Here is a 72,089-nt window from a genome sequence, read left to right as displayed (position 1 = left end):
AGAATAGTGCAGACGACATTACAAATAAGGACATAATATTCAACCACAATCATTCGTGACAATTTCAAGGTCTAAGCTTTTCCTGCTATGTTCTTTTCCCACCTCTAACCCTCTCTGTCTCTCCACCTCTCTTATGTCTACTCTTCCTCCTTTTTGTAACGGTAAACCTGGCAAAACATTAGATATTAAAAAAAACAGCTAGACAAAAAGTAATGTTATAAAATGATGAATGAGAATAGTGCAGTTTCATTTTGCTCCTGAAGAATTGAATGAAAAAAATATTTGTCGTTTGATTTCTTTTTAAAAAGCCTTCACGGTACACCTCCAACGAATTCGTAAATAGCATTGTTAGGCCGATAAAGACATAATGATATGATGAAATGCCTAACCGTGACATGCACTTCTAATTTAATCTATGTACATGCGGGGGCTTTTTGACAATTCATTTCCGGGTTTGAGGCTGGCCATATTTTACCTATAGCTGTCATTTTTACCTCTCCCATTATGACCTCTGCCATTTTAACTCTGCCATTATTACCTCTGCCATTTTTACATCTGCCAATTTTACCTCTGCCATTATTACCTCTGCCATTTTTATCTCTGCCATTTTTACCTCTGCCATTATTACCTCTGCCATTTTTACCTCTGCCATTATTACCTCTGCCATTTTTACACCGGGCCGACCAGATGGTGATGTATGAGTAAAATATCGTCTGAAAACATGATTTATAACAAAATATATATTATCTTATGTAATTTAGGTGATAGATACTGTATTTCAACATTCAAAATGGTGACCAGTGGCAAAAAGAGTATTATGTACAAGGGCAATGGCCGGGGAAAAAAAGTGACAAGAGTGAGCACTAAAATGCATATAATTAAGATAAACTAGTGGAATACTGACTAAAAACATCACTGTTAATATGCCATTTATGTGATAAATGCTGTATTTTGACATTCAAAATGGCCGCCATAATCCCTATATTTATTATGTACAATGCGAATGGAGAAACTAATTTTCACAAGAGTGAGAATCATAAAATGCATATGACTGTGAAATACGAGTAGAAATATTGTCTTAAACATGATTTCTAACTAAATACATCACATATTGGTTGTGGAGGTAATAAATGCTGTACTTTGAAATCCAAAATGGCTGCCATAGGTCCTAAAAGTATTATGTACATTGTAACATTGGACATTTGACTCTAAATATTGCCTATAATTGTGAATTCTGATGCAAGGGTGAAATGTTGTCTAAAACCATGATTTCTAACAATATATATCATAATTTCGTGTATTTAAGGTGATAAACACTGCATTTTTAAATTGAAAATGGCCACCATAAGCCCTTATCGTATAATGTACAATTTGAGTGTAGACAAATAATGTTCACAAAAAGGGCATATGGCAGCCATTTTGAATGTTGAAATACAGTATTTACCACCTAAATTAAGAGATGATATATTTTGTTATAAATCGTGTTTTCAGACGATATTTCACTCATACATCACCATTTGGCCAAGCAAAGCCAAATTCTGTTGAAATAATTTGTTCCCATTCACATTGTGCATAATATCATAAGGGCCTGTATCGGCCATTTTGACTTTCCAACTGGCAGAATGAATGATATCTCTTAATATAAATTATGCTTTCGGACAATATTCTACTCATAGATCACTAATACTTGCATTTATGGTGCTCATATTGGTTTCCCACTTTGCATTGTGCATGATACTCTTAATGTCTATGGCGGCCATGTTGAAAGTAAAACTACAGTTTTTAACACAAAATTTAAACCTGAATGATATATTTCGTTAGAAAATATGTTTTTAAACAGTATCCCATTGATTTATCACATATATATGCATTTTAGTGATCACTCTTGTGATTTCTTTGCCCCTCTTTCTCATTGTGCATAGTACTTTTAGGGCCTTTGGCAGCCATTTTGATAATCAAAATACAACATTCATCACATACATGGCATATTATTATTAATGATATATTTCGTTAACAGTTATGTTTTATAATAGTCAGTATTCCACTCGTGTAATCTTAATAATATGCATTTTAGTGATCACTCTTGTGAATTTTTTGGCCCCCATTGCCATTGTACGCAATACTGTTTGGGCCAGTGGCGGCCATTTTAGATATCAAAATACAGAAATCTTCCCATTTATGATATAATGAATGATATATCTCGTTAGTAATAATGATTTGCATATATCACTTCGTTCATACATCGCGATTTTTTTTCAGTTTACTGCTCAATTTTGCGAAAGCTAGTTTTCCCTCTTTATATTGCACATAATAGAGTATACAATGGACTTTGGCAGCTATTTTGAATATGAGGAAAATAAATATGTTGTCAAAAATTAATTTTTCAGAGAGTATCTCACTCCTGCCACACAATTTCATGTATTTCGTAGCAAATGTGCGGACAATTTTAGGATTTTTACGGGTAATTTGCATATTTTGGCGGCCATATTGGATTTTGCCAATTTGCGGAAAATGCTCAAGGTAACACCAGTGGCATCATTCAGATTCGTAATCAGCACCCTCGAATTGACAAGAAACCATTAAAAAATATTGTATATGTAAAAAAACAAGGTTACGCCTCTTCTATCCTGGACTAATAGACATTTACGATGACACTCGGCCATTTAAGAATCGACATAATCAATGCGTAGTGCACTTTAAAAGATGAAGTGCTAATTTAGCACTTCGGGTGCTTGTATAATGCACTACGAGTGTTGATTTTCTAGTTCAAATTTAAACTATAGGAAATTTAAACAACGTAGTGCAGTCACTATACAAGCATCGTAAGCGCTGAATTAGCACTTCATTTTTTACAGTGTGAGATGTTAGATTTTAATTTGAATCAAGTGTGCTCGCTCTTTTTGTATATTAGACAAGATATAAAATGACTTCGGCGAAAAAAAAAGAGTTCATATTTTTTTTGTATTCGTTCATATTTAATCCAAATACAGATATAACGTATATGTCAGTGCCATTGCATGGTGAGCCTAAAATTTATGAGGCACGACGTGGTGCTTAATTCCTGAGAAGCCAAGAGTGAGAGAAAATTAATTATGAAACTTTAAATGTTTGATAGCTTATGGCAACATTATATCATTCATTCATATATTCATTTGATGTGTGTAAGGCCGATACTCTATTTGTCACAATTTTCACAACCTATAATAGAGCAATAATCGATTGAGGGTCACTATTTTCCCGTACAATGGATAGAGAATTCATTCGATATAGTTTTCTGTTTCGGAGCTAAAATAAACAATATATCCCGCAATATATGCGGTGGAAATTCCCCACCCTCAGAATTCGACAATTCATTCTCATTTCTCGTAAATTCGTCAGTCACATTTTCCCTACGGTGGTCATTCGCCGAGTCAAAAACAGTCGTTTTTAATATTCATTCAATGCAAGCCACTATTATGTAGCTGGTAGAATGAATATGTTAGAACGACTGTTTTCGACTCGCCGTACGGCCACCGAAGGGTAAATGTGAAATGAATATGTAGAATCATTGGCGGCGGAAGCCAAAAATATGTAGGGGGTGTGCACCTAAAATTTTGGGATGGACACAGGTAAAAAAATTGACAAGTGCCCCAAAAGAGGATATCAACCTAAATTTTAGGAGTTGCTGACCATAAATTTTTGACAAGCAAAAAAAAAAAAAAAAAAGGTTATCAAAAAAATATTAAGGGGGGGACCGTCCCCCACCTAAAATTTAGAGGGGGACACGTCCCCCCGCTTCCGCCGCCTATGTGAAGAATACATATTGTTGCCACTGCTTGATTGATTATCCGTGAGAAGCCACAAAGGAGTGGTGGTATCGCTCATGAATAATTTCATGTATCCTACCAATTAACAAGGCATCCCATATTGCGAATGAATGGAAAATTTCGAATTAGGATATTTCCCGATGCAAGGGAGATGCAATTTGGAACACCTGACCAGTGGAAATATTTTGCCATACAGAGTGACGATTGATTTTTATTGCAAAATTGGCCGTTTATTAACAAACAGCAAATATCAAATTGTCTATTGTGGTCAAGTGGTACTATCATCTTTCAATCAGAGGGTCGTGGATTCGAATCCCAGTCACGGCGTGTACGTGTTCCTTTACCCACTGCACATAGTACGTGCTGCAATCAACCCAGGTGAGGTGAATGGGTACCCGGCAGGATTAATTCATTTACTGTACCGAGTGCTAGAAACAGAAGCTCGATTCAATTCAATTCAATTCAATCTTTATTTCGCAAATAGGATAAAAATACATAGAAACATCAAATAATGTGATTAGATAATAAAATAAATTGCGTGGCTTTCCATGAAGGTTATAAGAAACCTGTAAGGCTGGATCACCAAAACATAGGTAAAACACAACAATATCAATTTTAAAAAATCCGAATGTCATATCGTTATAGTAAATACAACGTAGGAAAAGGTAGAAAAAACACAAAGGATACAAATAGAAGCGAATTGAAGGGGGAGTAGATACGGTACAAGTATATGCATTGATATCATTTGCGAAAATTAATAATCATATACTTGAAATTTTTTGTACCGTTTTCTAAAGGAAGATATAAATTGTGAATTAGTTATTATTTGGGGAATCTCATTCCATTGTTTGGGACCTACATAACTCAATGATTTAGCTTTGTGATTAGAGTTGATAGATCATAAATGAAATTCATTGGAAGAACGGGTATTATGATGAACTTGACTATTGTATTGAAAAAGATCTGAAAAAGGAGTTCTTGCTTATTAATATCATATATATATTGAGTAAAGACAGTTTCTTACATAAAGGTGCGGATTGTGCTAGGTAATGTTAATTGGCCTTATTCTTAAACATCTTTTTTTATTTTAAATATTGAGTGCAATTCATATGAGGTTACATTGGTAGCCCAGACAATATTGCAATATTTTAACTAAGGGAAAATTGTGGAATGGTATAGTTATCAGAATTTTACGAAGCATACTACGATTCAGCTTGTAAATTAAACCAATATTCCTACACAGCAAAAACTGTGGAGTTAACCGGTGTACATAGAGGACCACACCAGTTATTTTACACCGATGTTTAATTGGTGGTGTTAGTTTTACACCTATAGGTGTTATTATACAATACCTTTGCTGTTACATTTACACTCTTTGGTGTTATGTTTAATCTCTAGGGTGCAAATTTTAACACCTTAGGGTGTGGTCCTCTGTTAACACCAATTGGTGTCAGTTTTAACACCGCGGTTTTTACAGCGTACTTATATAATACATCTATCATATGGTACTTAAATCTCAAAAGATTATCCAATGGGACACCTAAAAAGTTAATGGAATTACTTAATTCAATACGTTTATTGTCAATTGTCGAGCTATATAGCTGGAGTAATAGTAATAAAAATAAGGCGTCTTGGAATTGGATGACGCTATATAAATGCCTAGATATTATCATCGTGCTGGTATGAATATAATTTGAAATCATACATGTATTTTGATAGTGCGGTGTAAAAAATAGAATGTAAAACTTATTCACGGCACTCAAGACCTAGTAATACATCAACCATGTCAACAAGACGACACATTCTATTTGTTTGGTCCGATTTGAAGGTTAGATGTGTGGTTTATGAGATTATCCGATTATTTAGATAATCTTGAATTTAATCGGAATTATCTACAGTGATCTTTTCATCTGAATATTATTTTTATTAAATCATAACATGTTTATGGTAACTCGGGATTTTACCTTGGACAAATTACATTTTATATTTGGGACTTTCAAAATACCCTTAAACAAAATAATACAAGATTATCAATCAACTTTGCTGAACACCCAACGAGGCGCAATAAAAAAAAAGAGGGGGTATACATATGGAGTGAGAAAGAAGCTTGAGGAATGTCTATTAAGAATTGGAAGCATTGAATAGAAGGGGCAGTGGAATTATATTAATCAATATTTTTTCGGAGTGGTGTGGGTTTCCTCCCTTTATTCTTCTATTTTTGAAAATATGCACATTTATTACTTTTTCCTTTTCTTCCTTTTTTATGGTCATTATCTTGTTTTATTTTTCATTTTTATTTAATTTTATTTTTGTATTTTTATTTTGGGAGGGGTTCTTTCCTTTTCTGATTTTGTTTTCCTTGTGAAACAGATTTCCATTCGGAGTCTGATTCAGTCCTTTAACTGAATAGTGGTAAAATGTCTGTGTCTACAATGAATGATAGGCATGAATGTTTTTTATCACTGCATAGTTTAATGTCTCGACACGGATGAGGGAATCAAATAACATGCCACAATGACAGTAGAAGAATCATTGCTCATGAAAGGAATGTTCAAGAAATAAGCACATTTAATTTCTATAGCATGAATGAAAAGGGTGTGGCCCATGCAATTTTGGCTCGGCTCCATTTCATTAAGAGTGGCTATGATAGCGACTCTTCCTGATGTCAACTTTCATTATAAGCGCCAATCAAATACATGTAGCACAATTTTCCCTCTTATCATGGTAGCTGACATTCCTGGGCCCCGTCTCACAAAGAGTTACGATCGATCCGATCAATCACAAGTATGGACGGCCAGCAACACCAACATCTAAAAATGCAGATTTGTTCAAAATATATTCTAGATATGATCTACATTAATCCCGGGGGGGCCACTTCCATTCACGAGTGGATACCATGCGTGACCATGGGGTCTCGAAAAGCACCCTAAACACGTAATTTCCATATTCTGAAAATGCACCCCTTAACAAGTATTGGCGCGTGAAACCCTATACCCTTAATAAGTATTGGAAACAAAACGATACTCTTGCAAATATTCCATGAAATGAACCCCTAAACAAGTACAGGAATGTTTTATTGTTACGGGTCCTTCGGTCGTCGGCTTTACCTTATTTGGTTTAGTACGACCCCAGCTTCTACACCTCGCGCAAATGGACTCTAAACACGAAGTGTTGGGGCAAAAAGGACATCCTTTATAAAACATTTTAATTTTGTTTTATCATCCCCGCAAATTAGACCCTAAACACGTAATTCTCCTAGCGAAAAAGATACCCTTTTTTCATTATTTTTGTGTTTTTGACACCCTTATCACGTTACGTACGTAACGTGCCCTATCGTGAAAAAGACATCCTTTTTACGTGTTTTTTTGGTCGCGCATGGTATCCACTCGTCAATGTAAGTGGCCCCCCGGGACATTAATATATTTACCGTTCTCTTGAAGATTCATTGGGATTCTCTTGGTTTTAAGGAAATTGCGCGAATTCCCTGCAGAAAAAATTATGATACTGATGGATTCCATAGGGTTACGATTGATTGGATCAATCATAACTCTTTGAAAGACGGGGGCCCTGGGCCCCATCTTACAAAGAGTCGCGATTGATCTGATCAACCGCAACTATGGACGATCAGCAACGTCAACATCTAGAATGTGCAAATATCCTGTAAAAAAAATCATAGTACGGACCCTATCCATACAGTTGAGATTGATTGGATCAATCATAACCCTTTGAAAGATGGAAGCCCAGCAAGACTTGTTATCATGGCATATATTTCTGAAATGGGGCCCTGACAAGTAGTCCAACTGCTTGAATACTTATGCCATGGTCACATTTGTTCTACGGCGGCCGTACGGCGAGTCGAAAACAGCCGTTTTATCAATTTTGATTCAAACCACCTATATGTAGTTGGACAAAAAATGTTAAAACGGCTGTTTTCGACTCGCCGTACGGCCGCCGTAGAACAAATGTGACCATGGCATAAGTGAACATAAACCTAGAAACTATAATCACTTCATAACTAGCACAGAAGACGAAAGCAAAACACAAATAATAAGCAACAAAATTATTTTGTTTTATTGAATTTTTCTTTTGAGTCATAAATAACATAGCTACTGGCATACAGAGATTATTAAACAATGTCACATACTTCTCGTTTTCACTTGTATGATTATGATCGTCATACTGCATGAATATGGAACGCTGATGAACGATGCACTTAACAAAAGTTGCCCCTGCCATCTATTAAAAGCACAATATTAGCTGTTGGCATTTAATACCTTTTTGCCCTCAAAAAGCATACAGAGAGACAGAAGGCAATATCAACCTATTAACTGTCTTTCAGAATCTGGATTTCCATTAGTCTCTGATGCTATAGAAGAATTGAATGGCCAATTTAAATGGAGCTACAGACTTTGATCTCCACATTGATCAATCAAAGTCAATGAAATTTAATTTCATTTCATTTATCATTACTGGGAAACACATCCAATAGATTTCTGACTAGCACGGGCAATTACACAAGGTATTCAAGCTTGAATTTGTAAAGACATTTACAAAAAAAAATTCCAAAACAAGAGATATAAAATATTTAAACAATAACAGAATTTGAATTCAAGTTCAAAATGGGTATGACACCATATAAATGAATTACAGTAGAGAGTAGTGTCTGCAATATTCTACAATTCACCATCACTCACCAATATATAATTATATGTGTACACAATGGTAGAAGGAATTGAAATTACACCATGAGTTTGACTGACAAACTGGCCACGTATGAGTAGTTGAGGAATCGAGATGGTGCATTTGGTTTGTATCTGCTTTATTAAATGATTTGATAGAGCCTCTTGAGAGCTGAAGATGATTATTTGGTCACACTTCGTAATTTCGAGGGTTCTTTATTCCGAAGGTTTGTAATTCCAAAACACGTAAATTGCCTATACCTCGATGTTTGTTAATCCGAAAATGTAAGAGGGTTCGTTAATCGAAATACGAACCTTCGGAATAACGAAGCTTCATATTACGAATGTATGCGGATTATTTAGGGGAATCACCAGGGGTCAAATAAAAATAACGTTATCATACAAATGCCAACACCACAAGGGACATACCAGTACAGCATTTTGGCAAAACCTGAACCATTTAGTTGTTTTGGCACACAAACATCATTGAATACAGGAGAGGAAACTGTTGGCATCTTGGCTGCTAACGTTGTTATCAGGTTTCTGAGGATATAGAGTCTCACTAATTAAAGAGAGGGCCAACGGTTAATATTCCCAATGGGTTAACCAGAAATCGACTTTATTCTAAAATTCCCTGACCTGGCTTTGAAACAGGGCAGTGCAAAGTACTGGAGAGGGCAGTAGTTAAGGGCTTTTTTCATGGTTTTTAAAAATTTTATGTAAGTTCTGTTCAATTCTGTGAACATTTCATTTTCTGTTGTTACCAGTACCCAAGTGAATTTTCTCAAATATAAACAATGTTTTACACATGAAACATGTGACAATATATGCATAATATCATACATGTGAATAGCATGATAATAACAATAAATCATTAATTAAAATTATTTTCGTCACTTTCTTCTGAAGTATTCTTTAGTCAAGTTCAAGTTGTTTATAATATCACGATACAATTGAATCAGAATATAATCTAGACTTCACATTATTTTCACAGCACCAATGGAAGCGGGTGATATACATATCTATAAGCATTATGTTACACAGAAAACAATAAGTCATTCATTCTTGTATATTACACTATGTACAATACTAGATATACATTAATATTTAACAAGAATGTATATTCTGAACACATACCTCTTAATATTTCAGGCTGGTTTTCACAAGGATAAAAGATGGATTAATGCTGTCTCTTGTTGACATCGGTCTTTGTGTTTTCTTTGTGAAAACCAGCCTTTTCATAGAAAAAGTAAATTTAACCAACCAAGCTGGACAGCGGTAACAGTAAAGGTTTGTTCTCTATACAACAAGGCAAAACAAGGATGAAATTTTTGTCGGCTTCCCGCAAGAAGGGACTTAGCATGCATGTGCGCAAAACATACATTCTTGAGACAATGCAAATTATGTTTTGACCCTATTTTTGTGCTTTTAGCAGCTTGTGTATTATTTTCTGTCCTAATTCTCAAACTTTCTGACAAGGCAAGTCTTTTTTAATTGATATTTTTTAATTCATTTTATTCAAAAACACTCTAAATGCTTTCTAATCTTAATGAATATCGTACACCCTTTTTCCGGGAAGAAAAATCAAGTTTCCGAAAAAAGTCACTAATGCAAATGCGCATTCCAGTTCCCGGAAAAATGCTGCTAGCTTGAATCGGTCTAAGCATGCGTAAGCATGTTGAATGAAAAACTGTCTTTTTTCCAGGAACGAAATGCGTGATCCAGTTTACCAGTAAAGGGACCCTTGCGCGTAAAGACATTGGAATGTTTTTGCTTTTACGTCATAATGACGTCACATTTAGGTTCGAGAATGGTACCAGAAGGAAGTTCATGTCATACTTTTTCCATTTCAGCAATTTTTTTTTTTCAGCGAGAGGCTGACAATGTATAAGGCTTGCAATCAAGCAGGAAGATAGCATCGGCCAATCAAGACCATTGTTGCATGTGCGCACAGTTCAAAATACAGCTATCAACCGATCAGATTCTCTGTCTAAACTCTGCCATTGGTCTTTAATTACAAGCAGAGCTGCTGGCCCGTAAACACACATTTCAGCATTTTAAAACCTGAAAATCAGTATTTTGGTAAGAAATCAGTATTTTCAAAGAATCAGGGAGCATATACAAACACTGAGATTGCCTGTAATTACACAGCGCTATGGAAATGCGAGCTATGCCGGCATTTACTTCAGTCCAATCATATGCAGTGAAAATCAGCGTAATTTCCTTGTTTATTTGTCTCTTCAATAATGAACTTTAAAAACATAATCATCTCGATGATCGACCAAGTCTTGAATGTCCATCAGATGAAAAAATTAATTATATATTGATCTGCCAAACAATGAAATTATTTCAGTCTTTTGCAGGCTCCACCTTATAGAGTAAAACAATAATCTGATAAAAGATTTAAGTAAATATGTATTTTATTTTTGCTGATTGATATTTATAAAAAAATCATATCAAATCTCACTCTGTAAATTGAGTGATTTAACTGCTGATATCATTATCTTCAAGGCATTTTACCAAGGTTTAACTTCACGTGCCCAAATGTAAGTAAATGCCCTCTTAATGTTACATAGATAATCAATTCCATTAAGTCTCTTTAGTTTGGATAACCACAGCATTTAAAATGCACATAGAATATGTTTAAGCATATTGCTTTTCCTCAATATGCTTAAAAGCATAATAGAGAGACAGCATTTTAACGAAGATGAACTGTAACATACATGTATAGACAAATGATGTTTGAACAGCACATAATGTCAAGTGCTTTGAACCCCCCCCCCCCCCCCCATGTCATTTATACCACAAAAATAACGCAAAATTGACTCTTTATACATTGTTGGGTTCTTCATAGAAGAAAATTAGAGGCATGTTTTTCATTTTAGCATGCAGCTGGTCTGGTGTTGGATTGCACTCATGCAAACAAAACTGACCTGAAACTCAATGCTGATTGATTTGGGTACACGTGGCAAGGGAAATAAATACCTGGACCAGTAATTGTTTTATTCATTAAAACATCCATGAAAATCTGATTTTGTATGTCGAATAATCTCGGCTAAACTCCCTAATAAGTACAAGAGTGTCTAGTTGTTTTTCTCTTCTTGTTTCTGTTTTTCAGCTCGATTTTATTATATATTATATCATATAGCTAGACTGCTCTACATAAATGCCTAATTATACTTATCAGCATCATGATTACAATAAGCCCATTGCAGTACTGTTTCACTGTATAGAAAGTGCTGATGTGACGGTCGTCTGGACGCTGTCTACGGGCGAGTTGTTTCTTTGGATCGGAATATCTTCATGTTGTCTGTACTGATTATCTTCAATTGCACGTCGGATCTAACAAGGCAACAGCAGACATACAGATATCATTGTTAATCAGGGTCAGAATAACTAGCATACTGAAAGTCAGCAAATGTACAATTGCGAATGTACTTTACTTAGATGAAATGATAAACAAGCTTAGAGAGTTAGATTTTGCAAATCTGAGACATGCTCCTCAAATTTAAAAGCCAACTTTGTAGACCTCAAACTGGTGAGCACATACATGTAATAGGTTAATGTGGAGTCATCTTGCACTGCATAGACCTATCTATGTCTTTCCAGTAATTTAATAAATGTGTGATATATTGAAGGACCAGTACCTACAAATTGTTCTTACAGATGTGTGGCACTATTCATCTGCCCATCATCATCATCATCACCATCATCATCACCACTATCACCACCACCATCATCATCATCCTCATCATCATCCTCCTCATCATCATCATCAACATCATCATCATCGTCATCATCATTATCACCGCTATCACCACCATCATCATCATCACCACTATCACCACCACCATCATCATCCTCCTCATCATCATCATCCTCATCATCATCATCATCATCATCAACATCATCAACATCATCATCATCATCGTCATCATCATTATCACCGCTATCACCACCATCATCATCATCATCACCACTATCACCACCACCACCATCATCATCCTCCTCATCATCATCCTCATCATCATCATCAACATCATCATTAACATCATCATCATCAACATCATCATCATCATTACCACTATCACCACCATCATCATCCTCATCATCATCACCATCATTATCAACATCATCAACATCATCACCATCATTATCATCACCATCATCATCATCACCACTATCACCACCACCATCATCATCCTCATCATCATCATCAACATCATCATCAACATCATCACCACTATCACCACCACCATCATCATCAACATCATCAACATCATCAACATCATCATCATCATCATCGCCATCACCATCATCACCATCCATCATCATCATCACATTCATTATCATCATTAAAGTAAAAGTTTGCAAAGAACTACATTGGCCCATAAAGTATGAATACATGTATGTGTGGATAAAAATAACTATGATAATTTCCATTAACATTATTGCTAGGAGAAAAGGGTGCTTCTAATTTTGACACTCCTTTATAGTAAGATATCATGGTACGACATGAAGAAAATTAAGAGCAAATCAAATGAATGAATGATTCCTAAAAAAGGTATTCTGGACTGTCCTCTTACCTCTTTGAGGGCAACAACACCCATCAGTCTACCGAGAGTGGTTACATAGGCATGGTTCAAACCAAGTAGGGAGAACAGCGAGTGCACCTGCAAGGTCAATAAACGATAGATAAATGTTAAAGAGGTGTGTCTTAGTAACCATGCCTATCAGCATATTGAGGGTGGTAATACACAGGTGTGATTTAAACAAATTAAAGAGTATGGAGAGTGTACCAGCAAGCTCAATACAAAATAGATTATCCTATACGAACTCCTTAAATCATGTGTTATGTCAGGAGCATAAATTTTCTTAAAGAAACTCAAAAGCGAGGGAGGAGCAAGGAGACCGAGCTTATCATTGGTGCACTTTTCATTTTCTAAAGTGCACACTTTTGTTGAATTAAAAAAAAAATATCAGTAAAAAATGTAAGATTTCAAACCTGCTCCCTCCCCCATTGCGTAAAGACATGATTGACCCACTGTCTAACGCCAGATCGGAAAATGTATCAGACATTTAAACCCATTCACTAATGGTTGCAGAAAGAAATATCTATGCAAGTGATGACTGTACCTTATGAAGTGAAGTCCTCTCTACCAGATGGAATGGAGCAGGGTCGATCTGACAATCTTTGAAGTCTAGTTCATCCCTTAGCTCCTGGTCCTCCCATTCATCTTTCTACATCATCAAAACACAAGTAAAATCAAACGTTTAAAAAAAAAACAAGGCAAAAGCAATTTTGTGTCTCGCCCACTTGTGAAAATGACCTGAAATATCGTGATTTACGAGGGCACGCAACAGAATTGTATTAAAACTTCATTGTGAAATGACTGGGATGATAACACTTGTCATAAGACCCTTGCACGTAAACTTTAGTGTTGACCTGAAAATGACCTTTGACCTTACCATGTGACCTCCAACTGCAGCAATAACATGCAGGTCCCCCAAGTCCATCTACCATCCAAGTTTGGTTGAAAAATGACGTACGGTTGTAAAGTTAGATGTCATGACGGAGCCTTGCATGTCAACTGTAACGTTAACCTGAAAATGACCTTTGACCTTACAATGTGACCTCCGAGTGCAGCATAACATGCAGGTCCCCCAACTCCATCTACCATCCAAGTTTGGTTGAAAAGCGACTTACGGTTGTGGAGTTATGTGTCATTAGGTTTGTGACGGACGGAAGACGGACGGACAACAGACAACATTTGGATCCCTAAGTCTCGCCTTCACCTCTCGTGGGCGAGACAAAAACACTGAAATAATAATATGCACAACACTTATACAGGACTAAATAAAATCATTCTTAACACTGCATACATGTACTATTAATCCGATTTTCAGCGGGGCTACCCTGATTGGACGCTTCAGCATTCAAGGAATACCTTCCTACCGGGTACCCACTGACCATAATAATTGTAAATTTATATTGCACAATTTCTATTTGGATATACTCAACTGCGCATTACAATACATGACAGACAAGCAGAAACGTAACGATCTCAAAATGACTTTTTACAGAATCTAATATAATGACCACCCAAGTGTCTGTTTGTATGATTAAAAAATATGCTCCAAAGGATTCTGGAAGAAATTGTGTAATTGCTGAGAAATAAGCAAAATAAGCACGGATTCAGTCACTTCCGTCGAGTCTTTATTCCAGCAATAATAACACACTGTCCCACGTGTGCCTATCTGTGTAGGCGATTTTCAGTGTGATGGTATTTCAGCTTAGATTTTACAATGTATGATTTCACGAGGTTCAGTTTGTGTAACTGTAACAGATCTAGATCCAGGATGATATAGTCATACTTAACCTCAAGTGGTTTTACAGACTTTCTCACGAAATTAGTGTTTTACTGCAACTACTATCATTTAGCCTTCAGTTTGACTTCGAGTCGCATGTAAATGCCGATGCGTATATGATATGCAAAGCGCAATCTTATTGATCAATACGCAGTAGTGCACGTCCTCTTGGCATGATCTGACCAACGTGGTCATGCTTATAATACTGCATGCAACTAGGCATTAAAGTGCGACTGTTAGTCATACTTAAATCTTTGTGAAACACCCCTATGGGTTGGGTATTGCATATCGCTTATTAATTACGATCTGGGATAAGTTCCTGTTACTCGATATCATACATGTAATGCAGCACATATTTGTACAGCAGTACAAGACTGATTAAAATACTGGATAAAATGAGAGGACTGGGGTGATAATCCATAGGCATTGATTTTTTTAAATATCCAATACCTTCTACATACAAGGATCACACAACTTGTCACACCCTCTTTGTTTGGTAATTAATATATATGGCCAACCCAACGAAACTGACTCCAAACCGATTGATGGTATGTACATGTATGTCAGTGGTAATGATGTTATACATGTAGCTATGGTTGGTCTAGGGTCTGTCTTACAAAGAGTTGCGATTGATCCAATCAACCTTAACTATATGGAAATCCATTAATGTCATAACTCTTTCTAAAGAAAATATTTATATTTTTTTTTGTAAACAATGGGAAGCACACTGACTTTTCAGGAAAACAATGAATTTGCTAATATCTATCCTATCTTATCTAGGAAAAATCTTGAACAAACATGCATTTTAGACACTGGCATTGCTGGTTTTCCATAGTTGTAGTTGATCTGGGCCCCATCTTACAAAGAGTTACAATTGATCCGATCAATCTCAACTCTATGGAAATCCATCAACTTCATAATTTATTTTTAAAGAAATTTGCGCAATGTCCTTTGAAAACAAGGAGAAGCATACTGCATTGTCAAGAAAATGATGAATGTATGAATATACATCACATCTAGAAAATATTTTGAGCAAACATGTATTTCAGATGCTGACATTGCTGGCTTTCCATAGTTGGTTGATTGGATCAATCACAAGGTAACTCTTTGATGGGGCCCAGAATTCAGTAATTAATAGGTTAATACATACCTCCTCTTCTGTCATGTCCTCAAACGTCCCAATAGACTGTAGAGAGAGGATGAAAGGGCGAGAGAGAGGAGGGGGGATGGAGAGGTGGAGAGGGGGGGATAGAGAGGGGGAGGGGGGAGGGGGAAAGAGAGAGGGAGAGGGGGAGGGAGGGAAAGAGAAAAAAGAGTGGAAGAGAAAGAGATAGAAAGCGTGTTATGATCCATATGGAATGCAAAAAATATTTTTAAAAATCAAACAGGAACAAAAGAATAAACATACAAAGCAAATAGAGCACAAAACAAAACAAAAACAATAAGATAAACCCAAAGGAAAAAAAGAACAATTGAAAAAATATAAAAAGGACAGAGAAAATATGATTTTCGAGAAATGAGAGGTGAAATGGAGGGGGGGTAGAGAATGGGAGTGGGGAATAATGAAGGCAGACAAAGAGTGAAAAAAGAAAGCGAGAGAGATAAGTACAAAGGTAGAATCATGAAAGAGACACGTGATTGGACTCAGACGACACAAGAGAGGCGAAGGAAGAGGTGGATAACATGGGGACATTAAGATTAAGAGGGGGGCATGACAGGGAAAGGTACGGATAAACAGAGAATTGCGAGGTGAGAAATAAAAAAAACACAATATAATTAGAAATGTATCTTCAGCAACCTTCCCATGAACTTGACAAGACTTATATTAAGAGGGGGGCATGACGGGGGAAAGGTACGGATAAACAGATAATTGAGAGTTGAGAAATAAAAAACACAATATAATTAGAAATGTATCTACAGCAAACCTTCCTATGAACTAGACAATATTTATATTAAGAGGGGGGCATGACGGGGAAAGGTACAGATAAACAGATAATTGAGAGGTGAGAAATAAAAAACACAATATAATTAGAAATGTATCTACAGCAACCTTCCTATGAACTTGACAATATTTATATTAAGAGGGGGGCATGACGGGGGAAAGGTACGGATAAACAGATAATTGAGAGGTGACAAATAAAAAAACACAATATAATTAGAAATGTATCTACAGCAACCTTCCTATGAACTCCACAATATTTATATTTAGGGTTAGGGGATCACCAAGGAAAGCAAGACGGTTAAACAGGAAGTCTTAATTCTTGTCACCAGGGAACGGAACATTGAAATCAATACATATAATGCCAAGCACGCTATTCTTCATGACTTCAAGGATTGCTTATTTGGAAATAGATGTCTTAAACAATTAACACAGATGACAAAACTTGTAGTTGTCTTTACTAGCGAAAGGCACATTGAAATCAATTCATTTGAAACCGACGATAACTGTTCTTTTTTAATTTTAAGAGAGCTAATGTGGAAATAAATGTTTAAACAATTAACGAAGATAACGAAACATGTTATGTCTTAAATAGTGGTTGGCATATTGGAATCAATGCATTAAAACCAACTACATGTATAACTGTTCTCTGAGAAATTTTTAAGAGTACTAATGTCGAAATAAATGCTTTAAACAATTAACGAAACATGTAATATCTTCAATAGGGAACAGCACAATGAAATCAATGCGTTAAAGCTATAACTGTGTTCTTTGTGAATTTTAAGATTGCTTATGAGGAAATAAATGCTTTAAACAATTTTGACAACAAAACATGGAATGCCTTTACGAGGGACCGTGCATTGAATTCAATGCATTTAATACTAACTCTAACTGTTCTTGGTGAATCTTAGGATTGCTAAAGTGGAAATAGATGCTTAAAACAATTAACTGTGATAATTAAACATTATTTTTCAAAATGTGTCATCAGGAAGGGGGCATAAAAGTGAGACTGGTAGAAGTTGCCTTTAAAGGAGTATGCATCTGATTAAAAAAAGGGATATTAGAAGTAGAAACAAAATATTTGAATCATTTCAGTGAATGTTTTATGAGCCCCAGGGGCCCATAGCATAACACTTTTGCCATAAAAAACTCTGGCCAAGTGTTTGCCAGAGTTCTTTAGTGTGTAATTTCCAATGGCATATTTTTTTTGCCAGAATTTTTTATGGCAAAAGTTTTATGCAACAGGCCCCTGATGAGGAATTTTGAAGGTTTTGAAGACTTCAAAAACAAAAATCCCTCATCGGAACACAAACAAATCAGCAATGAAACACTGTAATGTTTGAATTTATCAAAATAGAATAAATTTCTCATAAATTTCTCATGTTTCTAAATTCAGACAAAACAATCTATCATTCATAAGCATTGCCTGTACACAAAAATTTGTAATTATAAGTGTACCAGGAGCATTTTTTTTTAATAGCGAGGCAAATAAAAAGAAATTTGGAAAGCAATACAGCATACATTAGCATGCAGTACATAGCCTCAATATCATACATGCTGGGATTGCACTACTTCTAATCCTTATTTAAACTTTCATCAATGTTTCTAACATGTTTCTGCATTGATCAGTTGATGTTAAACAAATTTAGGGCATTTTCCTCCTTTAAGGTTCATGGTTATGGGTTGCATGCAGGGGGTGAAGTTTGGAGGGGGTGGGGCATTTCATGCAACATATACTCAGTGGTTTTCCACTGATTAATGTTATAAGCTACCGAAATCCTTGCATCCGATTGGCTGAGAGCAAATTACTCTGTGAAAATCATCGACAAAACTTTTCGTGAAAGACTCCCTTGGATTTTGATTTTGGTAGGAGATTGAATGAGAAGAGCGACTGTCATAGGAAAGTGTGTAATATACCCCTGAGCATTCAGATGAATGTTATAAGCTACCGAAATCCTTGCATCCGATTGGCTGAGAGCAAATTACTCTGTGAAAATCATCGACAGAACTTTTCGTGAAAGACTCCCTTGGATTTTGATTTTGGTAGGAGATTGAATGAGAAGAGCGACTGTCATAGGAAAGTGTGTAATATACCCCTGAGCATTCAGATTAATGTTATAAGCTACCGAAATCCTTGCATCCAATTGGCTAAGAGCAAATTACTCTGTGAAAATCATCGACAGAACTTTTCATGAAAGACTCCCTGGGATTTTGACTTTGGTAGGAGATTGACCGAGAAGAGTGGCTGTCGCACGAGCGTGTGTCATATACCCTTGAGCTTAAAGAGTTCAAATTGAGGTCAACCCGATGCTACCGTCTAATGACAAAAAGAAGCAACATTGTGTGATCAGCTTCTAACTACTCTAACGTGTGATTGTTTTAATTTAAGAGGAAATCTACCGATTTGCCCTTTTGGGGGATTTTTTTTCTTCAATCTCTCACAAAATGGAATGGGGTATCAGGTGGAATGACTAACATGAACATGAACACCAAGTAAAAACACTTTATTTATTTTTCCCAATGCCTTTTAGCACATGGACTTAACAGTAGTTGTTTAGCAAAGTTTAATTTTTGACATCTTTTCTTCAATACATTAAGCATGGTTGTTAAATTGTTACATAACTGTCAATTTCATGTACTAACAGTAATGAATAAAATTTTAAACAGGATTTTCTCCGTGTAATGAGGGAAATAACCAAGTATGAGTTCATAAAATGAAGTTCAATATAATCGTTTAAAAAAACAGAAATTGCAGGCATACATATTGTTCAGTGAAATTAAGGCATGCACAAACATTTATGAAAGTAAATAAATACAAACACACACACAGTTATTTTTTACAAAATAAAAAAAAATGAAACCATTTGAAAGAACATTGGCACAGGATTGGAATAAAGAATTAATGAGATTGTAAGCAACACAATTATGCATACCAGTAACAGAACATTGTCTGTTCATTCATTACATTCAGATGCACAAAGTGAAAAAAAATTGCTGTAAACCCAATTAGTATTCCAACAAACATAACCACGAGGAAATTACACAGTTGATAGCATTCACACAGAATCAGGAAAGTAGCTTAACTGAATTTAACCTTCTTCTTCACACAATATCCCTGAATATGTTCTCCTCCTTCCTATTAGGTGGTGCTGCACCAGCCCGTGTTTGTTCAATCTCAAGATTTTAGCCCGATCGAGATTCAAGAAACCCCATCTCCACCATCGCAAGAAGAGCGATTCCTGCTCGAGCGAGGCATCGATGCATTATGGTCTGACGCTGTGAATAAATAATCCCGAGTGCGTCTGCATACACGAATTAGCATGATAATTCGTAAAATAGCGCGCTATTTTGCAAATAATCCGAAGTTGACTTGGGATTGCAATCTCGAGATTAATCCTATGATCTAGCGCGATCATTGCGTCTCCATTGCAAATAATCTCAAGATTGTTCAAATCGAGATTATTTGCCGGATCAGAAATAGCAGGCTAATTTGAAAACTCGGGATGGTGCAGACGGCCCTCTTGTTAATCTCATTTTCTCCTTCTCTTCCTCTTTCTCTCCATCTCTGCCTCTTTCTTTCTCCCTTCTCCCTCTCCCCTCTCAGTCCCCGTCCCTTTTCTTTATACACATTTTGGCCCCTAAACAAGTTGTCGCCAGAATATGACCCCGGGGGAAAAAGCTTGGGAAAAAAAACATACACCTGTACCCTAAACATGTTTGGCTAGTCTAAAAAAAAAGCTTTGGAAAGAAAACATACTCTAAACATGTTCGACCCTGCGATTGGCCATTGGCCAGTCTTTCAAAACTACCCCTTTAAAAAAAAATCAGTATTTGATACCCTCAACAAGTGTATGTGCAGCCCGCGTTTAAAACTGAAAGAACACCCCTTTAAAAGCCATTTTTGGTCATGCATGTGTACAGCAACATATTTTTCTGCCCCCCCCCTGAAACCGAAAGAACACCCCTTTAAACGCCTTTTTTTTGTCATGCATGTGTACAGCAATATATTTGACTACCCCCCCCCCCCCCGGGTATATGTACCAACAGTGCCTAAAAGACAGGGTTGTAGTTTGTTTGATGTGAAGACTTAAATCGCAGGGATCACTCTCTGCATAGCGAACGCAATGAATCATTTGCCACCTGTTGGTACTGTTACAACTGTTATCACAGTGTCAATTAAACATGGTGTGATCCCAGTAATCCTAGAAATAAAAAAAAAAATGTTGTGAACTTGAAAGATGACCCGAATCATATCAATATATATACTATAGTTTGCCTGCTATTTACAAGAAAAGAAGTATCCTAATTTCACATTATAATTTATCCTTGTCTTTCCTTCAACTTTTGTCTTTGTTATTGGCCTTTTTCCTTCTCATCTTCTCCTCCTCTTCATACCCCTAGCCTTCCTTCCCTCGTCCTCCTTCCTCCTCTTGTTTTCGTCCTCCTTCCTCCTCTTTGTTTTCTTCCCCTCCACTTTCTCCTCCCACTTCTCCTCTTCCGCCTTAATCTGTTTTTTTTCCTTTCTTTCTTTTTTAGTATTAAATAAGCTATAAAATAAGCCTAAAATGTGAAACTCAAGACAGCTCTATCTATGATGTAAACTTACTATATGCCAATTTCTACTACTTCATGACATTCACCATGTTCATTTCACTTTCCTACATCCTATATCATATGAAATGAATGAAAATAAAAAGGCGGGGAAAAGGAGCAGAGTGTGAGGGACACTAAGATCAGATTCCCTTGTACTTGTTCAAACAGCTGTACTCTAAGAAATCCCTTGGCCTCTTAAATATGCGGGGTCAAATTAATTGAAAGCTTGCCAAGATTACAGTACATGTCCATGCTTTTCCTCAAGATTTGAATTTGCCTAACTGTAAGACTACTTTGACCCACATGAAATAGGAGTAATGTATTAAGAACTCTCACTTCATAAAAACAAGTTTTTGCCTAACTTTAGACATGGTGCGACACTTATGATTAGTGATCATTTTCAATTCAAGCACACATTTAAAAAAAATTTGCAGTGCACAAAGAATTTTTTTTCTGGACATGACTTTTCTCTCTTATGGGTCTTCCCTGAATATAAATTAAATTATATGCCCCTATTACTAGTACATAAATTTCATGGAATAATGTAATACAAATTTTCAAGTTGAAAAGAGAAAAATTCTTAAGAATTAAGGAAGGGCATGGACCGATTTAACTAAAGGAGGGAGTTCATGGATTGTTAAGAAATTAAATCTTGTTCAGTTTTAGGAGATAAATAAGGAGACAGATAAAGGTCATTCACAGTGCATGAGCAGATGCAGCAGATTTGTCATAATGACATCATTACACACGAACACAATGATGTATTAATATGCAAGTCACTTTGTAGAATGCGATCATGAATGTGTATAGCATGTAACAGAGTGTAATACATGTATAATGCTTTTAATACTTAATATTCAGTTTTGCTCAGACACTTTTTAACATGGGCTGAATATGATTACCTCTTACATTTGACAAAGGTATGTCTGACTTTGCAGCAAGAAGTAGTTTTTTTTGTCAAGTGGATTCCAAAATAGCAGTTCAAGTCCAAATAAAACAAAACATGAATAAAGTTTCAATGCCAGAGAGTTGTCTGGTGTGTTTTATGAAATGTCACCCTCTGCGAGGAGTGATGTCATATCTGACTTTTTGATGGCCGTGCACTTTAAACTATGAGGTTTGCCCTTAAGTTGGCGCAATGAAGTTATTACTTTAGCTGGTTTCTCATCTCCATTGTTACTTAATGTTGCAATGTCTTTAGTCCCTGAGGGGGGGGCACTTCCATTGACGAGTGTGTACCATGCGTGTCCAAAGAAACGCGTAAAAAGAATCTTTTTTTCATGCTTAGGCATGTTACATATGTAACATAATAAGGGTGTCAAAAAACACAGAAAAAGGGTATATATTTTGCTACTAAAGATAAATGTTTACAGTCAAATTTGGGGGCATAAAAAGACAAAAATTTAATATAATGGATGTACTTAATGCCCCAACACTACGTGTATAGTGTCCTATTTTAGCGAAGTGTGGGATGTCTGGTGGTACTATATAAACCAAATATAAGTAAAGGTAAAGCCCACATCCATGGCATAACAAATAAAATATCGCTGTACTTGTTTGATTCAGGGAATACTAGTCAAGGACAGTTTTGTTTCCAATACCAGGGTAAGGGTAGGGTTTCAAATGCCGACAATTAAAGGGGTGCATTTTTACAACATGGCAAATACTTGTTTAGGGTGCTTTTCGAAACCCCATGGATGTGCATGGTATCCATAATCCACCTGTCAATGGAAGTGGCCCCCTGGGCCTTTAGCAAAATAATATTTTACCCAAGAGATATTTTATTTGAAAACTTTATTACACGCTCTTTCAAAAGCCTCTTTACATCTAACGTAGAGATACATGTACATGTAGAGCATAATCTCATTCACTGACTGAGCAGCCTCTTCCCTCCCCACTCTCTCTCTCTCTCTCTTTTCTCTCCTGTTTTTCAATTTTCCTCTATTTTCTATCCCCCATCATTCATTCATAAATTTCCGCCATCAATTCATCAATTTCATTTCTTTCACTAACTAATGCTCATGCAGACAAACTTGTGAAAATCAATTAAATACATTTTGCAACAAAAAATGCTGAAAATCATAATACAGGTACAAAATTCTGAAGCAACAATTTACCCCCAATGAAATGTCAACACCACATACAGTATAAGCCCAAACACAGTGCCAATTTCCTTTGAACATAATTCACGCAAATGTGACATTCTTACCTCATACTATAATCAATGTGATTGGATGCATGATGGGTAGAAAAATGAAAGTGGATAAAATGATGATGATGATAACAAATGCAATCATAAATACTGAAAAATGTATTCAAATGGGCCAATCGATGGCAAAGAGGCAATTACGATATACAGTGCGTATCAAAAAAAAGTTTACACTTTGAAAAAATCCTGTAAAATTATACATTTGTAATATCCTGAAGTTTTTTCCACTTTTTAACATTGGTACAGATCCATTTGAGCAAATGACAATATAACCGTCGAAAAATATTTCCGCTTGAATGAGCACCACTTACTTTTTAAAAAGTTAGTGAAAAATGATTTGCGCAGAACTTTGAAATACTTATGCGAATTAAAGTAGACCTTAATCATGAAGAACACGTAGACTTTAGCTAGTAAAATTGATTTGAAGATATCTTTTACCTTTTTTGACTTGTTTCCTTGCCCAAAACACTTCAAAGACTACGGTACATTTGGCCCCACCCCATTTCCCCACACACCTAGGCCACCGTGACGATATTTGCTTTACACCGAGCTGTGATTTACATAGACCGGCTTAAGCTTGATTTTTATTTTTTAGTCATTGCTAAGCTTGGGAAAAGTGTGGAGAAACAATTATTAAATGAAAAATGAAATGTACACCCACTGTCAATGATAAAAACTTAGTGAAAAAATGCTGGAGATGTCTGATATAAACTTTTGTTCACATTTAGTCATGTCCTCAGATCCAGCTGGAACAAAAAGGGTAAACATTGTGCTTACTAAGTGTTTAAATTTCAATTTGGGTGGTAAATTGTTACAAAATGCTTGAATGTATCCGTATTATTTCAATTGACTAAAAGTGCATGGGAAGTGTATGAGAAATGTTTCGCATGGTGAGTTTGATTTCGCCCTTTCCCCCTTGACACAGCGTAAAACAGGCATTTCTGCGCAAACAGATTTCTGCGAGCTTTACAAAAATGGACAGTGCTCACTCAAGTGTAACATTCTGACAAAACTTTTACTTTCATTGGATAGATGATACCCAAACCCAAGATTACATGTGAAAAAATTACCCTCATGTTGTATATTTTTTAATTCCCAGGGCTTTTTCAAAGTGTAAACTTTTTTTTGATACGCACTGTATATTTCTAATGAGGTCATTCACAAATATTTTGCCATTAACATGATGATAAAGGCAAACTTATCTAGGTTGAATACTTGATACATCAGCAATCACAAAATACATATGAACAGGCACAAATCCTATTGGATCTTGAAAAGTACATGTAAGACATTTGGTTAATTTGTAATAAGTTCAAAATTGTTAAAAAGGTTAAAATATTTGTCATAGCTTGTACACAATCATGCTGCTATTTAGTAATGAACCAATGGTTAATAACAGTATTTACAAAAATCATGAAGTTTTTAAATACAAATGTTTCCACATTTAATTGAAGCAAACACTCCAACATGCACTCATGCACATAAAAAAAAGTTATTAACAAATACATGTAGTTACATCGGAAAACAAAAAACAAGCAAAAAATGTCAAGTTAAGAAGTTCATGAACAATAATGTTTCAATGAGATGGAACAACATTACTGATCATTGAATATTATGTAGGTTAAGAGTGTGTTCAATACACAAAGAGCGACCTTGAATGCATCATTAAGGGCAATGTACATGTGTAAGAAATGGTAAATGGCAAATGAAAGATTACATAATACATTTAAATATGTGAATTTCATGAGTAATAAATCCCAGTACACATGTACAATAAATGAAATTCCCCATGGTGTCTATACATATTGGCCCGTATTCTGAAGTCTGGTTTAACAAACTCAGGTTTAAAGTTGTGGTTTAAGTATGGACAGCCAATTGTTACATAATCAATAACAGTAGAGATATCATGCTTTCAGCTCATTTGGCTCTCAAATTATTCATAATTGTGTAGGAAGTATAAATAGACGATTGTCTTCACCATTAATGAATCAGGAAAGAGCACAGTAAACATAAGAAACATGTAACTTTATGAAAAAAAAAACTTAATAAAAATTTTGATACTTTTGGCTTCCCATACTTAAACCACAACTTTAAACCTGAGTTTAAGTTAAACCCGACTTCAGAATACGGGCCATTGAGTATTTATTATTGAAGCAATAATTTCTTGAAAAACAATATACACACAAAAACAGATATATTTATGATGAAAATAAATTTGTTAGAGATCATATACAGAAACATACCTGCCAACCATTCTGCAAGCCAAGAATACGTTCAAATAATTTATTTTAAAAAATATGAAAATAAAGACCTTTTTAAAGTTCTCAATATTTGCATAACAAATACCATTCCTATAATTTCCCAAATAGGGTAATCCCTTAAAAAAAGAGGTCGTAAAAGCAGGTATGTCAAAAAAGCAAACTCAAATTTGACAAAAATGCACATTTCATAAGGAAGAATGCACGATCAACGATGTGACTTTTTGATATTTGTAACATATTTTTTTGGAAAAAAGATTGAGCAGCATTCGCATGAGTGACTGATAGACTCGTTTGGTTAATAACCAAGTTACATGTAGGAAATCATGCATAGAAGTATATGTGTACACAGAAGGCAAGCAGCTGTGAAGAGGAAATTACATGTACAAGGTTTTTGTATACTAATCACGCACTATCAATTGACCTTACATACATGTACATCTTTCACTTGATAATCATATTGTAACGTCTGTTTGTGCTTTACCGATATTTTTAATATCCCATCATTCAAATTAAGAGGACATCAACAAACACATGTTTGTAGCTTACATGTATTAAGGCAAAAACAGGAAAGTATTAGGAAATTAATAAAAATCAACAATGATGTTAAGAACAGACATTTGCACATGAACGGCATACACATTGGCGGCGGAAGCCAAATATTTTAGGAGGGGACAACCAACAATTTTTTTAACAAGCAAAAAAAAAAAAAAAAAAGGTTCTCAACCAAAAAAATTTAGGGGGGATGTAGGAAAATAAATTGACAAGCAAAAAAAAAAAAAAAAAGGTCATCAACAACAAATTTAGGGGGGGACCCCCCCCCCTCAAATTTCCCCCCGCTTCCGCCGCCTATGGGCATACAGGTTTAAATTTTAGCACCCATGGTACTTGCAAACAGACAAATTAGCCATTAAAAACCTTAGTAATATTGTCAATGCTTACTGAGCATTTTTTTTATCCTATTAACTTTTTTCTTCCTTTGTTAAATTTTTGCTTTCTGTTTATTCTACATGTGTTAAGGCAAAAACAGGAAAGTACTAGGAAATTAATATAAATCAACAATGATGTTAAGAACAGACATTTGCACATGAACGGCATACACATTGGCGGCGGAAGCCAACAATTTTAGGAGGGGACAACCAACAATTTTTTGACAAGCAAAAAAAAAAAAAAAAGGTTCTCAACCCAAAAATTTTAGGGGGGACGTAGGAAAATAAATAGACAAGCAAAAAAAAAAAAAAAAAAAAGGTCATCAACAACAAATTTAGGGGGGGACACCCCCCCATTTCCGCCGCCTATGGGCATACAGGTTTAAATTTTAGTACCCATGGTACTTGCAAACAGACAAATTAGCCATTAAAAACCTTAGTAATATTGTCAATGCTTACTGAGCATTTTTTTTATCCTATTAACTTTTTTCTTCCTTTGTTAAATTTTTTTTCCGTTTATTCTTGCATATCATATTAATAAGTGCAAGTTGAAAACTTCAGTTTGTCAATAATTAAAAAATAAGAAGTAAAAGGAAATATATGAATGAAATAATTATCAAATGAAGAAGAAAATAAATAAAAGGAAAGTAAATGAAAAAAGTTAATAAATCAAATGCATTTAAATTAATGATTAAAAGAAAAATAAAGAAACAGAAAAAATAAGAATAAATAAACAAATGAATGAATATTTAAATACAGAGAGAAATAACTAAACAAGAGTGACTCATGATATTTTAGTATACTGAAAAGGGTAGATAAGGTGAAGTTTATTATTTAATTCATATTTCAAGCAAAACCTGGGTATTAAGAGTGCTCACTGGTAAAGACAGGAAAAAAGTGTTATTTTAGGCAGGTGACCATTATTGATATAGGTTTGATTTTAATAGTACATGCACCAGAGATCAACCAATTTCAAGGGTAATATAATAATGCAGCCTGTATATACTTGGTTATAGACAAAAGGGTGACAGAGCTACTTACTTTCCGTGAATTCTAGTAGAACAGAAGATAGAGAGAGAGACATATAGAAGTTATAAACCAACACAGAAATATGTAGAGATAGAAGCAGAGCTAAAGAGATCTATTTGAACTGGCATAGGGAAATTGAGTCGAGGCCGGCACTTCTTGGTCACAAGGCCATCAGAGAAAACCTTCTCCCATAGATTTTGTACATGTGACTCAGGCTGAGGCCAAGACCAAGGCCGGCCTTGACTACATCACTGAATAGGCCTGTACATGAACATAACCTCCATGAAGAGAGAGAGGGAAAGAGATCACATGACTCAGTCATACCAGTCAGGTGACTGACAGAAGTAGCACAAGATCTGTACATAACCAACTGAAGGAATTAATCCTACCGGGTACCCATTCACCTCACCTGGGTCGAGTGAAGCACAGTGTGGATAAATTTCTTGCTGAAGGGTAACACACCATGGCGAGGATTCGAACCCACGACCCTCTGTTTGAAAGGCGAAAGTCAGAACCACTAGACCACGATGCGCCCACATTTACAATCAGGTAGTCAACTTAACTATACTTTTGAAATGTTTTTGATCTAAAAAGCTTGGGTTACCAAATGCGATGACTCTTTTTGTTGCATTACATGTTCCATATTAAAACAATCATAACAATCAGACATTCTATATGTTCCATGGACATTAACCTTAAAATAGACCAAACACGCCCCCCCCCCCCTGCTAAAATTTATTGCTCCGTTAGAGAATCTATCAAAATCTTCATCAAAACATATAAATTTGGATGTAACTCAGTGCAATTTATAAATCTCAGAGAGCACTTGAAATTATGAGAATTTTAATAATGAAAGTGAAAACATAGGCAATAATACTAGAAAAGGATATGACAACAAAATAGAGGATAATCAGGCAGTCTGAAAAGTCAAACTAGATCAAATGATCAATGTGAGTGAGGTCCTAGGTACCACTATTTCATGAAGGATAATTGCCTCTTAGCATGTGACTTCAATTTCACTTCCATTTCTAAAGGAAGAATGTTTTACAAATACAATGGTCTTGCTCGAGATCATGTGAGCATAGCTTTGTCTAAGATGTACAGTATAACGTCGCTGGGCTTATCTGATAAAACCTTGTATCTCAAACTTCAAATATTTTGATGACAGCTAAAAATAGCTGGATTTTAGAGTTATAACATGGGTAGCAAACTTCTTTTGACTTGAAAGAGAAATTGACAGGTATCAGGAAACTATTTTCAGACAATATGAGATTGCTACCACTGTTGTATCTTTTAATTACAGCCTTTTCGAGGCTGCCCTCTAAATTTTCAAATTCTAAGATACAAGGTTTTATCAGCCCAGCCAAAATAAATAATGAAACCACACATAAATCATGTCTTTAATGAAGAGCACATTGCAGAAACCATCATTTATTCATACAGAAATTTACATGGTCAATGTGGAAAGCAATGTTTTTGCACATTATCGAATTTGTAATTGCCAATCCCAACATGAGCACATTTTACAAAGAAACTGCAATGATAAACTGCAAACCAATTTATTTGTTGTGCGAGTAACTTTTGTATGAATTTCGCATGCAAAAACTTGCAAGACTTTGAAAGTATGTGGCTTGAATTTAACGGGGAACCTAGCGTAGCCTGGAAAACATTGCTACCACTTTGCGAGATGTTGAATTCACTTCCGAACACAACTTGCAAAAAGCACAAAGGAAAACCCTCTAAAAAATAAAAGAATTTGAATATTATAAAATCTTACTACCTCATCTCAAATAAAATTTATTGTTATATGATTATTTAGACATTCTCCAAATTTCTAGTAAAATAATACTTATACAGGATCGACTATATTAGAAATTGATGATGACAATGATTATGATGGCGATGACAATTATGATGATGATGATTGTGATGATGGTAATGATGAAACAATGATGATGATGATAATGATGATGATGATGACACAACAATCATGATGATGATAATGATGATGATGATGATGATGATGATGATGATGATAATGATGAAGATGACAATGATGATGATACTGATAATCAAAATGATTAAAATGATAGATGGTAACAATAAACATTGATAAAAAAAATGATAGTGATGGTGGTGAAAGGAATGTGTGATGATGATGGTGATGATGATAATGATGGTGATGCTGATAATGATAACGATGATGATGTCATAAAGATTTCGATGACAAAGTTAAGTATTTTTTAAATATGTTTATTAGTTCTCCACATAGTGGCTGGTTAACCCTCTTCAGTCAAAGTGGCTGTTCTACTGAGGAGCCCAAGGATGATAATGATGTTGATATTGGTGATGTTAAGGAGGATTGTGATGATAATTAATATTGATTAAATATCATTTTAACTATTCCGATGACAACAAAAATAGAGTTTTTTAATGAAAATGAAAATCATGAAAATATGACGCATAATGAAAAGCAGGATAAGGTAGCATGCATCACAAAACTCACCAATCTAATTTGCTTTCCAAACACTGAAGCACGTTTAAAGTCTAAAGTTGCAGAGGGGGAACTATTTGAAGATGCACCCTAAAACAAAAAGAACCAAGATCCACCAAACAGCATGCACATGAAATACACAATTTGACATCTAATACTAGACACTTAAAGGCCATATCCTTGTATGATATGAGTGAGTTGAATCGATAGAGTAGAAAGTAAAAATTCAAACGGAATGCAAATGGCAGTGTTTTTTGGCAAGATTTGTGACAGCTGCACTTGACCCAGCTGAGGTAATGGAGTACCTGGCAGGAAGTTGTTCCTTTAAATTACTTAAGCACCTTGTTGTTAGCTGTGCTAAAGCTTGGCAGTCATTCTGGAGCCCTAAGACTATCATAGCGAAAAAGACGTGAGCACTTTTCAATTAAAATCATTATTATCATAATCATTTTGATGCTCTTTGTATTATTACAAAACAGCTTGCTAAAAGTCAGTCCATCCCCCAAAAAACTTGATTTTAATAGAAAAAATTCAAACAAGCATAAAGTTAAAACAAAAAAACCTGATCGGATGTCAAATAAGAAATTTATGACATCATACTTCATATATGACATTAATGAAATTTTCAGTGTTGTGCTTGTTTCATTTTTCTCTTTATATTCAACACAACTTTTTGTTGGGGTAGACTTGCCATTTTAATTCACCTCTACTGATTCAACTCGACTCATATTCTGTGAACACTTTTCAAAGAATAATCATGCATTGAACTAAAAAAGCAACAAGATTAACAAAATTAACAATACTGGTGAAATCTCTAACATAGGTCAATGTCGTGATGGGAGGAGTGGTATAGCACGGATTTCGCTCGAACTCCAAACTACAGCTAATCTGTAGACTAGTTCTTTTTATACTGCAGGCAATGAACATCTAAAGCAATCTTTATAGGAAAAATGGCATCTGAACATTGCCAAAAACTAAATCACATAGTGACAAAAATATAGACATTTTAGTATGTTCACTTATGCACAATACTAATCATACACAAACAATTTAGAGGGGAGAGGGAGAATGATGTAGGTTCCACACACATCATCATTTTAGAGAAAGCAATCTTATTATTTAACAATATTATCAGCCATACACAGTGAGTTATAACAACAATTTATTCTAATCGTAAGAAATACGGAACTTGCTATAAAATAAAAAGTTCCCTCCAAGAATTAACACACACATGAATTTTGCTTAAATACTCAAACTTGAGATTGCCAACGTAACAATATTAGGTGAGCTCCTAATAACTGCAATTCTGAACACTTGTGCGGGGGAAAAAAAGTCACCACACATCAGTGATGTTAAGGACCAAAATATTACTTTGTACCTTTCTTGGACTGTTAGATAGTGAGCGAACAAATTTCTGTGAAAAATAAGCGAGTCAAGTTTTATTGGCTGAAGCAAGTTTAATTTGTGGACACAGAAAACAGGGAAGTAGCGATCAATCGCAAAACTTGCAATAATTGCGATTACCTAGATCATTGTGATGAAAGACTTGAACCAATCAGACTAGTTCTTTCAATTCTGTGAATTCACAATACGGTGCGCCGTCTATCGGTTGCAGCGGAAAGGCCAAAATTTGCAATGCCTCATGGGAAAAAAGTTGACATCTGTTGCACGCTCTAGTACTAAACTGCATGCATGCGATTATTCTGCGCTGACTGAGAGAAAGTTGCCCGCATATTTCTTTGCGAAATTCAGACCGTTTGGGGGTGAATTCCAGCCATATGGTTGTCATTTTGAAGCAAAACAGTCACATTACAGTACACTAGCACTGTGCGCTGCCTGTGCCAGCATGCGATGTCGACCCCTAAGATTGAAATTTGGCCTGTTTGCTGTAACCAATAGATGGCGCACCATATTGCGAATCTATCGAATTGATTGCAAGCCTTTATGTTACTGGGTACACGTTCCTGTAACACATAGATTAGCGATTAATTGGTCGCTTGATTTTCACGACTAATTGTATATTGTAGTGAATGTAAACAATCGTAAAAAATGTTCTACGACGACTGCTATACCTTGTGTTACAGGCAGCAGTTGTGACTAATCAAACAAACATAACATTCTATGAAAATTCAAAACAGAATGTTTCAATAGTCCTAGAAAATGTATCCACAAGGCCATTATCTTTTCTTCACTTTATTACAAAGATACATCACATTTCATTACCATTGGTCCATACTCCATTGGAATTAACACAATATGCAAAAGCAAAGAGATTGTTGATCCATTTCTATGACAATTGTAACAGCACAGTTTACCTTTGCAATGTGAATCTTTTATATGCCTCTTAATGATTGTACATTAAACAAGATGCACTCAATGGACAAGAGGATAGCACAATGAAAATAAATAGAGGAAACTTACCTCAAATCCTTTAGATGTTTCAGGTTTATCTGTATTATTTATCAAGAATAAAAAAATAAGAAAAAAAATGACAAACTTTCTTGATAATATATAATACTCAAAGACAACTTGTGACAAGTTGTCATCTTTAATTCATTGAATAAGACTCACTTTATAAGAGAAAACCTATAAATACAAAAAACAGTCTATTAGATTAAAATAAAAATATATTGTAGAAATATTCATTGCATTCTGCCCTTCAGTAGTATGAAACATTCCGTTCAAATTAGATCAACAATGGTACTAACTAATACACCAATATAATTGGTAAGGAAATATGCAACTTAAAGAAAATATAAAATTCATGTAATAGAGATACATAAACACCCCCAACCTGTTTTTCTTCTTATATTTTTTAAAGGAATATATATTGGAATGTGCAAAATATACCTTCTTCTTTTAACAAACCAGTATTTATATACTCTTAGGACAAATAATTCTGCATCATTTATTTTGAAAAAAAAAATTTCAAATAATTTTTTATTTGAATGATTGAATTTACCTTCAGTGACTGGTGAAAGGTTTATGCTAACAGCTCTCTCATTTGATGACGGCTGAAGGAAAAACAGAGGAATACAAAGATTAAAAAAAATACTTTTATATGATCACATTACACTGGATTTATAACTGTAAACATGCTACTTGAACAAAATTAGGTTTTAATTGATGTAGCAGGCATATGAGTATACCAATTTCTAAAATAATTCTCACAGTAAAATATTGAGCAAGACCACAGAGTTGTGAATAGAATATCCATATCAATATGTAAAATATTTCAAAACTACATGTAGATGATGATGAAAAGTGAGATATACATACTTTCTTACATGTTTATATGTATTATAATTAAGCCTGAGTCGAATCGATTTTAAAATCGGTGTTCGATCGATGTCATCGAACACCGGTGCAGATTTTGCAAAATCGGTGCATCGAAAAAAAAAAAAAATACGTCGGCCGGCCGATTCGTTTGGTTTACACAATCAATCATCAAAATATCAGTAATGTCCAACTTTACTACTACTTACTTGATTTCTATTGCCCCAAAAATGAAACCGAATGAGTAATTATGATGCTATTCACCATTAATTTGAAGTTTATTTCGATCATAGTTCGAGTCCTACTCGTCTGCTCGTGCCGAGATAATTTATGCACGATGAATTCATGAATGGAAGTCATGGCCATCGATCGTGCATGCGCAGTACTGTTCTTTAATCAAACCAGAAAATGGCCGGAAATTGACGCGATCAACGTAAAATAAATCTTGCTTTCATGAACAATATTAAAATCATGACCATAGAACATTATTTAATCGTAATATTTAACAATAATTTGCATATGATAATCATTAATATGAATTTAGAGCTTGATGTGAAACGTTTGTATTTCGTTTCAATTTTCAATGGCGGACATCTCATGACGATCGACTTGACTTCTTGAGTCGAGCTAGTGCACTTGTCAAAAAAAAAATAATCATCACGTCAGGATTGATTCTCGAACATTGTCTTCATGCAAAAACTCTGTTCAAGTTCGTAATATCACCATATAATATCATTTTACATGACAAAACAGAGAAAATTGCGTTTGATATTTTTTCCCATCAATTTGAAGCTAGTTTGTGCCCAACTTTGGGCTCTGATTTCATGAATGGGAAAATATGTCATACGTCATCAAACACGCATGCGCATTGTGCTTATTTTCTCGGAGCTTGGAGGAGACGTCCAGAGATGGAACAATAGAAATAATCCCAGTATTATTTCTTCCATATGAACATAACATACTTTGCTGACATCGTCAATATTCTTAGTATGACCATAAAATCTTGTTAAATCGTAATAATTTAGATGAATTTAGGGCTCGATTCGAAACATTCGTATTTATTTTGATCGCATGCTCAATTGCGTCTAAAAAACTGGATTGTCATTATCAGGATTAATTCTCGAACATCGTCATAACTCATATTCCACAATCTTTCCTCACAATCGTTATATCAGCATTGAATAGCAATTCAAATGACCATCCAGAGAAAATTACGTATTTATTCCCATAAATTTATTTGGAGCTCATTTTGGATCCAACTACACAATCTCAGGCAAGTTACAGCGCTCTCCGTTGATTGCAATTGTTTGCTGGCGCTGACGTCAAGCACGCCTGTCGTTTCGGGAGTGAGTGTACGGAGCTGCGGACGGGGCTGGTGAATGGACTGCGAATGCTAGTTGACCGAAAATCATTCGGATCGACTCTGCGTGATTCATGTCTTTATTATTGTTTCATTTTAAACTTATATGTTGTCATCTGCAAATATCATTGTTGAAGATATTTTGGGAAGAATTCTGCTTTGGTCCCCGGCCTTTTTTGCGTGTTTTGTGATCATGGAAAATACAAACGAACTTTGCTCTGTCATCTGCTTGTGCAACGCTCACCCGGCCAACGCCAGCGCATACCGTCAGTGCTAGGCCCGGTTTGAAAGTCCATTTTTGATGCACGTGTACACGGCGTGTTTTTCGGTCGTGTACACGTGTACACGTTGTAAACACTGAGTGAGAGTGAGTTACAGTATGTTCCCACATGTAGCCTAAGTCACGGTTTTAAAGCTTACCTGAGAAGTTAGAAGTATCAATCCACAAAAATTGGTGCAATTAAAAAGTTTACTCAGCTTAGGCTAGCAGCGCATTAAATTATTAAAGAATACAAAAGTAAATCAGTGCAGGGCCCTAGTTAGCGCCGACGTTCGTTGGATGCACATTTTGCATACTGTACCGTACATGCATGCACAGATCGCTGCAGAATTAAGTGTAACTGAAGTTATCGATTGATTTTCATTATTTTATTGCCAATTTGAGGAGCGTGTGTTTGTAGGCTTGTAGCATATGTTTATGAGTGTATAACACGTAACTGGAGCAATGATCGCTGTTGCTATTGGTGATTCTCAAATTGGCTCTAAAAGTGATTGAATAACGCTTTAGAGAGTATCGTTACGTGTTATACGCTCATACACATGTGCTACAAGCCTACAAACACACGCTCCTCAAATTGGCAATAAAATAATGAAAATCAATCGATAACTTCAGTTACACTAAATTCTGCAGCGATCTGTGCATGTATGTACGGCACAGCGTGCAAATTGCGCATCCAACGAACGTCGGCGCTTACTAGGGCCCTGCACTGACCGGAGCATACCCATTTCGTGTGGTACAAAAACTTGAGTCTCCAGAATAAATGTGGATTAAATCGGCGATTTTGGAAGTAAACTCACTCTAGGTTAATTGAAATATATTGACATATTAGTGATTAAAACATGTGCAGTGTCTTAGAACTAAGAATTAATGTGAGGCTGTGAGCTTGTTCACTGACTTTACAGTCCCACGCAAGCTTTATGCAGATGCTACCGTGTACACGGTGATGGAGTTTAGTACACGTGCACTGACTTGACCGTGCGTGTACACGTGTACCCGAAACGGGCCTAGTCAGTGCGTAGTGCATATGCAAAGCGCATCGCATCGACGCAAAAACAAAAGACTAAATTTTCCCCGCCTTCAATATTCGATGCATCGATGTTCGATCGAATTAGAGCTGTCGAACACCGGTTTTCAAAATAATCGATATGACTCAGGCTTAATTATAATCTTGGAGCACTGAGCACCAAAATATGAAACTGGGTTTTATAAACTTTTTGAATTATTTGCCCATTCTCAAAAGTAAAGACATGATTGCCAAAACATAGAGTTTGAAGAGCGATTTTCAGGACTACATAACACATGCCCCAAAAAAGTTACTTCACAAAATATACAAAGCCACTTTGTTATATTTTTTTCAATTTTTTTCTTGTGGTAGTGTAAAACATTGTATTGCTACCTTTTTATGAAACTCCACCACAGGAGCGTTTTCCTCTCCCGAAGCCTCCGCGTTCCCATCAAGCCCCTGCTCCCTTCGTCTCCGGCTGGTAGCGACCAGGATCCGCCGGGCTCGGCCAATCTTCTTCTCCAGCATGAAAGCTAGTTCCGTTCTTTGAACGGAGCCGATGAGGACCATAGATTCTGTATGGAGAAGGTGGAGAAGAGATTTCAGAGTCAATGAACAATTCAATTAATAATGTATTTGTACGTTTTTGTACATAAAGAATAAGTAACTTTTGTACATAATGAATAAGTAACAGATAGCATAACTTTGTGGTGTCTCTGACAATGGTGTCATTGCTTACAGCAAATCATATTCTAATGTCTCTTCTGATAGTTATTCAGTATGAGCAATCCAATCCAATCCAAAAGTCATTTGATATAGCGCCTTTTCCTTTCGGTTACAAAGCGCTGCACACACACTACTCCATATTTGTTTTGGCCACTAAAACAACTGTTCTACACCTCGGAATGATTGGTCTAGTCCATGCAATTAATTGTCCACTTAGCAGAATAGATGAGCAGAACTTTAGGAGAGTACATGAGGTTGACACAACGATTTCACTCGGATCCTTGCCCTATTATTAAAACAGCCCCTGAAATTCCCAGAGCTGCTTCAAGATCTGCCACTAACAATATTTCAGGATATTTAGAAAATTCACGTTCTACCTATAGCAGTATAATGTTCACTTTTACAGCACAATTGCTCACTGCACAATAAGGAGTCATTGAAATGAAGAAAACTAGTATGTTTTATCTTCCTATTTACTGTATTAACTCTTCATGCGTTACGTTCGCATTATTGCACATCCGTAGGCGTGTTTCGTTCGCATTTTTGCACAACCACGCATTTCCCATAGACGTCCCCTGTCCCATTGTTTTTCGAACAATTGCATGCCCCGGTGCGTACCTAGCTACAATGTATAGCTTGGCGTTTTTGTATACCGTACATGTGTACCGATCGATCGCGCGTGCGACATTAGTTTAGCGTTTGACGGATTATCGCAGTTTACAAATTACAGAATCATTGAGTTATCAAAAAAAAACAATACATCCTGATCACAGCCAGGAAGTTCATTGAAAAAGGAGAGGAGAAAATCAATAAAACCCTCCTCACAAACAATACCATGGCCAGGTTTATTGTTAGAAGTCTGTGACTCATGGCACGAATGTGAATGAGAGGGGATCACTGCTAACATAATGCAACACACGGGGGTTTACAGGTGAACGCATGAAGAGTTAATGTTCTTAGTCAATTATCACCACAATCCTGTATATACCATATACGATTCAATATACTCATATAAGGGGGGTTCGCTGACACTTTTAATTTACATATTTTGATACACATGTACTCTTCTCAATTTAAATAAGAATTACATCTGTGTATTACTACTCTCATACTCATCTCTTCTGTCTTCATCTTCCCCCACCCTCTTTCCCTACTCTAATGTATCCCCCTTTCCCCTTATCTCTACACTCTGGTCATCCTTTCCTTAATCTGTCAAGTTACCCAAAGTGTTTGTATTTTTATTTGTAAATAATATATTTATAATGTTCGATTGCTATACCATGTTATCATTTTATTGTTATATTTTGTAAATCCAATGCAATTCAGTCTAAATGGCTGCGAAATGTGGATATTCTAATAAAACCTTAAACCTTACGGAAATAACAAAAAAAAATAGATCAGCACTCACCCGATGTGAAAAAATAGCCCCTAAAAATTTATTTAAGCATTAGTTCTGCTCGGTGAATATTGATTAGTTCTATGGAATATGTATCAAATAGAATGTAAACATATAAAAAGATAATTTGTATGACCTTTCATTATATTAAAAGTTAAAAATTCATCTTGGTTAAACAGTTTTATTGCTCATAGCAAGCATAATCAGTAAGCAAACTCATAACTAGTTACATGTATAACAATCAGACATCAGCATATCATCACTATCACTATCATAAATACCACTGTCACTACATCACCATCAAGATAATAACCAATCACAATTATCGTCACCAACATCAACATTATCATCAGTACTACCACCACCACCACTATCATAATCATCATCACGAACACCACAAATACCATCATCGTCACTACTACCAACACCACTACTACACCTCTCCATAATTGAATGTCACTCTACCTGGTGCATCTACTAGTGGGAATGATGTTAATGATGAGTTGTTAAGAAGATCCTGGAGCTCTTTATAGGTCGACAGCCAGGAGATGAATTTCAGATTGCGTACCATGATGTCTTCTACAAAAATGTTATAAGTCCTGCCCAAAAAAAATCAGAGGATACAGACCAGGATAAAAAATTATTTAAAAAAACAGAAAAAAAATTGCTACATGTATATTAATAGTTTAAATTGAACCCTATGGGAATTTCCAGGGCTATTTTATAGGCTTTTCATGGGCAAAGTCGCCCCAAGCCCTGCATAACTGCTTTCCATGATGAAGGCATCTTGACATGAGACTCTTTCACTTCAAAAACCTATAATAAATTTTAGATTCCTTTTGACATCACAATACAGATCAGTTTGCAAAGTTGACTTCTTCAGAAACTCAGAAATGGCATATAACCTCCTTTCAGCATGTGGGGAGAGCAAAACATGAATAAACAGTAATGCACTATAGTCTATGTACAAAATGACTTCTCAACAGGGACAAAATTAACTGGATTTTTTTTGGGGGGGAGGCTTGTTTAACCCCATATTTGCTACATTGTATTACTTTAAGTTAGAGCCTATGAGAATTTCAACAGCTGTTTTTAGTTTTCCAGTGCTCTTTGGAGGGAATTTCAAGGGCAAACTAGCCCAGATTCCCCACTCCCCCTTTTTTCCCCTACTTCTCAATAGTCTTTGAATCAGTTGACCATTTCATGAATAATATGTGTTGAAATTGACTGAAATTATAAACAATTTTCTTATACAAATCACATAGGTAAAAATAATCAATATCTTAATATGTGATTAGTTATGACTATGCAACCATGTCAAACAGTTTTGAACTTACTTAGATCCAGCATGGCTGATATCTGGCAAGTATGGCAGTTTCTTAATGCGTATGATGCTGTCATAGATTGACGGTTGAAGTAACTGAGCTATGGCATTAGCTATCAACACAGCAATCTGCAGAGAGCAGGAAAAACAAATCAGGGTTTACTACAAAGTGAAGAAGCAAATTAAGAAAGGAATAATTCTTCTAGAATGAATATGTATGGATGAATATGTATGAAGTTAACAGAACTACATAAAATAAAAATGTATTTTCTATTATCAATTAAGAAAGCCTACTTTGAATTATAGTGTCCACTTTTCATAACTCTATATTCTGATCATTTTTCGACCTACCTTTAGATCTCGACTTTATCATTTACAATCTACCATTCTAGAACACTGAACTTCTTTTCTGATTGAATCATTAACTAATTCTTATACATATCCTGCATTTTTAACATAATGAATGAACAGATTATTCTGATGCAGATGAAAATAGATGGATGGATGAATGAATGAATTAATTCATTCATTCAACAAAGAAACATTTCAATACATATAAATATAAGAACAAAATGAACGATTATGAATAATACTGATTTTTATAGGAAACATGCCAAATTTCCTTCGGACCCCCTACAAAAGAACTGTTTACTAGTTGGGCTCCATCAGGTTGATAGAATGAAAGAATTCTCACTCACCATGACAGGTAAAATATGTGTTATTTGTCCAGTGAGTTCAAACACTATAACAGATGTTGAGATGGTGTGGGTAACACTGCCTGATAATGCTGCAGCACCTGGAAGACAAAACAAATTTTAATTGTCAGTGTAACTTTCGAACGGTCAACAAGATGTTGATAATTTTATCATCTCATCACACGAACAGTACTTTGTAAATAAAGAGTCAATCACTGCATTTTATATTATACAAATGATGCACGTAGGGCCAAATAATGAACAATGTGCGAGAAAAGCCAATGGATAAACCGCACCAAGGTTCGCAAGACCAAGTGCAGTATATCCATTTGGCGAGTCGAGCAGAGAGTTCATCATTTAGGTCCTCTATGCACAAGAATGTGTGCATTGTTTTATACAGCCCGCCTCCCCCATGTTACTGAGTTGCCCGAATGCAACATGTATATTTGATCTAAATTCTAGATAATTATAGAGAATTCCAGACCTCGCACTATCCTGCACTCTGACGTCATAGTGCAGGACAGTACATTTCGTATGACGTCAGAGTGCAGGATAGTGCATTTTGGATGCAATAGTGCAATTCGCTGAATATCACATGATCCGATTTGGACCAATTAGATTACAGCACATTCTTGGGAGTTGTATAATGACACATAGCTAACTTCTAGATAGGGCGTGGTAACACAAAGAATTGTGATTGATTTCAAATAGAAAAGAACAATTCATATTGGCCCCTGGAAAGGGTTGTGATCAAAATAAAAGCTGCTTGCACGCCCCCGGTGGGAAAACTTACCTACGACAGCATAGCCACCAGGGACCACCTTGTTGAGGGTATCACCATTGGGGATACCTTCTGGGAACCAGACTGCCATGGCCTCACCTACAAGACGGCCAAACGCCGCACCGATGGTGAAGACTGGGATGAATACTCCGCTGGGTACGGGCAGGGTAACGGCTATAGCCGACATCCAGAACTGTGAGAGGACAAACATGACTGAGGTTAGGAAGCAAGTTACGAATGATAGATTTATCGATTGGGTAGAAGAAATAACCAGTTGTCTCACGATGTATCAAACGTAGTAGGAAAGCAACGTTTCGTCTGCAAGCTGCTAGACTTGGTCAGGCAATGAGCAATGACGCTGCTATGCACGGGTCATATAAGGTCGGCGAGGGGCTGGCGTGCCCGGCTGCACACTATTGTCTGTCTCCACTTTGGTGTGAGCCACGCTGTGACTGACAGAAGCATTCGGCCAAGCAGGGTCCTTGCTGGTGCTCATTGCCTGACGAAATCTAGCAGCTTGCAGACGAAACGTCGCTTTCCTACTACGTTTGACACATCGTGAGACAACTGGTTATTACTTCTACTCAATCCTTCACCACAATGAACCTCTTCCACATCATCTCGATAGATTTATCATTTCAGCATTTGAATGTGAACAGGTTGCTATTAATAGGAAATACAGGAATTTTTTTTATTGGAACAGTTCATTGAAAAAAATATCTTTTCCAGACTTAAGCTGAAAGGCAGAATATTTCTACAGAACAAGCAAAGGATCACAAACATGGTACTTGATAACATTAGAGAATTCTTAGTAAAATAAAATTGGCTTTTCTATGAAAAATTCTAAAAAAATTTGATACCAAGATAGTTTAGAAGAAAAGAAACAGATAATTTTCATTGAAAGCATGCTTACTACCATATAAAATATCTACCTTAAGCATACATCGTTTTCAAGAAATAGAACAATGAAACAAGATGAGAGCACTAGAAATGCTCAGCAGATACAATCTTTCTTGTTTCTGAAGACATGCAGTCGATCCTGTGATACAAAATTTCATGGGACAGTTTGATTTACAAACCAGCATAAAGTTTGATAATAAACAGGGCATAAAGTTTGATAATAAACAGGTTTAAGCTTGAAGTTTTTTTTTTTTTTTTTATTGGGGGGGGGGGTAATCTGAGAATTAGACCATCTGCTGGTAGACCAAGTGAACGACATACCTCCATGATGATAAACACTACTAAGGTGACGAAGACGTTTGGCCGATGCCAGGGCTTGTAGATGTTTTCCTCTTCAATATCTTCCGGGTCGTTGCCGAGGGTTGTGTTGCTGAAGAGCTCATTGATCTGTTGTTTCTGGGTCAGCTGAAGATTGAAAGGAACAGAAGAAAGATCTGTTTCTGTTTCTGTTTGTGGTAACTCCCGTAGGAACTCCGCAGGACAGCATTTTGTGGGTAAATGCCAAGCTGGTATATAACTAATTACCTATGAAACATTTTACGTCAAGGTTAATCAGTCATAGTGGCTGATTTTATAGACGACAGATATCACTCTCGGGCCTTTTTATCAAAGTGGAGACAATGGCAGAGGTGGGATTCGAACTCACAACCTTACGATTATGAGTCCAATGCTCTAACCACTGGACCACACAACCCGTGATATGTGAATATCAATGATGTTGGAAGTCAGAAATGTTTTTTTTTTATTACTGCATAATAATAGGCATTTTACATTGTGCCATCTATCTATAAATTATCTATTCCAGGGCACACCATTATTATTTTTATCATTACTATTACCCCAGCTTTAGCTCGAGCTGTCTTCCAGTGCTCAGTGCATTCAAGGAATTAATCCCTGCTGGGTACCCATTCTCCTCTCCTGGGTTGGGTGCAGTACAATGTGGGTAAATTTCTTGCTAGAGGAAAACATGCCATGGCTGGGAATCGAACCCACGCCCCTCTGAGAGATGAGTGTCATTACCACTAGACCACAACACCTCTGCTTAATCCCTCAGTTAGATGGGGGCCACTTTTATCCCCCTCCCCATCAAAATTTTTAGTAACTCTTAAATCACAACAGATATGGAAATATTGTTTTATGGCTCTTTTCTTTCAAGTATTCTGCATCGTTGGGTACAACTTTAAGAAAATCAAAGAAGTTGCAAGGTTACAACTCATTTTCGATGCATCACTTTACCTCTAGCACATCAAAACTGATACATGTTCTTTAAAAGAGAAGGCCATGGAAAGTATTTAGATGCACTTACTTAGTTAGTTGTCCATCATACAGGTAATGTTTGTGATGTCATAAAAGGGAAAAAATGTGGCCTCCATGCCTATGCAATCCATGAATATTTAGATGGGTTTTTAAACAAAGTTCTTACAACAAAGTCATACACATTTTTTTACTATAAACTATACACAGTATAAAATTTGTATGATTAGTGGCGATGCAGGCACCTTCTGTATTCACGCTGTTATGCACACACACACACGATATAAGCACCTGATGCTTGTTGGACACTGTAAAAACACTGGAGAGTACTGCATTGGCTCTTATGCACTTCAAACTGTGCCTTATTTGTTTTATAACATACCTCGCCTGCCATGAATTGCCCAAGACCGAGAGGAAACGTGATGGATGAGATTACAAATGCTACCAAGGTGGGATAGATCAAACGGCTGCAAAAAATGAAACAAACATCACATTATCCTCACAATTCCTTATGAATCTGAATTAAACTCTATAATACCAAAAATTTACATTTTTTCTAAATTCATTACATTGATGAAGAAAACTATTTCATATTCAGAAATTATTTCCAGACATTTTTTTAATGATTTACAAATGTGATTAAAACTTATCAACCAGTCAGATACTTCACACTTGAGTGAAACTCAAACTTTAAACCCTATCTTTCTCTTATTCTAAGAATCTTGATTCTTTTTTAATATAGATTTTACCATATTATTTTCCATATTTGGCACCCTATAGCTGAACTAAATATTTAGACCATAGTTTGAGCTATACAGACTTCAACTGTAGTTAAAGAATTTTAACCATAAGGTAAAACAAAAACAAAAATCTTCCGGCTGAGAAATAGAGAATGACTTACTTTTTCTGTAGGAAGTGATTGACAGTCTTTTGACTTCTCACAAAGTCTACTATCTTTCGGTGTAGGTAAACAAAGAGTGCTCCTCCAAACCCACTTACGACTCTGATAGATAGATAGAAAAGAAGAAATTACATTGATTTTTATGGTGCCCTTATTTGATTCTCACTGGTACATACACACACACATTTTGCATAGTGACCCAATGGATTAGTAACTGGACTTGGAAACAGAAGGTCGTAGGTTCAAATCTTAGCCGTGGTGTCATTTCTTTTAGCAAGATATTGATGAACATTGTGCTGCTCTCAACACAGATGACGTACATAAATGGGCACCTGGCAGGAATTGATTCCTTGAAATGCTGCGCCGTTGCATCACAAGGATTGCTGGGTTAAGAAGAGACACCTGGCTGACATCATGGCACAGCAAATTTTATCAATTGGCATCTTTATTCAACATCATGCACATCATATCTACAGTATTTTATGTTCAGCCACATAATGCTATTCCAAGCAATCTCTCAACAGGACTTTATTCATATCATATAAAAAAAAGTTATGACTCACCCTATGAATGCAAATGCCACTAGTTCTTGGACATCAAACGGGAAATCCAATCGGAAGTTGGTTTTGAACAACGCTGTGATGGTTTCTGAAAGAAATCAGTAATCATGACTTGTATTTTACATCACTAAATGGGAATGTGACAAAACAATTAATTTTGATTCTGTCATTTCAAAATCAAAACCATTTGAATATCATATTAGAAAGATTTGAAAGAAGTGATCACTGAAAACAAAAATAGATCCATCAAGTCCTAGTTCTTACTATCAAATAAAGTCCTGAACAGCATCCCAACGCATCACCATGCGCATGACAACAATTAAAAACCAACCACAATTTTTGAAAATATGAAATTAAGCCATCGTGAATTCCCTCAACTACAGTTGTGAATGGCAGAAATATTTGTATGCAAAAATCCAAAAATGTATGTTGTGGAAGTGCTTTATGGTGCACCATGTGGGAAGTCCTAGGACTAAGAAATGTGGACAGAGGTAGAAGTAAAAAGGAGAGGCGAGAAAATGTAAGATTGGGAGGTCGAGTATTCTTTTCTGATATGAGTGCAGTCCTTGAAAGGACTGTAAACCAGAAAAGTTAAGAGGCTTGAGTAGTTGTTATTTGCGGGGGACCAAGAACTTTGGAAAGAGGTAAAAGTGAAATGTAGAGGCTAGAATGTGGAAAGTAAGAAAGTAGGGTATATCCTACAGAAATGAGCGAAGTCCTCAACAAAAGGACTGTAAACCAGAAAATAAAAAAATTCTGGTTTGTATGCTTATTGCCCATACCACCATGCAAACATTCAAACATCATCTAATATATGTTGTACACGGTACAATATGGCATCATGTGGATTCATTCTTCTTTTTATTTTTTTTTTTGGGGGGGTTGTGTGTTTGTTTGTATTATTAATTCACAATGAATATCACATGAATTAACAAGTTACTATTTTCAGACCTTCATCTTTATTCCACACTGCCAGCAGCCTGAAAACAAATGCTCCGCACACAGCCCCAAAGAAACCTCTCCAGTAGTTCCGCACGGCGAAATAGACGGATGTTACCTCTATACTGAAAAGGACGCCCCCTATAGGTGCCGCAAAGTTACACGAAACACCCACAGCACAGGCTGCAGCAAGCATCTCACAATTTCTGGATTCATTCTGTTTGTACAGTTAATATAAAAATACCAGGTGTGATTTCATTAAGATGACATAGAAACCAAGGGATGGTTCAAATACATCTAGGAAATTAGTCAAAAATCTGTATTTTTATCCTACTGATGATGATGTAGGCCTCTTAGATCAAATATTTATTTTCTTTATTTAAAACAATATTCAACCTGCACTACTGAAATTAATTCATAACTCTTAATTGATTGGATTCTGAATCGAAAACAGTTATATACGTGATGATTTAAATACATGTACCAACTACATTACTGATATTCATTTTCAGAAACAGAACTAACATTTCATAACAACACAAAAGGACAAATGATATATATAATTTTCTATCATATTTGATACTGAAGGCAGGAACATTTTTTTTTCAATTGAATGATTGGAAAATAAAGAATGGAGTGTCACAAAGCCAGGACCCTCTTTCACAAAAGTTGTAATTAAGGATAGGTGGCGTGGAATGACCAGCCAATCAAATCCATGGATTTTATTGTTACTAGGGGTTTTCGTCGTTGAATAAACTATAAAGAAATTTTCATGAATCTGAGCCCAGGGGGGTGTTTCAAAAAGATTTAAGTACGACTTTAATAGAGTCGCACTTAAATGCCTTGTTGCGTGCGTTATAAAAGGCATAGCGGCACTGGTCAGATCATGCGAAGAGGACGCGCACTACTGCGTATTGATCAATTAGATTGCATGTTGCATTTCAAATACACATACGCGTAGGCATTTAAGTGAGATGTAAGTCATACTTAAATCTTTGTGAAACACCCCCCAGAAGTACATGGGCCAGGGTAATATAACATTCCAAAGGGAAATAGAATGTACCATTGCCCTTTTGTTTGTGAAATAAACATACCTCATAGATTCCCTTGAATGAGACGATCAGTTTACTGAGCATGGTAGACACAATACTAGCAATGTGAACAAACGGACCCTGTAGGTATGTAGAAAGGATACACAATAGAAAGAATGTTTACACTGCTAGTTTACTTTTTTATCTGGCATACACATACAGTAATGTACATTACAAATGACATGAAAATAGACATTTTTGCAACTATAATGATAGAACATGCACAATGTCACCCTAACATTGTAAATGTATAAAATGAACATGTATTTGAAGCTTGTAATATTTCTTGTACAGACATTTTTAATTTCACCAAATATGCAGGGATTGTATTTCAATGCTATGTGAATCAATAACACAGTAGGCTTATAGTTTAATAATAGGATCCTTCCAGGGGTAATACTAATAAAGTGCAGTTCTGTTACGTTTACACTATATTATGGTAAAATGATTTTACCCAATAGAGTAAAACAATGTTATATACTTTTATTTGAGAGTAGTATCCCATAATTTTTTTTTTCAAAAGTTGGACTTTATTAATCAAAAATACAAAATTTAATACTCAGAATTTTAAAAGCCACACAAACTTTCAACAGCTTTAAAAACTTAAGTGCCTGTCATACATTCTTGTGTTGAGTGGGTATTAGTACTTTTAGTTTATATACTACTGATCAATGTTGACAAGTTACATATTATTAAAAAATATTCCAGGTTAAGGACTGCTTTTTCAATTTCAAACAGTCTAATATCCTAACAAGTGGAATGCCTCTGGCCGTCTCACCTGCATCACGCGGTTCAATATAGCAGCAGTGCTGACTTTGAATACTACTCTAACTCGCACAAGATGTTCAGTGATACATGGTTACTCTTATGTCCACTTTTTATGAACTAGACCAATAAACTTACAGAGATATGATGGTTATTCAACAAAAAACCCAACATGGCCAAAGTTCATTGACCTTACATGACCTTTGACCTTGATCGTGTGACCTGAAACTCGCACAGGATGTTCAGTGATACTTGATTACTCTTATGTACAAGTTTCATGAATCAGATCCATAAACTTTCAAAGTTATGATGGTAATTCAACAGATACACCCAATTCGGCCAAAGTTCATTGACCTTTGACCTTGGTCATGTGACCTGAAACGCGCACAGGATGTTCAGTGATACTTAATTACTCTAATGTCCAAGTTTAATGAACTAGACCAATAAACTTTCAAAGTTATGATGGTAATTCAACAGATACCCCCGATTCGGCCAAAGTTCATTGACCCTAAATGACCTTTGACCTTAATCATGAGACCTGAAACTTGCACAAAATGTTCAGCGATGCTTGATTACTATTATGTCCAAGTTTCATGAATCAGATCCATAAACTTTCAAAGTTATAATGGGAATTCAACAGATATCCCCAATTCGGCCAAAGTTCATTGACCCTAAATGACCTTTGACCTTGGTCATGTGACGTGAAACTCATGCAGGATGTTCAGTGATACTTTATTAACCTTATGTCCAAGTTTCATGAACTAGGTCCATATATTTTCTAAGTTATGATGACATTTCAAAAACTTAACCTCAGGTTAAGATTTCGATGTTGATTCCTCCAACATGGTCTAAGTTCATTGACCCTAAATGACCTTTGACCTTGGTCATGTGACATGAAACTCTAATAGGATGTTCAGTAATACTTGATTAACCTTATGGCCAAGTTTTATTAACTAGGTCCATATACTTTCTAAGTTATGACGTCATTTCATAAAACTTAACCTCAGGTTAAGATTTGATGTTGACGCCGCCGCCGCCGTCGGAAAAGCGGCGCCTATAGTCTCACTTTGCTTCGCAGGTGAGACAAAAATTCATATAGATTATGTTAAAAGTGTATTTTGAATTTGAGTGATGACTGATGATTCATAAAGCTGGATAGACCTAGACCTTGCAAAACTGCACATGACCTTACAATTCGTGACTGAAATTACCTCAGAATTTCTACATACCTCTTTTCCCAGGGGCATGCCACTGCCCACTGCCGTGGCAAGACCAACTACTTTAGATAGGAATGCACGGAACGAGAGATATTCCTCCAGGACGACACCCCTTAAAATGGTCTTCATTTCGGGAATACCAGAACCTAAATGGATACAAAATGGGAAAAATTTGATAAGATCTTATAACTGTTGTTTAGATAAGAATCTAAATCTATTTACAGCATTAAAAAGGGAAATCTTCCTCAATAGCAAATTAAAAACCTATAATTTGCAAAATCAGAAAAATTGAATTTGAGAACAGATGCAAAATGATAAATAGAAAATGATCACCTGTTGAGAACATATTTTTTTTTAATATTAAACTGCATTCAATCAAATCTACAAAGGTTATCTTAAAAAGCTTTGTTAGGTTCGTATCATGTGATTGTTACATTAATTTGCTTTTAATAGCTTTTGATAGACTATTGTTCTTTCAATATTTAACAATCATATTTATTGTATGATAATTCTTCTAGTTGCCAAATTTATGAAATCAATAAAAACAAAATGAAAAGTACAAATTTCATTACCATGAACAAACCATTTTGTGATACATCTGTTCACAAACAATAACACTTCTTTTCATTGCTGCAACAAGTTATCCAGCATCAAAAGAAAATCCTTTCCCAGGACTTGCTGATATATATAGCAACAAAATAAGTGTGCAAACTGGATTACAAGCTCTGCTGTTTATAATAACGGGGCCATTTCACAAAGCTGTTCGTATTCGTAAGTTATAAGAACAATTGGTGATCATTTCTAGTGGTACATGTACATAATATTTACCATTAAATATTTATTGGTGATTATTTAGCACGTAAGAAAGGTTCACCGGTCATTCTCAAAGTCGCTCTTAACTTACGAACAGCTTTTGAAACACCCATCTGGTACATAGACTAATTTCTGTACTCAGTACCAGGTAAAGAAATACATAATCTTGAACAGCTGTTATTTACTGAACAGGTTGCCATTCCAAGGAGCTCGTCAGTAGTGACAAAAATTGTCATTCTCAGATAGTTATCATGAAGACAGTTAAAGACCAGCGAGCCTTCCCAGCCAATCCAAAACAAGAATTTCACAACAGTTGTTTCGAGCTGACAAGTCCGTCAGTGCTGACAACTTTAATGACACACATCTCAATTGTCTTTTGAACATTTATTTTTCTGTTAGTTTGGTTAATACTTAATAAAGAACACCACAGAATTGCTAGAAGATTAAAAAAGAAAAACATACAGTGGTGCTCAAAATTATAATAGTGAACCACACCAGAAAATTAACATGAACATACTTAAAGCATTCAAGTTCTACCATGTTTTGATATCTAAATGTGAAGTCAGGTGATAAAATATTACATTCAATAGTTTGTTTCTCTGGGTTTGCGGACCATGGTGGTGCTGTTGTCTACATTCAACACTCGGCATGAAGGAGTGCATTTGATGGTGAGGTTCACTAACTTTTGAGCACAACGCCAAATAAAGTTTGGTCTTACCTATAGCATGAGGGGACACCAGATGGACGAATCCAGCAGAGAAAACGATGAGGATGACGGGGAAGCCAACCCAAGCCAGGTACTGAAGAAATGCATTCCCTTCGATCATGTAGAAGAGATGAACTTGAGCTGAAAGGATTGGAAAAAAATTGAGAAATTTACCTTTTGACAAAGACTGTATAAGTCACCTGATCAACATCTATATCAAATATTATTTTGTTTGTTGGAAATTAGAAAAAATGAAAAATGAAACTAAAATTAGAACTTTCCTACTTCCATCTTGCTCCCCCCCCCTTCCCTTCCCAAAAGTAAAAGAAAAAAACCCTCTTTTTCCTAATATTGAAAATAATATCAATGAATAAAATAATACAATTAAATCAATAAATTAATAAGAATTATTGAATAAAGAAATTTGAAAATGATATTGAAAAAAATTGTATAAAAAAAAGAGAAACTACGGACTGTACCTGACAAATGATTACAATAATTGGCTTTCCATAATCATTCAATTTCCATAGTCATTTCATCTTAACTTCTATGATTTTACATAATATTAGATAGCCAAGACAGATAGCCAAGCGCGATTGGTCCATAACCCGTCACGTGATATAATCGAAATCAATGTATTTTCCCAGCCGGTCCACCTTCGATGAATATATTGACCAACCGGTCCATGAATATATTTTTCTACGTGTATGGCGCCCTCTTGTGGATTAGATGTTCCCATGCATTATCGGCCTGCCTTGGGTCCTGGACCTGGACTGGGCTCGAACTTAGATTTAGATCTAGGGCTAGGCCTAAACAAAGTTGATTTGAATAGAAAAGGGTCATTCACTGCGTTAGACTAACGTTACTTAGATATCTATAGATCAAGATCTAACGTTAGATCTATACCAGTTCAATCAATCACTGTGAATATCATAAACATGCTGCACGCATCGTTAAGCCTGACTTTATCTTCATCTTTAGAGGCTATCTAATATATCAGATATTGACTGATGGGATGTGTAAAAAAAACATTCTTTGGACCACCTAAAGGATTGATATTTTCCCTCGTGATCATATTTTCCCTCAGCGCTGCGCGCTTCGGGAAAATATAACCCCTCGGGAAAATACAAATCCGGCGGTCCAAAGAATGTTTATATTACACACCCCATTAGTCAATATCTGTATAATATGCCCCAATCCCCACTACTTTTCTCTCTCCCGTTTTAATAAAAATTCAGAGTTAAAAATTACCTGTTTGAAACTTCTGAATGGTGTAGTCCAGCGCGAAGGAGAGCAATGCCATGATGACTCCAAGCAATGCCAGGAATATCCAATCTTCTCCTATCTTTGAGAATACCCAGTTTCTGAACTGTATTAAAGATGCTGTTGTAATAGAGTGAGGGGAAGACAGTTAATAGTAGGTTCAAATGTATAAGTGGAAGACTTTCTATCAGATACAACACTCCTGGCCATCCACGATTATCATGCCAGCTTGCAATAACTATATAGGTTTAGTATAATTTATGTAGCATTGTATTATTTTTAGAAAAACACTAGCCTTATAGCCTACAACAAAAGTAACAATGTATGCAAATACATCAGAAATACTGAAGGCAGGAGAAAATGTTGGAGGAGGAAGTGATCACCTTGAGCAATACACTCATCAACTAAAATAACAAACTGGAATAAAAGTTCTGTCATAAGAACTCCTATGTAATGTACCTTAGAAAAATAAGTGGCAGGCAAAAAAACATAGGCATACATATATGTAAAAATGCAAATAAAGACATGAATGCATAATACATCCTGTTGTCTATTATCTTAAAGGTCCCCCCTTCAATTTAATTGAAATTTGGGCATGATTATAATTTGAAACAATATTATAATCTCTACAATTATTCTAGCAATGTGCATGATTAGAATTTGAAACAATATTATAATCTTTACAATTATTCTAGCAATGTGCACACCCCCCCCCCCCATCCTACCACCCCTTCAAGGTGGAATTCCTATTTTCTGACCTTACATGTATTGAGTCTAAGTACTGTCCTTGTCGCGATCAATCTGCTGCTAAAAAATAGCAACCTGTATGATCTTATTGGGAAAAAAACCTAAAAACTTTCAAATTTACATTGGTTTGACTTTTGAGCTGGAACAAAAGAATTTGAGATAAGGGTTTGCAGAACTTCAAAAGTCTTCGATCAAATACATTTCTAAAATTTGTCTGTTTTTACTAACACTATTATGACGTCTCTTCTAATTTTTTCGGATTTTCAATAGTCACCTTTACATCTGAGGCATCGACTCTCCGTGGTATAGCGAAGGAATTCATCTTCAACTTTTCTCTGTCTCTCTTTCTCCTCTCGTAACTTTGCTGCTTTGGCCTTTGCAAACTGACCTAAGTCACGCGAATATTGGCCATGCATCTACAGGGTAATATAATGGAAAAAGTTAAGAGGTAGAATACCATTAAAAGATCAATGCTGCGCAGCATTTGTATGTAACAATATATCTCTTTACAAATTTATCATCAACATCATCATCATCAGAACCCCATCATTATCATAATCAATTATCATATAAATATCATCATCATCTACTCTTCATTATTATCTGTATCATCATCACCATCTTCAACATCATCAATTCATAAATTCATCATTCTCATCACCAGCGCCATCATCATCATTACCACCATCACCATCATCATCACTGTTATCATCATCATAATCATCAACATTATCATATTCACTCTTCATAATCATTTTCAACATCATCATCATGATTCATGACCATTATCAGTAGAGGCGCACGGCCAATATGGGAGACTCTCTCCAATAGTGGAGACAATCTACCATATTGGAGACAATCTCCCATATTGGAGACTTGCTTTGCAAAAGAACAAAAGAAACACCAACAAAAGCATAATTTTTTCCACCCAAAATTTTATATCACTGAGGTCAGAAGCCCATTTGTTTTGTGTGTGGATGACAACAAAAATCCTTATCAAAACAAAAGTAGACGGTGAATTTTTGAAGTAGACGGTGAAAAGGGGTAATTTTACATGAGAAATCTGCCTATCACATTTTTATTTGCCAAGGTAATAATCTTGCAGCAAATGTAAACAAAGGAAATTGGTCTCCCAAACTGGAGACTGTCTCTGAAATTGGGTACCCAAATTATTTACAAAATTCTCTGATATTGGAGATAATCTCTCTCTTGGGAGTTTCCCATATTGGCCAGCACCTCAACAATAAACCATTTGCTCAAATGTGTCATTCATCCTTTTTTTGCCTTATTTAAATCAAAATTTAGGTAAAGATGATTTTTTTTCTATTTTTAATGATCAACCTGGGCTGGCATGTCTTCGTTTGATGTCTGAATGAAAAGGGGATTCCTTAAAAAAAATAAGTTCTAGAAACAGAAAATAAAACATTCAACAGAGAGCTAGAAATGGAATGATGTTATTCTTATTTTTTAATTTTATGTTGGATGTTATTTCTACTAGATCTAGATGGATGCCTGATGTTTTCTCCTCAGGCTCAGCTTAGCCTGAGCCTGAGCTTGATCATCAATTCATCAATTCACCCCCCCCCCCCCCCTTTCGATTGTTTGAATCTTATTGTTCTGTGTGTAGATCTATATTAAGTCCAAATTTGCATCTCCCAAATAATTCAACCATGGGAGAGGAAAAGATTAAGAGAAAACCTATAAAAATCATACCAAACAGTTTGAGTTTTCATCAATTTTCGCCGTCTCGCGCTTGTTTACCTTGCTAATACATGTGCCCACGTATTAAACTACGTGTCAGGTTTTCAATAATTCTCAAATATGAATCAGGAAGCAAATCAATTTCTCCTCTAAAACAACGTCATTGCACACCAAATCTCTCCCTAAAACATATATTCATGTTCTCGTTATAAGTGACAACCTATTCTTCTAACAATTTATTGAAAAAATCTCAAAAATCTATGAAATAATGCTCACCAAAGTTTGCTCATATTCCATCTGTCGTTTATCCGGTTGGAGCGCCATCTTGAATTTTAAAAGGTCTTGTTGATCTTTTGCCATCTCGGCGCAAATAGATTGACGTGCAAGACGACTCGCTGCCATCGTAGCCTGCACCTGTTTTGGACGGATCCAATGAAGGAAAACTGGGAAGATGATTTCACAATTAGAAATTGCATCAATTTTTTTATCTTTTCATTTAGTATGAAGTAACTTTTAATTTCATATTGTAAACTAATTCTTTTGGGAACCCTGGCATATCCATTGGACCCGGGCATTGGACAAATCTTCGAACGATATTGGGACATTACCCCATTACTCGCGCTAAAAGGGGCGTTACCTCAAACTTTCACCACAAGCGACGATCGTATTTTTTCATCAATTTGATAGATTATGAACAGCTCATATCGTGAAGAGTGGTGGTAGAGATGATGAAGAAGATGATGGTAATGATGATGATGATGATGATGCGGATGATGATGATGCGGATGATGATGCGGATGATGATGATGCGGATAATGATGATGATGCGGATAATGATGATGATGAAGATGATGATGATGATGATGATGATGATGAAGATGATGATGAAGATGATGATGAAGATGATGATGATGATGATGATGATGATGCGGATGATGATGATGCGGATGATGATGATGCGGATGATGATGATGCGGATAATGATGATGATGATGAAGATGATGCGGATGAAGATGATGCGGATGATGATGATGCGGATAATGATGAAGATGATGATGTGGATGATGAGATGATGATGATGAGGATAATGATGATGATGATGGTGGTGGTGGTGGTCAGGGCCGCGGAACGGTTTTCAAAGTGGAGGGAGGGGGGCTGACCATGCAAAAAATCACAATCATGTGGTCATTTTAAGTTTTTGTACACAGTTTTCGGAAAAAAAGTGAGGAAAATATAGGGCATATGAATATACAAGACTGGTGTGGCAGATGGGGAAAGGGGCGTGGCGGGGAGAAGAGATTGACCCGGTGGGAGAAGAAGGTAGAGCAGTGAGATGTTTTGTTTTACCGGTCCACTTTGTTGAACCGTGATAATCCCCCCACCCCCTCCCCTTATAGAGGCTTACGACTTGCACTCAAACGTAAGCTTTAAACTGCATCATTTACTCGCTGCCTGATAATTTTTCAAATCGTCAAACAATCTATGAAAAAAATACTATACCCTCATGAATTATATGCTAATTACTATAATGTAATTATGTAACACTATTATTATCATTCTTGTTGATTATTAAGCGTCCATTTCAAAGACAAAAATATTTTTCTTACCTCAATCGAACAAATCGCCAGTTGATAGAGAAGTGGAAGAAAATGTCCTCAAATATACAATTCAATATGACCGTCGTTCGTACAAAGAATCCAAGCAAATGACTTAATTTCGCCAGAATTACAAATGAAATGTAATACACTCAATTCAATGGTTTGGTCGCATCAATATGTAAATTCATAATTTATTTCGAACCATGGCTGCCAATTGCATTTAGCGTCGCGCACATCACGTCATTGATGTCAAATTAACAATAATTGAATTATTACTATTCGAAGCGCGGAAATGTATGGCCTGACAGTTACAGGCTGTCACCCGAACACTTCACGAACTGTCATTGGGACCACCAATGTTCAATGCGGGGTTCAAAGACGCATTTCACACCCACAAACTAAATGGGAAGCAAGTCTTTCGAGTTTATCGTTTCTTTAATGAAAAAACATCCCTATTGTCATGATATTTCAATATCGCTATTATTGCAATGTTTGAAATTATACAGCGTTCTATCAATATCAACATTTAAGGTCTGGATATTTTCAATGCACTTGCGGATCCAGGGGGTGGCACATCCCCCCTTCAGAGTCATAATAAAAAATGTTTAATTTAGATTTTGTAGTTCTAAGACAAATGCGCCCCCCCCCCCTCCCTTTTGAAAATGAGGAACCTTTTCCTTTTTTTTGCTTGTCAATTTTTCCTCGGGAAAATGTCCCCCCCCCCTTTGGAAAATCCTGGATCCGCCACTATTTCAATGTATATCTAAGTCATTCACCCCCCCCCCCCCCTAAAAAAGGGGATCATAAATGCAGCGTATCTTACACGATAAGCTATAGGCATATAGATATGATAAAAAAAATATATGGATTATATTAACCAACAACAGAGGCTCTTGTGGTCTAGTGGTACTAACTCTCGCCTTTCAAAAAGAGGGTCGTGGGTTCGAATCCCATATAGCCACGATGTTTTCCTTCAGCAAGAAGTTTATCCACACTGTGCTGCACTCGACCCAGGTGAGGTGAATGGGTACCCGACAGGAGCATCCTTGCATGCACTGAGCGCCGGTGATGGTAGCTCGAGCTAAAGCCGGGTAATAATAGCAGCGCTTTTGTATCCTCAGGAAAAAAAAACGCTTTATAAATCCAGCTATTATTACTATTATTATTTTTTCATTTTTTCTATGGGTTAAAAAACAGTTTTTAAAATTGAAAACAAAAAAGTTTTAAAAATGATGTGCATCCGGGAGCGAATATCTATCATTGAGATTTTAATCACTTTTATTTCTTAAATGTGAATTGGCCGTGTCATCCTCACTGTGATGTCTAGACGGTATGCCTTATCTCATGGTAATGACAATGTTCAGTCTTGCTGTGAACAAATATTAGATTATCTGGACAGTGCAACCTTAAAGGACACGAGGACTGGATTTAAATAGGCCTATTACAGCTCAGGTACGGATCCAGGGGACGAGCGGCAGTGGCGTATAATCAGACAAAAAATTGAAGGGATCAGACATGGCGTAGGCCTATGCGGCAAAAAAGTTTCTTAGCAGTTTCGAGCAAGCGAAGCGAGTAAGCAAAAACAATTGACCTTTCTCAATACAGCAATCTAATTTTGTGATAGATTTTGACAAATTACTAAAACAAATGATATTTTAACCCTTTTCCTTTGCTTTTCTCACTTTCTTCTTTTTCTTTTTGGTCGAAAAAATTAGGAAGTCCATTGGCCCCAAGCCACCCCGTCAATCTGTACGCCAGTGGCGAGCGGGCCTTGACCCCCCCCCCCCCCTATTCGGCGATTTGCCCTCATTCTCTTTTATTCTTGACCTTTTTTTTCAAGTTGCCTCCTCGTAAATTCTGGATCCCCCGCTACCCCCGTGTCCCTGCATTGTGTCAGCATGTTGATCATGTAGTTTGAATTTCAGCTCACTAAAATGAATTATGTTGTACTTTATGAAATGTGGAAATAATGAAAAAAATATAAATAAGATAAATTGAAATTGCATGCTCAATTTTGTTATACACAAAAGCACTATCAGTGGCCCGTTCATAAAACATGCCATGATAACAATTTCATAATAACAGTTTAAAGCTACTGAAATCCTTCGATTTGATTGGCTGATGATAAACTTGTTATAGAAATTGTAAATTTGTTGTTAGAACAAATCTATATGTACATGAAACGGGACCAAGATGTAAGTTTAAGAAAAATCCCCCGATGAACAAAAACGATCGACTGATAGCATTATAGCATCCATAGGTCTGTATGTTGTTATAATAATAATAACATTTTTAAAGACTCTTCAAAGAAGGTCTGCAGACTATTATTAAGACTTATAATAACCTTTTTAAAGTTTTTGAAACAAGCAGAGATGGGTTCACAGTCATTTACACCTTAAAATAAAATGCTCCATGAGGGTAATTATGTGGTCAACCAACATTGGGCATTTTTATTTATCCAGTGTCATAAAAATTTTACCCATTATAAAATAATTGCTGCTTATTTGTTTAACATTACTGGACATTATGCTTCCCGCCTTGGGTAAATACTGCCCAAAATTGGTTGGACACATAATTACCTGTGTATAGTGGTAACAATTTTACCCAATATTTTTTACAGTGTAGACCCGTTATTTTCTACTTTTTACAAGGTATGGGACACTTGATGACTTGACTCGGGTACTAAGTATATTGGGAGAATATCTCAAGTTAACTATTTTATGTGAACATCACGGGATAAGCCCGTCAGTCATAAGGACCATAAGTCATAATACTAACTGGTCATAAGGACCGCTAGTCATAACGTGTAAAATCCTATACCCAAAAGCTCGCTAGTCATAATAGGCAAAAGGGGTCGCTAGTCATAAGGTCATAAGGACCATGGGTCATAAGGTCCGATTTTCATAATGCAAGATAAGGGTTGCTATTCATAATGGACCATAAGGGTAATTGATCATAAGGATCGCCAGTCATAATCAACAATGAGGGTCGGAATTCATAATACTAGATGAGGGTCGCTAGTCATAAAAAGGAAGAGGCTACATTGATCATAAGGGTCGCCAGTCATAATAGGGGATGAGGGTCGCCAGTCATAATGGTAGAAGGGGTTCGCCAGTCATAATAATGGATGAGGGTCGCCAGTCATAATAGGAGAAGGGGTTCGCCAGTCATAATGATAGATGAGGGTCGCCAGTCATAATAGTAGAAGGGGTTCGCTAGTCATAATAAAGGAAGAGGGTCGCCAGTCATAAGGAGGAAAAAGGTTCGTTGATCATAAGGGTCGCCATTCATAATAGTGGATGAGGGTCGCCAGTCATAATAGTAGAAGGGGTTCGCCAGTCATAATAATGGATGAGGGTCGCTAGTCATAATAATAGATGAGGTTCGCCAGTCATAATAATGGATGAGGGTCGTCAGTCATAATAATGGATGAGGGTCGCCAGTCATAACAATGGATGAGGGTCGCCAGTCATAATGGTAGAAGGGGTTCGCCAGTCATAATAGTAGAAGGGGTTCGCCAGTCATAATAATGGATGAGGGTCGCTATTCATAACAATGAATGAGGGTTGCTATTCATAATAATGGATGAGGGTCGCTATTCATAATAATGGATAGGGATCGCCAGTCATAATAGTGGATGAGGGTCGCCAGTCATAATAGTAGAAGGGGTTCGCCAGTCATAATAGTAGAAGGGGTTCGCCAGTCATAATAGTGGATGAGGGTCGCCAGTCATAATAGTAGAAGGGGTTCGCCAGTCATAATAATGGATGAGGGTCGCCAGTCATAATAGTAGAAGGGGTTCGCCAGTCATAATAATGGATGAGGGTCGCCAGTCATAATAGTGGATGAGGATCGCCAGTCATAATAGTAGAAAGGGTTCGCCAGTCATAATAATGGATGAGGGTCGCTATTCATAACAATGAATGAGGGTTGCTATTCATAATAATGGATGAGGGTCGCTATTCATAATAATGGATAGGGATCGCCAGTCATAATAGTGGATGAGGGTCGCCAGTCATAATAGCAGAAGGGGTTCGCCAGTCATAATGGTAGATGAGGGTCGCTATTCATAATAGTAGAAAGGGTTCGCCAGTCATAATGATAGATGAGGGTCGCCAGTCATAATAGTGGATGAGGGTCGCTATTCATAATAGTAGAAGGGGTTCGCCAGTCATAATAATGGATGAGGGTCGCTAGTCATAATAATAGATGAGGTTCGCCAGTCATAATAGTGGATGAGGGTCGCTATTCATAATAGTAGAAAGGGTTCGCCAGTCATAATGATAGATGAGGGTTCGCCAGTCATAATAGTGGATGAGGGTCGCTATTCATAATAGTAGAAAGGGTTCGCCAGTCACAATGATAGATGAGGGTCGCCAGTCATAATAGTGGATGAGGGTCGCTATTCATAATAGTAGAAGGGGTTCGCCAGTCATAATGGTAGATAAGGGTCGCTATTCATAATAGTAGAAAGGGTTCGCCAGTCATAATGATAGATGAGGGTCGCCAGTCATAATAGCAGAAGGGGTTCGCCAGTCATAATGGTAGATGAGGGTCGCTATTCATAATAGTAGAAAGGGTTCGCCAGTCATAATAATGGATGAGGGTCGCTAGTCATAATAATAGATGAGGGTCGCCAGTCATAATAGTAGAAGGGGTTCGCCAGTCATAATGGTAGATAAGGGTCGCTATTCATAATAGTAGAAAGGGTTCGCCAGTCATAATGATAGATGAGGGTCGCCAGTCATAATAGCAGAAGGGGTTCGCCAGTCATAATGGTAGATGAGGGTCGCTATTCATAATAGTAGAAAGGGTTCGCCAGTCATAATGTTAGATGAGGGTCGCCAGTCATAATAGTGGATGAGGGTCGCTATTCATAATAGTAGAAGGGGTTCGCCAGTCATAATAATGGATGAGGGTCGCTAGTCATAATAATAGATGAGGTTCGCCAGTCATAATAATGGGTGAGGGTCGCTATTCATAATAATGGATGAGGGTCGCCAGTCATAATAGTGGAAGAGGGTCGCCAGTCATAATAGTAGAAGGGGTTCGCCAGTCATAATAATGGATGAGGGTCGTCAGTCATAATAATGGATGAGGGTCGCCAGTCATAACAATGGATGAGGGTCGCCAGTCATAATGGTAGAAGGGGTTCGCCAGTCATAATAGTGGATGAGGGTCGCTATTCATAATAGTAGCAGGGGTTCGCCAGTCATAATGATAGATGAGGATCGCCAGTCATAATAGTAGAAGGGGTTCGCCAGTCATAATGGTAGATGAGGGTCCCTATTCATAATAGTAGAAAGGGTTCGCCAGTCATAATGATAGATGAGGGTCGCCAGTCATAATAGTAGAAGGGGTTCGCCAGTCATAATAATGGATGAGGGTCGCCAGTCATAATAGTAGAAGGGGTTCGCCAGTCATAATAATGGGTGAGGGTCGCTATTCATAATAATGGATGAGGGTTGCCAGTCATAATAGTGGAAGAGGGTCGCTAGTCATAATAGTAGATAGGGTTCGCCAGCCATAATAATGGATGAGGGTCGCTATTCATAATTATGGATGAGGGTCGCCAGTCATAATAGTGGAAGAGGGTCGCCAGTCATAATAGTAGAAGGGGTTCGCCAGTCATAATGATAGATGAGCTTCGCCAGTCATAATAGTGGATGAGGGTCGCTATTCATAATAGTAGAAGGGGTTCGCCAGTCATAACAATGGATGAGGGTCGCTAGTCATAATAATAGATGAGGTTCGCCAGTCATAATAGTGGATGAGGGTCGCTATTCATAATAGTAGCAGGGGTTCGCCAGTCATAATGATAGATGAGGGTCGCCAGTCATAATAGTAGAAGGGGTTCGCCAGTCATAATGGTAGATGAGGGTCCCTATTCATAATAGTAGAAAGGGTTCGCCAGTCATAATGATAGATGAGGGTCGCCAGTCATAATAGTGGATGAGGGTCGCTATTCATAATAGTAGAAGGGGTTCGCCAGTCATAATGGTAGATAAGGGTCGCTATTCATAATAGTAGAAAGGGTTCGCCAGTCATAATGATAGATGAGGGTCGCCAGTCATAATAGCAGAAGGGGTTCGCCAGTCATAATGGTAGATGAGGGTCGCTATTCATAATAGTAGAAAGGGTTCGCCAGTCATAATAATGGATGAGGGTCGCTAGTCATAATAATAGATGAGGGTCGCCAGTCATAATAGTAGAAGGGGTTCGCCAGTCATAATGGTAGATAAGGGTCGCTATTCATAATAGTAGAAAGGGTTCGCCAGTCATAATGATAGATGAGGGTCGCCAGTCATAATAGCAGAAGGGGTTCGCCAGTCATAATGGTAGATGAGGGTCGCTATTCATAATAGTAGAAAGGGTTCGCCAGTCATAATGTTAGATGAGGGTCGCCAGTCATAATAGTGGATGAGGGTCGCTATTCATAATAGTAGAAGGGGTTCGCCAGTCATAATAATGGATGAGGGTCGCTAGTCATAATAATAGATGAGGTTCGCCAGTCATAATAATGGGTGAGGGTCGCTATTCATAATAATGGATGAGGGTCGCCAGTCATAATAGTGGAAGAGGGTCGCCAGTCATAATAGTAGAAGGGGTTCGCCAGTCATAATAATGGATGAGGGTCGTCAGTCATAATAATGGATGAGGGTCGCCAGTCATAACAATGGATGAGGGTCGCCAGTCATAATGGTAGAAGGGGTTCGCCAGTCATAATAGTGGATGAGGGTCGCTATTCATAATAGTAGCAGGGGTTCGCCAGTCATAATGATAGATGAGGATCGCCAGTCATAATAGTAGAAGGGGTTCGCCAGTCATAATAATGGATGAGGGTCGCCAGTCATAATAGTAGATGGGGTTCGCCAGTCATAATACTGGATGAGGGTCGCCAGTCATAATAGTAGAAGGGGTTCGCCAGTCATAATAATGGGTGAGGGTCGCTATTCATAATAATGGATGGGGTTCGCCAGTCATAATAGTGGAAGAGGGTCGCCAGTCATAATAGTAGAAGGGGTTCGCCAGTCATAATAATGGATGAGGGTCGTCAGTCATAATAATGGATGAGGGTCGCCAGTCATAATAATGGATGAGGGTCGCCAGTCATAACAATGGATGAGGGTCGCCAGTCATAATGGTAGAAGGGGTTCGCCAGTCATAATAGTGGATGAAGGTCGCTATTCATAATAGAACAAAGGGTTCGCCAGTCATAATAATGGATGAGGGTCGCCAGTCATAATAGTAGAAGGGGTTCGCCAGTCATATATAATGGTAGATAAGGGTCGCTATTCATAATAGTAGAAAGGGTTCGCCAGTCATAATAATAGATGAGGGTCGCAAGTCATAATAATGGATGAGGGTCGCCAGATATAATAGGATTTATTTATTGGAAACATTTCTTAATAACTTTGGCGCAATCTCAAAATGTATCACTGCAAGGAAAAGACTCCCTGCAGATTATTCAAATCCAAACGTTAACATAAATATATCTCAATTAATTATGATATCAAATTATTTGGGATAAGATGAGATAGGCCTATCCAGCCATAATGATTATGCATTCTCCTTTGGCGACTTGCTGTTTTGAAATTGACTGCGGTATGGTTTCGAATTGGGAGGGGGGACTCGGGTTAGGTAAGTTCGAAATGTTTGTGTGTGTTTGTGGGGGGGGGGGTAACATTGTACTGGTTTATTGAAAAGGACGGCAAGGGGAGGGATTGAGCCTCTCATGGTCCCGGTTTCCTGGGTCAGTCAGAATATCAAGGAAAAGTAATATTACATTTCAAGATATTGAAGGTCAAGTCGCAAGAAAAATGTTGACTTAACGTTAAAAATTTCTTATAGATTTATTTATTTAATCATTTATTAAAACATCTTTATACAGGATAAAATGTTTAAATAAAACACTGTTTTTCAACACGGTCCTGTTACATCAAGAATATGAAATAACAATAAAAATGCATACAAACTTAATTAAGTTAAAATACTGAATATGCTTAATTTAAAATAAAAGTTGCAAAAAATAGAGAGAGTAGGAAGAGAAATAGTGTGGTTTAGTATATGGCAGAAGTAGAGAGAGAGAGAAAGAGAGAGAGAGAGGGGAAAGAAAGGAGTACAACAGCATAATACAGAATTAACTAGACAGTTAAGACATACAATAAAATATGGATAAAAGGTCAGTCTACTGTTAATTTAAAAATACTTGTTTTTGTACGACCTCTTGAAATGTAGGAGGTTAGAAATATTCTGGAGTTCATTTGACAAGGAGTTCCATGTCTTTATTGCACTAAATTTAAAGGATTGCTTGAAACTTTCAATATTTGGCTTATAGGTAATACAGCATTCAGTGAATCAGCATTACGTGTATCCATGTCTATCAGTAAATAGTTCAATATCATTACAGAGTCTAATAGGGGCAAGTCCATATATACATTGGTAGAAGCTAAAATACATAAAAAAATCCCTCCTTGTATCAAAAGATTGTCACAATTTCAGTTAAATCTGTACAACTAATAGAAAATCATATTCTTTCATTACAATACGTGCCGCTCGCCTTTGCAGTCTATTAAGTTCCCTGTTTTTCAATGAACAATTACCCCAAACGGAACGAGCATGATCTATACATGACTGATTATTTTTTTCAATAAAGTATTATGTAAGTCTGGTTTAAGAGTTTTACTTAAATGTCGTAAAGCATTTAACTTATTGATCTACATAGATGTTTGACATGAACATTTCATATGAGATTATTATTAACTTCAACACCTAAATATCTTACAGAATTAACTTGTTTGAGTTGCCATTAAGCTTTATATAAAATTTTCCTTTGTTTTTTTAATAACGAGTTGAAATAAGCATAATACTTATTCTAGTAACATTGATCTTTAAACAATTGTTTATATACCACTTATCAATTTCATGTAAACATACCTGTAAATCGCATTGAATTGTTATGTAGTATTTTATGTAGTATGTATTGAAGTTCCTGTTATCCTTTCAGTCATTCACATTCACTTGTTTACAAACTCCCCCAATGTCATCTAAGAATCCAAAAACCCCAATGCCATTTAAATCCTAAACCTTGACCATTAATGACCAACCTCCAGTGATGTCAGCTAACTTCAAGGAAGAAGTAGGACTCACACTTCCAGCCCGAGTCACTTGCACAGAGCATCACCACACCCCTTATACCAGAGAAAGTTTGATAGACAGTTACCTATAGACCAATCAGAACAAGTTAACATCCCCCACCTTGAATTGTTACACCCCAAAACTAATGATATGAATAAGACTGCTTGATTATTGAAGAATAGAATAGAGAAGAATACTAGACCCACGCTCATCCAGATAGAGAATCGGAAATGTACACAATTACATAATCAGCAAAAATATTACAAACATGCAGCAGCACTGGCGTAAATCCCGGGGGATGGGGATATACCCCCCCCCCCCTTCAAGGAGGGGGAGATGGCCCGAACAAACACCCCCCACACACACACACACATACACACACTTTCTACGAAAGAAATGAAAAAAGTATCACAAGAGATAATTGTTCTATTGGTGAAAATTCTTCCTAAAATACCGCTAAACAAATAAAACAATATTATTTAATCATAAAATGCAAATAAAGAGCCAGTTCACCATTTCCAAACGAAATACTTATGTCATTGAAGAGAAACCCCGGTTTCTTCAAATTCATCAATGTTGGGTCTTTGGGAAGGGATTAAGATGGAATGTCAAAAAAATTGAAACATATAATAAATCCATTAAACCATCATCATGATGGGATAACAAAAGATAATATTGGAGGGGGTTGCCGTATGGACACACAGTGGCGTAACTAAGGGGGGCATGGGGGGCAGGCCCCCCCCCCTCCAATCAGCTGAACAAAAAAACAAACGGGGAAAATGAGAAAAGAGGGAGAATGGAAGAGAAACGTAGCGGTGAAGAGGAAAATATTATTCATTATAATGTTATATTATATGATAATTGTTACATTACATAAGAAACATTGTAATCATACCTTTATGAAACATAATTTGCCCAGGGCCTACGTCTTCATTGTTCCTGGTGCTCGCATTGTCTGTTTCACGAGATATATAATCCTGTTGTACTAAAACATCCGTTTTCAAGTCAATATAAACCAAATATGTTTCCTAGCACTTGAGTTATCACTGTTTTATTTAGTGACATAGCTTCTTTTTCATGACTCAAAAAGTGATTGCCCCATGTTAAGGTCTTCGTATCTATGAAACATTTCCTTCCATTATTACGTTCGCTTTAGTGGATTGGTGAGATATGACAGCTCTTCATGAATTTCTAAAATCTGTCTTTAAAATATCCCTTCTCCTAATCTGAATAACAAAAAAATTCAGCCCTCGCTCGCATGATTTGGTTAATGAAATACGTATATGGTCCTAGTTAATTCCTACAAAGAAACCTTAGAATGCCCCACTATAGGTCTATATTATTTAAATTTTCAGCTCGCGCTTCGCGCTCGCAATATTTGTCAGATGCGTTTGATAATCAAAATTGCAATGACTGCAAAAAGTGTTTCATGTGTTCAGATGTAATTCTAATAAATCAGCAAGCGCTTAGCACTTGCATAAGATGACTATGGTGAGATATGCATACTCTAAGTGGATTCCTAAAATATATTTCTTAAAATCTCGCTGTTTGTGGTCTAATTGTGGTCAGTATAACCATGATAACTGGCAATCACTCAGTGATTCAAATATTTTGCTGGCGCCCCCCCCCCATGCCGTGACCCACGGTACGCCACTGTGAAAGTTATCAAACCATTGTCCTCATCCACTATTATGACTGGCGACCCTCATCCATTATTATGACTGGCGAACCCTTTCTACTATTATGACTGGCGACCCTCATCCATTATTATGACTGGCGAACCCCTTCTACTATTATGACTGGTGACCCTCATCCACTATTATGACTGGCGATCCCCATCCATTATTATGAATAGCGACCCTCATCCATTATTATGACTGGCGACCCTCATCCATTATTATGAATAGCGACCCTCATCCATTATTATGACTGGCGACCCTCATCCATTATTATGACTGGCGAACCCCTTCTACTATTATGACTGGCGATCCCCATCCATTATTATGAATAGCGACCCTCATCCATTATTATTACTGGCGACCCTCATCCATTATTATGAATAGCGACCCTCATCCATTATTATGAATAGCGACCCTCATCCATTATTATGACTGGCGAACCCTTTCTACTATTATGACTGGCGACCCTCATCCACTATTATGACTGGTGACCCTCATCCATTACTATGACTGGCGAACCCCTTCTACTTTTATGACTGGCGACCCTCATCCATTATTATGACTGGCGAACCCCTTCTACTATTATGACTGGCGACCCTCATCCATTATTATGACTGGCGAACCCCTTCTACTATTATGACTGGCGACCCTCATCCATTATTATGACTGGCGAACCCCTTCTACTATTATGACTGGCGACCCTCATCCACTATTATGACTGGCGAACCCCTTCTACTATTATGACTGGCGAACCCCTTCTACTATTATGACTGGCGACCCTCATCCACTATTATGACTGGCGATCCCTATCCATTATTATGAATAGCGACCCTCATCCATTATTATGAATAGCAACCCTCATTCATTGTTATGAATAGCGACCCTCATCCATTATTATGACTGGCGAACCCTTTCTACTATTATGACTGGCGACCCTCATCCACTATTATGACTGGCGACCCTCATCCATTATTATGACTGGCGACCCTCATCCACTATTATGACTGGCGACCCTCATCCATTATTATGACTGGCGACCCTCATCCATTATTATGACTGGCGAACCCCTTCTACTATTATGACTGGCGACCCTCATCCATTATTATGACTGGCGAACCCCTTCTACTATTATGACTGGCGACCATCATCCATTATTATGACTGGCGAACCCCTTCTACTATTATGACTGGCGACCCTCATCCATTATTATGACTGGCGAACCCCTTCTACTATTATGACTGGCGACCCTCATCCATTATTATGACTGGCGAACCCCTTCTACTATTATGACTGGCGACCCTCATCCATTATTATGACTGGCGAACCCCTTCTACTATTATGGCTGGCGACCCTCATCCATTATTATGACTGGCGAACCCCTTCTACTATTATGACTGGCGACCCTCATCCACTATTATGACTGGCGATCCCCATCCATTATTATGAATAGCGACCCTCATCCTTTATTATGACTGGCGAACCCCTTCTACTATTATGACTGGCGACCCTCATCCACTATTATGACTGGCGATCCCCATCCATTATTATGAATAGCAACCCTCATCCATTATTATGACTGGCGACCCTTATCCATTATTATGAATAGCGACCCTCATCTATTATTATGACTGGCGAACCCCTTCTACTATTATGACTGGCGACCCTCATCCATTATTATGACTGGCGAACCCCTTCTACTATTATGACTGGTGACCCTCATCCATTATTATTACTGGCGACCCTCATCCATTATTATGAATAGCGACCCTCATCCATTATTATGAATAGCGACCCTCATCCATTATTATGACTGGCGACCCTCATCCATTATTATGACTGGCGAACCCCTTCTACTATTATGACTGGCGACCCTCATCCATTATTATGACTGGCGAACCCCTTCTACTATTATGACTGGCGACCCTCATCCATTATTATGACTGGCGAACCCCTTCTACTATTATGACTGGCGACCCTCATCCACTATTATGACTGGCGATCCCCATCCATTATTATGAATAGCAACCCTCATCCATTATTATGACTGGCGACCCTTATCCATTATTATGAATAGCGACCCTCATCTATTATTATGACTGGCGAACCCCTTCTACTATTATGACTGGCGACCCTCATCCATTATTATGACTGGCGAACCCCTTCTACTATTATGACTGGTGACCCTCATCCACTATTATGACTGGCGATCCCCATCCATTATTATGAATAGCGACCCTCATCCATTATTATTACTGGCGACCCTCATCCATTATTATGAATAGCGACCCTCATCCATTATTATGAATAGCGACCCTCATCCATTATTATGACTGGCGAACCCTTTCTACTATTATGACTGGCGACCCTCATCCACTATTATGACTGGTGACCCTCATCCATTATTATGACTGGCGAACCCCTTCTACTTTTATGACTGGCGACCCTCATCCATTATTATGACTGGCGAACCCCTTCTACTATTATGACTGGCGACCCTCATCCATTATTATGACTGGCGAACCCCTTCTACTATTATGACTGGCGACCCTCATCCATTATTATGACTGGCGAACCCCGTCTATATTTATGACTTGCGACCCTCATCCATTATTATGACTGGCGAACCCCTTCTACTATTATGACTGGCGACCCTCATCCATTACTATGAATAGCGACCCTCATCCATTATTATGACTGGCGAACCCCTTCTACTATTATGACTGGCGACCCTCATCCATTATTATGACTGGCGAACCCCTTCTACTATTATGACTGGCGACCCTCATCCACTATTATGACTGGCGAACCCCTTCTACTATTATGACTGGCGAACCCCTTCTACTATTATGACTGGCGACCCTCATCCACTATTATGACTGGCGATCCCTATCCATTATTATGAATAGCGACCCTCATCCATTATTATGAATAGCAACCCTCATTCATTGTTATGAATAGCGACCCTCATCCATTATTATGACTGGCGAACCCTTTCTACTATTATGACTGGCGACCCTCATCCACTATTATGACTGGCGACCCTCATCCATTATTATGACTGGCGACCCTCATCCACTATTATGACTGGCGACCCTCATCCATTATTATGACTGGCGACCCTCATCCATTATTATGACTGGCGAACCCCTTCTACTATTATGACTGGCGACCCTCATCCATTATTATGACTGGCGAACCCCTTCTACTATTATGACTGGCGACCCTCATCCATTATTATGACTGGCGAACCCCTTCTACTATTATGACTGGCGACCCTCATCCATTACTATGAATAGCGACCCTCATCCATTATTATGACTGGCGAACCCCTTCTACTATTATGACTGGCGACCCTCATCCATTATTATGACTGGCGAACCCCTTCTACTATTATGACTGGCGACCCTCATCCACTATTATGACTGGCGAACCCCTTCTACTATTATGACTGGCGAACCCCTTCTTCTATTATGACTGGCGACCCTCATCCACTATTATGACTGGCGATCCCTATCCATTATTATGAATAGCGACCCTCATCCATTATTATGAATAGCAACCCTCATTCATTGTTATGAATAGCGACCCTCATCCATTATTATGACTGGCGAACCCTTTCTACTATTATGACTGGCGATCCTCATCCACTATTATGACTGGCGACCCTCATCCATTATTATGACTGGCGACCCTCATCCACTATTATGACTGGCGACCCTCATCCATTATTATGACTGGCGACCCTCATCCATTATTATGACTGGCGAACCCCTTCTACTATTATGACTGGCGACCCTCATCCATTATTATGACTGGCGAACCCCTTCTACTATTATGACTGGCGACCCTCATCCACTATTATGAATGGCGACCCTTATGATCAACGAACCTTTTTCCTCCTTATGACTGGCGACCCTCTTCCTTTATTATGACTAGCGACCCTCATGTTTGATTATGAATGGCGACCCCCATCGTTGATTATGACTAGCGACCTCTATGAACAAAGCCCCTTATGAATAGCGACCCTTATGACTATTATGACTAGCGGTCCTTATAACTAGCGGGTATTATGACCAGTGGTCCTTATGACTGGCGGGTGGACCCCGAACAGAACATCACTGATTGAGTCATATCAATGTGTTTGGGAATCTGGATAAGACCGGACACTAAACGTGTTGGTATTCTGAGCAATATCGCCAGAATGTGACATCAGCTGTTTCCGGGGAAGCTTCCCGCTGTAATAAAATACATGTACACAAGAAATATACCAAGAGTATACGCCATGTTTAGGGACTGATCCAAAATTTACCAAAAGAGGCCCGGTGCAGACATAGGCCTACAGAAAAATGACAAGCCCCCCCCCCCCATTGAAGGGGGTTTATGGCACGAAAAATCTGACAAGAAAAAGAAAATGATAAAAAAAATCTGCACTTGGATATGTCCAAAACTTTGTGCTGCATGTTTTGGCTCATTAGGGGGGGGGGCAAGCACGGGTCGGATCCCCTCCCTAATCACGAGATCCGCCACCGGCCAATTTCTATTGTGAATGATGATGTTGAATCAATAGCATACAATTCCCCTCCTCCCCTTTTTTCTCTATTTTGCTTTATCATTATTTTTTTATTATCATGTCCTAGAAAACCATTTGTTTTGGTATTTATTCATTTCAAACAGAAAATAGATGGTACCAAATCTCGGAAATGAAAATAAAAAAAGGTAAAATTTCATCAGTATTTCCGAAAGCAACCGTATATTATTTTTTCTGACAAATAGGGTGGGAGTACAGTGTCTCCTTCAGAAAGCATAATAGGTGCAAAAATAATGAAAGCACAATAAAAATAATACATACTCAACAAACTCTCATTAGAGCCGACCGACACTGAGAAAAGGAAAGCTGCATGTAATATTTTTTTTGTTCTAACCAATAATCGGATAACCCATTGCAATCCGCGCAAATACTGTATCATTTACTAATTTGAAAGTACTTTTCAATTGACGCGCATAAGACTAACTTGACATTTAGAAATTATCACACTTAAAAGAAAAAAACACACAAATCTTTCAATAACCAAGATGAGAAAGCATAAACACCAAGAAAACTTACCGATAATTATATCAAGGAGAGTGCAAGCTTCTGAGTAGAGTATATTTCCATTATACCTTTCACTCAGGTAGAAATGAATTAGCGTGAATAAAGGGCAATACAAGGTATACAGTCCAAACATGCCGAAACTGCCCTTCCGATTTTGTTTTCTCTCTCCAAAAGGTCAATCTTTCGATGTACCTCTGAAATCAGGATTTAATTATCAACATTAAAGGAAATTATGATTTTCTGTATATCGTATATAAAATAATAAAAATAAAAGAAGGAAAAATAATCATTATTAAGCCTGGTTAAACAAAAATGTGTGATAATATGATATTAATTTTATTTTGATTATTGGATTAGCATGAACTTCATATAATTCGTTTACTTTCTTCAAAATCGTTTATTGGGTTTGTTTTTTGAGAGTTTCGTTTATTTTGAAACTAACTAATTCATTGTGTAGATTTTAATGTACATTTTTGTGTGTTTTTTAGTCTTTTTCAATTATTTTGGGTTGCATATTTA

General features: G+C 36.9%; 1 protein-coding gene across 12 annotated transcripts; it reads right to left on the bottom strand.

The window, feature by feature from the left end:
* Positions 1-11,664: 11,664 nt before the first annotated feature.
* On the bottom strand, positions 11,665-54,506 carry LOC121427156 (chloride channel protein 2-like). Of its 12 annotated transcripts, none has more exons than XM_041623406.1 (25): positions 54,340-54,506; positions 52,637-52,778; positions 51,604-51,735; positions 50,365-50,493; positions 48,846-48,979; positions 46,855-46,932; positions 45,773-45,977; positions 44,825-44,909; positions 44,262-44,363; positions 43,743-43,827; positions 42,368-42,511; positions 41,159-41,339; positions 40,369-40,466; positions 39,684-39,799; positions 38,812-38,945; positions 36,618-36,799; positions 33,268-33,319; positions 32,727-32,755; positions 30,318-30,395; positions 27,824-27,835; positions 25,839-25,850; positions 16,005-16,040; positions 13,622-13,726; positions 13,072-13,158; positions 11,665-11,827 (listed from the first exon to the last, which is right to left on the bottom strand). In XM_041623406.1, exons 1-25 carry the CDS (start codon positions 54,463-54,465, stop codon positions 11,708-11,710), a joined length of 2,604 nt encoding a protein of 867 aa, XP_041479340.1. In that variant the 5' UTR covers positions 54,466-54,506; the 3' UTR covers positions 11,665-11,707. The 12 variants fall into 12 exon arrangements, with proteins under 12 accessions (XP_041479340.1, XP_041479341.1, XP_041479347.1 ...); XM_041623407.1 differs by lacking the exon at positions 25,839-25,850 and adding an exon at positions 23,596-23,601; XM_041623413.1 differs by lacking the exons at positions 25,839-25,850; positions 27,824-27,835; positions 30,318-30,395 and adding exons at positions 23,596-23,601; positions 31,684-31,719.
* Between the last annotated feature and the right edge of the window lie 17,583 nt (positions 54,507-72,089).

This window comes from Lytechinus variegatus, chromosome 14 (genome assembly GCF_018143015.1).
Source record: "Lytechinus variegatus isolate NC3 chromosome 14, Lvar_3.0, whole genome shotgun sequence".
Taxonomy (NCBI): domain Eukaryota; kingdom Metazoa; phylum Echinodermata; class Echinoidea; order Temnopleuroida; family Toxopneustidae; genus Lytechinus; species Lytechinus variegatus.
Note: the sequence above shows the minus strand (reverse complement) of the source record. Positions and strands in the feature narration are given on the sequence as shown.

What these genes read in the sequence shown, in the direction of transcription:
- LOC121427156 (XM_041623406.1), bottom strand. Translation starts at nt 54,465, where the DNA reads ATGGCAGCGAGTCGTCTTGCACGTCAATCTATTTGCGCCGAGATGGCA. An exon ending in CCCACTAGTAGATGCACCAG is followed by an intron (nt 36,800 to 38,811) that starts GTAGAGTGACAT and finishes TTCTCCATACAG; the next exon opens with AATCTATGGTCCTCATCGGC. An exon ending in AGAGGACTTCACTTCATAAG is followed by an intron (nt 13,159 to 13,621) that starts GTACAGTCATCA and finishes TTGACCTTGCAG; the next exon opens with GTGCACTCGCTGTTCTCCCT.